The 52,272-nt window shown below is 41.9% G+C and overlaps 4 protein-coding genes and 1 long non-coding RNA gene across 8 annotated transcripts in view; 4 read left to right on the top strand and 1 right to left on the bottom strand.

The window, feature by feature from the left end:
- The first annotated feature begins 1,610 nt into the window (after positions 1-1,610).
- Positions 1,611-9,250, top strand: wipf2a (WAS/WASL interacting protein family, member 2a). Its single transcript, XM_035523415.1, has 8 exons — positions 1,611-1,962; positions 3,843-3,977; positions 4,212-4,344; positions 4,460-4,576; positions 5,005-5,613; positions 5,972-6,196; positions 7,043-7,144; positions 7,666-9,250. The coding sequence occupies exons 2-8, from the start codon at positions 3,915-3,917 to the stop codon at positions 7,707-7,709; spliced, it is 1,293 nt and encodes a 430-aa protein (XP_035379308.1). The 5' UTR covers positions 1,611-1,962; positions 3,843-3,914; the 3' UTR covers positions 7,710-9,250.
- Positions 9,251-9,522: 272 nt separating this feature from the next.
- cdc6 (cell division cycle 6 homolog (S. cerevisiae)) lies at positions 9,523-14,318 on the top strand. Its single transcript, XM_027018288.2, has 12 exons — positions 9,523-9,629; positions 10,198-10,461; positions 10,556-10,801; positions 11,011-11,210; positions 11,323-11,477; positions 11,565-11,671; positions 11,855-11,994; positions 12,302-12,402; positions 13,039-13,109; positions 13,370-13,545; positions 13,671-13,811; positions 13,899-14,318. The coding sequence occupies exons 2-12, from the start codon at positions 10,221-10,223 to the stop codon at positions 13,986-13,988; spliced, it is 1,668 nt and encodes a 555-aa protein (XP_026874089.1). The 5' UTR covers positions 9,523-9,629; positions 10,198-10,220; the 3' UTR covers positions 13,989-14,318.
- Positions 14,319-14,420: 102 nt separating this feature from the next.
- Positions 14,421-32,080, bottom strand: jupa (junction plakoglobin a). 2 transcript variants are annotated; one of them, XM_027018286.2, is made up of 16 exons: positions 31,905-32,080; positions 22,642-22,694; positions 22,247-22,417; positions 21,673-21,926; positions 21,197-21,435; positions 20,781-20,982; positions 20,436-20,580; positions 19,990-20,093; positions 19,385-19,723; positions 18,216-18,368; positions 17,854-17,973; positions 17,508-17,658; positions 16,777-16,898; positions 16,630-16,675; positions 16,351-16,469; positions 14,421-15,640 (listed from the first exon to the last, which is right to left on the bottom strand). In XM_027018286.2, exons 2-15 carry the CDS (start codon positions 22,652-22,654, stop codon positions 16,354-16,356), a joined length of 2,175 nt encoding a protein of 724 aa, XP_026874087.2. In that variant the 5' UTR covers positions 22,655-22,694; positions 31,905-32,080; the 3' UTR covers positions 14,421-15,640; positions 16,351-16,353. The 2 variants fall into 2 exon arrangements, with proteins under 2 accessions (XP_026874087.2, XP_026874088.2); XM_027018287.2 differs by lacking the exon at positions 16,351-16,469.
- Positions 32,081-33,948: 1,868 nt separating this feature from the next.
- Positions 33,949-42,262, top strand: LOC118240842. The gene is made up of 3 exons (XR_004775681.1): positions 33,949-34,066; positions 36,411-36,560; positions 42,072-42,262. It is a non-coding gene; the product is annotated as an uncharacterized LOC118240842 (long non-coding RNA).
- Positions 42,263-50,434: 8,172 nt separating this feature from the next.
- si:dkey-28e7.3 (trafficking kinesin-binding protein 1) overlaps positions 50,435-52,272 on the top strand; it is a 17,216-nt gene continuing 15,378 nt past the window's right edge. For 2 of the 3 annotated variants that reach the window (XM_027018354.2, XM_027018353.2), the window contains exon 1: positions 50,435-50,720. In XM_027018354.2, coding sequence (XP_026874155.2) covers positions 50,585-50,720 — 136 coding nt within the window. In that variant the 5' untranslated portion in view covers positions 50,435-50,584. Of the gene's footprint in view, positions 50,721-50,784; positions 50,923-52,272 lie in introns of those variants that run through there. The other variant, XM_027018355.2, reaches the window with a different exon arrangement.

Raw genomic sequence — 52,272 nt, 5'->3', positions numbered from 1 at the left:
AAACCAATATGAATAGTACTGAAGGTAAATTCAAAACATCCAGACTAAAAACCCCAAAATTCAACATTCCAGATTTTAATGAACCTGATTCTGAATTCAAGGGAAATTTAATCTCATCATCTCCTAAATTTGATGCAGAGGATATGGCTGATGAAATCAATACCAATTCTGATCTTAAAGGGCCCAAACCAGATCTTACGCTTGCAGATACTGACCTGCCATTGAGAAAACTGGATATTCCCAGTTTTAAGGTACCCGATTTAGAATTCTCAGATTCAAAATTGCCTAAATTTAAGGGCAAAGGGGAGGTAAATTCACCTGGCATAAAAGTTACTGAAACTGAGTTCAAAGCTCCAGATACTGCATTAAAGGCTGTATCCCTCAAGAATAAAACAAATGGCAGTATCAAACTTACAAAAGACTTGGATGCATTGGTATCAAATTTAGATCTTGATGTACCACATGTCACCTTAAAAAAGTCAAAATTTAAATTCCTAACAATAGTGTGAAACAATGAAAAATGACACAGAACATTAAAATGATAGTGGTCTGTTTTCTAGTTTATCACTGATGTACAGAAGGCAGAAACTAATTTTCATATTTTGTATAATGTATAAGTATTCTGTATAATGCCTGTGCCAAATGTACATGACATGTATTAGGGTATAGAATATAAGAAACTAGGAACTGTTCAAAGTGTGCATGAAATCTATTGAATATTTGAATGTACATTCTGAAATGTAATGATATCTCAACATGTCCTTGTAAATACAACATGTCCTTGTAAAAACATTTTATCTTGTAATCTAATGTTACAGTTTTTTTTCCCTCAGTTTCATTTTATCATCATTAAACATTTATATTTCACTATTTATTTGAAAGCATGCTTTTATTGTGATGACTAGTTTGTATGGTTGTTTCAAATTAATGCTTTCAGAAATACACCTCTCCTTCTTATTGCAAAATAAGATGTATTCACAACATTAAACATTTAGGTTGAATCAGTTGGAATACCACTCACAGCTTACAATGTAACAGTACCTTCAGTAATAGATTTGTCTAAGGAATTAAAGGGTGTTAAGGGAGACACAGAGAGAGCAAATTACATAATGGGTCCTTGTTTTAGAATAAGCAAAGGATCTAGCTATTGTGTTGCTGTCCCTATTTATTCCACAGTTTAAATACAAGATCCAATAAAGCATATCTGATATCTCGAGTCTCAATTTGCATTGTGTACATAATTGTTGTTTATAAAAGCCAGAATATAGAGAAAGTATTATTATTGTAGTTATTATAGGATTTAGCCCGAATTGTGAACGACCTGCCATAAGGTTTTTCTTATCTTTAGACTTTAGATACTTGAAGGCACCGCGATGAAAACATAATGGCTTTAAAACAGTGTGCCATTAACTTTCCCTACAGCCACCTGTTAACAAGTGGGATGTCTTAGGTAAAATCATTTTTGAAACTTTTTGTGAACGGGTGGCTCTTGCCTGGCTTGCCTGATTTCTGGTAAATCATGAAGAAGTGACCCTAAATTACTAATATCTTTCGGCTCTAATCGTAGTACTTCGGGATCTGCCTCCATTTTGTGTCGTCTTCGCGATTTCCGGGTTTCGTAGCGTTGGGTTTGCTGAAGTCCTATAGCACGAACGGCCTTGCAAGATCTGCTTTGAGGAAAGTTTAAAAACGGGTCATTTTAGTATGTCAGTTGCGCCTTGTTACTGTCTGTTTAATATTTCTGTTTTTTTACGTAGACTGAAAGATTTGACAGCTCGAATCGCTTCCAGTGTGCCCTGCCTGCAAGTGGATAACATGAAACTGATTACGATTAGTTAACGTTACTTAGTTGCCAGTTTTGCTTCGTAACCGGTCAGTTAGTCTGATATTGCTGGAGGATTCTTTTTGTTGAACTTATTTCTTTCAATGCCGTTACAGAGACGAATCGCTCAGTAGCAAAAGGTAAGATAAGATATGCTTGACAAAGTATTCACATGCGGTGTGTTCTCAGAAAGCGATAACTTGGCGAGTTGCTCTGATGATTTGTCATGTAAAACTTTGTTAGCACTCTGATATAACGAACTGAATCCTTCGTTAAGCACCATTTAGATCAAGCTGCGATCTGACTCTACATTACTGAGTTACTGTCAGTTCAGCCAATAGTCTACCTTTTTTTTTTTTTTTTTACACACTATTTAACTTCTGCAAAGATAACACCCTGTGCGTGAGGTTTGCTTTCCAGAAGCACTCCATGATGGAGTTTCCAGGTATTTTATGCGGTCATATGATCAGATAGTCTGTCACCGTGTGATTGCAATTCGAAGCTGGGTTAAATTTATTGTTATATTTGTGATCATATCCTTTTAAAAAATGTAATTCGTTTAAAAACTCATCACGAGTTTGCCAGCCTAGGCATGGATCAATACGCGTCATTTTACGTGTCCTGGATTTTACCTGCTGATCCATTTCCTTGTTCCGAGTTCTGGAATGATGCTTTAGGGAAAATTCAGTGTATGGTACATTAACCATTAAGTCAATCGGTATAGGACCTGTGCCGAGAGGTAGATGTTACGTGTTCCCTAAGGTACAGAGAATTTAATCCCTGATTTCTCCGGTGTCTTATTCGTCGGAGGTTTCAATAGACTAAAAGTCCGCCATCAGTAGGCGCGTGCCATATTGTCCAAATTGCACGAGTGTCAGCATCTACCCCACTGTGGTTACCACTGGATACCCACACCCTAACCCACACCTTAACCCTAACCCACACCCTAACCGTCATACGACAAACGTACAGATCTTCATCTGGTTTTGATCTGTCGCCAGTACTTTAGAGCTGAATGATATTTTAAACACTGATCACACCATTGAAAACAGTCGTGTCAGCTCAGTTTGGGCTATTCATTTGAATACATTACTGAATATATCTGATAACTTTTAACAGCCCTTTTAGGTAAGCCAACTGAGTTTTAAGGTGGATTTATTATAGACATGTTAACCAACATTAAGTTTACATTACTGTATGTGTACAGTTATACATTGAAATAATTCCTTACACAATTGAAAGGTTCCTGAAGTTAAACACTATTCGTTAATATATCTTTCCTATGAATGTATGGTGGCAGCATACCTGACCCCTTCATGTTGAGTGTGGAAGATAATTTAGTTTTTTCCAAAATCACAGAGAACTAGGCTAAATGTGTGAGAGGACTAAATGTAGCATTGGTTCCTGTGTTTCCAGTGCATGCATAACAGAGAGCTGATCACCTTAACCTTTTTAGTTTCAAGCCTTTCTTCCGTTACTTGTTTGGTTGCTGGTAAGCCTGCTTAACGACATTCCTTTTAGGACCGACCAAGCTTTGTAGCACCTCATATCTCTGTTTACCTGGTGTATGTGCCTGTGTGCGTGTGCGCGCGCACGTGTGTGTGCATGTGACTCAGATGGATTTCTTCATGTGTGAACGTGCTCAAACATTTCTGAAAACTAGGGGTGTAGTCAGAGTAGCAAAACATTCTCTAAACTTGTTGGAAACTAGAGGGGTACAAGGAAAGAAAGTATAAGAAGCACTGCTGTTCTGCTCATGTCAGCAAGCCCATCTGACTGGTTAGGGGAGCTTTAGTATCTGGAACTTGTGATTAGAGCAGAGAAGGAAATAGCAGGGTTTTATTCACTTTTGAATATGCTGGCTCTTGTTTGCATGTGAAGAAGAGTAAACTACTCAGGTACTGTTACATGTCCAGGTAGGGTACGGGAGCTGTCTTTTTATAATATGCCAAGTTAAGTGTTAGTCTTGGCCAAATTAAATCCATACCAGCACTGAGGTATTTGTGTTTCTTCTTGGCAGAGCCTCTGTGGCGCAGATAAAGAGAACTGGTGAGATTGGGGCGACGGTCGGCGATCTCGGCGAAGCACCAAGATGCCCATACCTCCTCCCCCGCCCCCTCCGCCCGGACCGCCTCCTGCCCCTGCCTTTAGTCAGGTAGTCTGAAGAAAACGCATCACATACTCACACTTAGAGCATACTACTACAGACACTGGATATGACTGATTATTCACTTGAATAATCCGTTCTCTTGAATAATCAATTCAGAGAATGTTTCATGTTTGCTATTATTCTAATCATAATTACAAACATGATGTAGCCATGCTAAATACATTAGGTTGGGTTTTTTTTTGGCTCAGTCTTGTTTTTCGACATTTTCTTCTTTTACAGGCAAACACCAACCCACCCAAACTGTCTCGAGATGAAACGAAAGGAAGAGATGCTCTTTTGTCAGATATATGCAAAGGGACCAGGCTGAAGAAGGTCACCGTCATTAATGACAGAAGTGCTCCCATTCTTGAGAGTAGGTCATTGGTGTGGTCTCGGCATGAGTGAAATTCTTATTATAGTAATGATGTTTGACGAGACCTGGGTTGTAGCTAATCGTTTTTGTGGGCGTTTGTGTTTTGATTCCTTAGAATCTGGAGGTGGAGGAGGTGGAGGCAGCAGTGCTGGGGGCTTTGGGGGCAGTTCTGGGTCTAAGCCAATGGGAGGCCTGTTTAGTGGAGGAGTGCCCAAACTGCGGCCAGTGGGAGGTAGTTCTAGAAGGGCCTCCGTGGAGAAAGCCTCTAAATTATAGTATATTGTACCTTGTAGCCTTTCAAATGGCTTAAATCATTTTATTAAATAAGACATTATTATGCTTTGAGTGAAGGAGCATGATTGCAGTTTGGATGTAAAGGATTAACTCTGATTTTGGAAATACGGCTTAAAATTGTTTAGCTTTGAATGTGGCCATATATTCATAAAGCGTCTCTGACCTTAGTTATTGTTCCCTGTGGTTATAACAAAGATTAAAAAATGAGTTGGACCCTGTTTTGGATTTGTTGAACTGTTACAGTGCTGAACACGAAATATACCACGTAAATGTTAACAATGGTAATGGGATGGGGACCACCACTTACCGTAAGGAAAGTGGAGTACAGAGTGAACGGCGTGGATGAGGACGTGTTTGTGTTTGCAGATGGCACCGCCGGCAGATCGGCACTGCGGCCGCCCGGTTCCCGTCCTGCAGTGCCGCGCACTCCCAGCAGCACTAGCAGTCCCGTGGGCCGCCAAGCCGACGAGGAGCGTCCTGCAGCCCTTGAGCCGTCTCGTAATACCCGCCCCTCCTTGCCTGACGCATCTAAACCAGCCAGTGCGTCTTCGAAGCCCGGCAGCTCTGCTCCTCCCCCGCCTCCACCTTTTAATCGCCGTGGCAACAGTGGCCCTCCAGCTTCCCAGCAGAAGGTCACTGGCCCGTCCCTTAGTCGTGAGAAGCCTCTGCCTCCACCGCACGCAAGCAAGGGTCCCCCTCCCTCGTCATCTGCACGCGATGCTCCCTCGAAAAACTCTCGCCCTCCACCTGTATCTTCAGCTGTGCCTCCACCCCCACCACCCTACCGACAGCCCCCTCCAATCACTAATGGTGACCCACCCCCAGAGCTGCCACAGAGGCGTAATTCGCTGAACCGGAGGACCCATGTTGCGGGCAACACTCGCAGCCAAGCCCCTCCCCCGCCCCCTCCGCCGGCCGCCCAGCAGAGCGGCCGACCTCCGCCACCGGCTCGGGAGCCTCCGGGACGCAGATTAGGTAGCACAGCTGCTGTCATGCTTGCTAAGGTTGTTTTTGAAATGTTACTGCTTATAAATTCCATTTGCTGAAGGCAAATGTGCTAAAGCCTCATGCATGTTGGTCAACAAATAAATAAAATCTGTTACCCTGACTATTCTGAAAACAAAAGTACACAAACCTGTAGACAACCTCGTGTCTGCCGTCTAATTTTCCTCAATGTCTTAAATGCATCCTCAGAGCTAACTAGAAAACTTATTAGTAATACTTACCTCGTTGTAAAAGGCCACTCAAAGGTTAAATGCATTGGTAGGACAGTTCTTTTTGTTAAGCGTCACATATCACTAAACAGTTTGTGTGTTTGTATTTATTAATAAAGCCCCCCAGGTTCCCCCAACCGGATCTCGGAATGGCATCCGAGATGCTCCTCCTCCGCCGCCTCCCCCATACCGTATGCACAGTGGCACCTCACAGACCTCCTCAGAGCCACCTGGCCGAGGAAGGCCTCCACCACTCGCATCCTCCGGTCGTCAAGTCTCAGGACACGCTCCTCCACCCCCACCTGTCCGCAACGGGCACGCCACTGGCTCCAGGGCTTATTCTGGTGAGTCCGAGTTAGCTTATCACAGTTCCTAGAACCTTCCTGGACCAGGTCAGTTTGTCAAGCCTTGTGCTATGACATGGTGTGCTGACTTATTGAAAGTACTCACCCCCTTGTGTGTATATTGTGGTAGGGAGAGATAGAGAGGTACTATTTAGTACAATACTCCAAAACTTTGTGGCTGTAGATCCTTCATCAGCTGTTCTTCACAAAGAGAAGCACTTTGCTTGCAGTTGATGAATTAAATGTTCTGTTTATTTAGAAATCTTGTACCTGTCAGAGATCAATGACAGATCAGCTTATCTGCAACTTGATTGTCATACATGTTTGAAAATAGCACTGCAGTCAAATGATTTCTCAGGAATTCAAATCATGCTACTGTGTTTCCTCGCTGTGTAAATCGATAAAGCCGTTTCTCAGAATTCGGTTGTAAGATGATTGGGGCAGAAACATAGGGTATGCTCTCGTGTCACCACAAGAGATTTAACCTCTGCCCTAATGCGTTTGGTTTGTGAAATTTAAGGTGTGAGAAAATAATTATACATTGTGGTTTGTTACATTAACAGCTAATTTTCCAGACTTGGGTTAGGCCTTGTTTTTGAGTAATTGCAAGACATGTAGCATAATTGCAAGACATCTGTTAAATTCGTTTTGTATCTGATATTACACACTCAGCTGCTTACGCACAATTCTTTAAAACAATTTGAATTGTCTAAACAGTTTAAATTTACATTTCTTCACTTTCTTCTTTACAACACATTTCCAAAAGACCCAAAAACACATTCTTTGTTTGATGCTTGACTGAGTAGTTAAGGTCTGAGCTGTTTGTGTGTCCTTGTTTGGTTTCAGATGATTTTGAGTCCAGGTACTCCTTCCATCCTGTGGAGGACCTGCCCCCACCAGAAGAGTACAAGCAGATCACAAAGATCTATCCCAGTAAATCCAGTAGAGGTAATAGCCAGTTTTCCCAAACTCATTTTACATCCTGGGTTATATATTTGTTGGCACTTCACTCTTGGTAATTTATGCAATGGCTGTGCATTAATAATTCAGCTATAAGATGAATGAGGTAAGTAATATATCTCTGGCTGTATGATGGTCAAATTTGGCATGAGCTTGTGCAGCAGGCAGTGTGACTCCTGTTAAGACACTTCTAACCTCTATACCAGGGATTAGTAGCACCTGCGCTTGAATGCAACAATACTGCAAAGTTTCATAGCTATGTATGACTCAGTTCAGATTGTCACAATTGGTGAGGTGGATCAGGTTTTTTTGAACAGTATCCTGGTCCGTGACTGAAATGGCTATTTTGAATTTTAATCTCTCCATACTTCAGTGATGCTTGGGTGATGCAAGAACCAAGTGATGAGACGAAGAGCAGAATTTATAAGAAGTGCGGTTAGGTTTGTTGAGCTTTTCACATTAGATTGTGGCCCTTGTTAATACAGAAACTTCCTTCTCTTCTTCTGCAGCTGTAATGCGAGGGGCTCCCCCTCTGCCACCTGTTGGGAGGTGAACTGCACTCTGAGTGGAAAATAAATGTAATCCAACTACACACATGCACACGTAAGAAGACACTAATTCAGCGGTATGCAAACGCAACCAGAAGCTGACTTTAGCACAGAGAATTAAACATGGGATCTTTGCATTTACCTGATAGAAGTATTATCAGGTCAAGAGCATTGTTGGGCCTTAGGAACCATTTTTTATTAATATAACAGAGAGGTTGTCCAAACTTTTGCACATACTATATACATGTCTTTAATTATTTTGTAAAAATGGAAATAAATAGTAACTATGTATGAAAACTAAAGCATAACATTTTGACAGGGATACTCACACCTTTGCATATAACTGAATAACCAGCTAGATCATTTGAATAATTTTCTCCAAGCTGCTGCAGCCCCATGCACCTCTAGACCCGAGACACTGTGTTGTGGCATGACCTTGATCAGCAAAGAAAAAATGTATACATTGTGCCTATAGGGAGCTGTGTGGTTGACACCTCCAGGTGACCAAAAAACGTGCTACATGTGCATTCCAGCTTCTCTGTGACTGGCCACAGGGTATCTACTAAACCAGACCGTTAGCACTTGTTGATCATCGGTAGCCCTATAAGAGGGGCAGGAGAAACATAAAGCGGCATTAATTGCATAATGATGAGAGAGGATTATATTTTTGTTCTCCATTATGGGATGTTTTCCCTAAAATGGGAGGAAATGTGTCTAGATATTGGACAAGATCATATGAGTTTAAGTGATTTATTATTATTATTTTTTTGTTGCCAAAATGATGAAGTTGTTAAATTCTTTACTTGGTAGAATCATTTATTGCATTTGGACAAGGTCGTTGTTTTTCTGAATATGAACATCTGAGCAACTTTCCAGTAAATCCTTTTTTTCAAATTATTTGTTACCTTTGCTGTGAATTGCAAAAACTGACGCTACTTTTGTCTGTGAAATTTGAAACCATAAAACTTGCCAGATTTTAAATTGGCTTACATACTTAAAACTGACAGAGAACACTAATTGCTACTAAGCACATAATGTCTGCAGTAGGCTCTGTCGTGTATTTTAAGGGCCTGTTCTTGGATATGTGACAAACTGTTGAAGAAGCTGCACTTGAAGACTCTAATTTCCTTATAAATTGCTTTAGCGTTCTGCCAAACATTTGCCTTTTCCATTCTGTCACGTTTGACTTGTACCAGTAGATAGAACCTCAGTTTGTTAATGGAGAATTTTAATTGTAACAATGTATATTACACTATATGAAACGTAGTAAATGTTTCTATTGTAAAGTTTGTAATATAGAGAATTAAATACTGAAAATGTAACATTAAATCGTTTTTCAGGAGACACCTTTTCTTACCATAAACGTTTATCTGGATGTAGGCGGTAAATGGCCAGATGGGAGTCCGCTCAACTTTGTTTGGCCAGATGTAATTTTATATAACGGTTTGATAGTCAGTTTTCCTGAGCCGCCGGGTCTTCACATTGAATCTGTAGGCGGATGTGTGTACTGTCATGTTAAAACTGAAATAAAAGGTTATGGGAAGTTTGTGTAACTTTTTTATTTACTCATTGATTTTGTTCCATTTTTAAATATATTGTAATGTACTTCACCAGTGCAGACAAGGACTGGCTAGGTCACGCTGTCTTTCAGTAACCAATGTTTAAAATATTTGCCGGGAATTTTTTTCCGCCAGTGTCAACAAAGGAAATGACTTCAAACTTCGGGCCCCTTGATATGAGCGCATCCAGCTCTTCGATTGGATGCTTATAGGCGTATGCGCCTAGACAACCAATCCCAGCTTGGTGCGCAGTAAACGTCAGAGGAGAGAAGCGCGCCAGTCTGTTAAACCCAGCAGAAAAGGCGAGGGTTTAAGACGTTTTGTGAAGGAAAGCGGACAGAAGCTTTATAATCGTACATTAATCTGGTAAGATACGAATGTGCCTCAGTATCGTTTGGTCGTGAGAAGTATGTCAAACTGTAAGACTGATGTTTTTGTTCAGATTTTGACCTGGTGACGACACTTCGGCGCCAAGCGTAAAACGAGTTTGCTTTGTAGCTTGCTAGATTTTTGGTTTTGTTGGTTTGCTCGCTAGGAACGCTTGCTATTTGTTGGTTTTACGGTCGTAACTGCAGGTTATTATGGTTAATAGTGTGTTCAGCGAAGTTTAATGCACATATCGGCAGAGATGGCCCTAGATGTTTAAAAGCAAATGTAGTTAGCTAGCTAAATAGGCTTTGAGGCTAGCTAGCTAGTTTCACGTTGCTGATAAATCTAGGCATGTTTTCTTTGATTTGTAAAAAAGGCAATCTTACTAGCTAACTATACATCTTGGCTTACATATCTTAAATTCTAGAAAACGTTACGACTGCAGTGCTGAGTTGGTTATATAGCTAGCTAGCGCAGTGTGGTGGAAAATAATTATGCAGCAATCACTACCATTAATGACTGACGACTGCTTTTCCTGCAAAAGATAATTTACCTTTTCGTTCAGGTCTGCTCTCTAGTCTCGAGAAAATGCCCAACACGCGCTCTCAAAGCCATCCCACCCTCCAGTTTCCCAAGCGCAAGTCGTTCAAGACAGTCTCCCGCTCCAAACGTTCCCCTCAACCTCCAGAAAATGGAGTGGCCGTCCCTCTTTCTCCGAAAATGTCTACCGTCGAGGACGTCCGAGACACTCCTCTTTCTCCCAGAAACCCCGTGCTCAAAAGTAGCTCTCTGTCTGAAAGGATACCCCTCAGCCCACGCAAGCGTACAGGTAAAAATAAATAAGGGAACGTGCCTTTAATCAGTTCCTCTGGCAAACTGGTGGTCGTATGCGTGTTAGACTCGAACACTTCCGTCTGTTTCAGGTGATGAGAACGCATGCAATCTGCCTACCCCTCTGCAGGGCTCCCCTCCCAAACAGAGCCGCCCCTCTCCATGTTCCCCTCGCAAGATATCTTTTAATGAGAACACCCCTGTCTTTAACTGCCCCCCTCAGTCTAGCCCCACATCCCCCTCTACCCGCTCCTCTCCCAAATGCCCTCGGGGGAGCTTGAGTACTGACTCCTCAGCGCCGAAGGAGGTCCCTGTAACACAACGTTTTGCAGAGCAAAGTGAGTGCCATTTATTAATAGTGATTTGATACTTGTTTGTGTGCACAGTATTTGAGTGAATGGAATAATTAGTTTATGATGGTTTACCGCCTCTTCCTTTTGATCCCTGTACATTTTCATTGGGTTCTGACATTTTTCAAACATTGAACAGATATGTTTATGCTGTTCTTTTTTTTTTTTTCTTTTTCTCTTTTTCCTCCTTCCTTCAGAGTCCCACTACCAGAGTGTGAAGCAGGTGCTCCACACAGCCGTGCCAGAGCGACTGCTCTCGCGCGAGTCGGAACGGGCCGTCATTGTCTCCTTCCTTGAGAGACACGTTGTCCCCGGCAAGCCCTCCAGTCTCTACATGTCCGGAGCTCCTGGGACCGGGAAGACGGCCTGCCTGAACTGTGTGCTTCATGAACGCAAGGCAAGTTTTCAGCAGAGGAGGGTGGGCAGAAGGCTCTCGAGCAGCGCACAGACGCAGCAACGAGGGTGCCCTCGAATGACCCTGACTGCTGTGTTTATGGCTCGTGTGGCAGGCTCTCATCGCAGGGGTGCAGACCGTGGTGATTAACTGCATGACGCTCCGCAGCTCCCAGTCCATCTTCCCTCTGTTGGCTGAGAAACTGGGAGTCTCCGGGGGACATGGTGTTGGCCCCCTCGGGAAGCTGCTGACCAGTTCCGGCCCCACTGTGTGAGTGCATCAAAGGGAGATCTTTGCTGTTGGATTTGTGTGTTTAAGTAGCGGGTTTAATTGTGTATCTCTGTACGTCTTTGGCAGTCTGTTGGTTCTGGATGAGATGGATCAGCTGGACAGCAAGGCCCAAGATGTCCTCTATACCATCTTTGAGTGGCCTTATCTTCCTAAGTCTCGACTGTGCCTCATTGGTGAGTGTCAAATGGTCATTATATGAAGATTTCTTTTTGCTATGTGGTGTCAGTTTCGTAAATTTTAACCACCAACATGGAAATGAACTCTACAACTGGGTCAATCAATGGCATTAACGTTCTCTTAACAGCATGTGTGTGTTTTAAACATGTTTTGTGCAAACGTGATCCTCCTATCCACAGGCATTGCCAACGCACTGGATCTGACGGACCGTATTCTGCCCAGACTGCAGGCCAGACCTCGCTGCAGACCACAGCTCCTTCACTTCCCCCCATACAGCCACCAGGAGCTGATGGCCATCGTCCAGGACCGGCTCACGCAGGTCAGGCTCTCTTCACATGCGCTTGCACGTGCACCCGTGTTCTCAGTTTCTCAGTTCATGAGGTTTAAATTTGTTGTAAGTAGGCGAAAATGCTAAGTTGATGTTTATTGAACAGGTTTTTGTGGTAGTAATATCAGTAATTGGCTTTTTCATTTTTAAATTCAAGGTTAATACAACTTTACAAGAGTATGAATACGATAATGCATTTATTTCTTTCCTTCCCGTTTTTAAGATTAAAAGAGGTCAAATGAGGCCTAAAACATTGCTTCTTGCGTTGGTGTCATGGCTCCCTCTCTGGTGCTCGCAGGTGTCTGGGGAGGCTGTTCTCGATCCAGCTGCTGTGCAGTTTTGTGCCAGGAAAGTGTCTGCAGTGTCAGGCGACGCACGCAAAGCTCTGGACATCTGCAGGTACAGGAACACTTGATGAATCTTTCAGACCATCATGCTGTCAAAGAGCCATGTGCATAAGAGGTTTATAATTGGGCTACGGCACACAAAATGTGCACCATGGTATTTAATGCCTATTCATATAGTTACAGTGGTGATTATTAGCGCACCATTGTCAACTTCCAGCTGGGGTTGTTTGTGGCCTTCTGAGATCCTCTGCATATACTCCCGGTTATTGCAGTTTTCCCTCATGCTTACCCCAAACAAACCAAAGATGTCAAATTTATCAGTTGGCTAAACGGGCTCTATATGCAGAATTTTGTTCGTTTGTTTTACATGGTTGGATCATCCAGTCCATGTTGGCTTGCTACCGTGTAATTTACTATTGCAGAGGTTGAGGTGTGGTAGTTTTAGCCAAGCAATGAATCGTTAATGTTTTGGTGATGCATTTTTTTCCACGTTTGCATATCGCACAAACAACAAAACATGCAGGCAATACACGTTTACGAGGATGTTACCACGGCAATTTGCTGTTAGTCATGTTAAATTTAGTGATGTTTTAAGAATCTGGCCCAAAGTGTAATTCAGTGGTGTCCTTCCTGCTCTTGGGACCTGTTCTGAGACGTTTCCCTTCCTCTGTTCTGCTATTGTACGCAGGAGAGCTGTAGAGATGGCCGAGGCAAGCAGCAGGGCTAAAACGCCGTCTGAGTCACCAGCAAATACGAGAGGTGAGGGTACGGATTAATTAGTCTGCTGCTTTTGTTTCTGTGAATTGATATCGAGCAACAGGAAGACATTTCTGTGGTCTGAATCGCCCAAAGGGGTATCGGCCTGGAGCTTTTAACCCTGTGGAAGGCTTCGGGGGGCCACAGATTCATTTTAAAAAGCTGCTGCTGTGCTAATATGGTCAGGGAGCATTATCAAGGCATCGGTTTTGCCAGTTCCTCAGCAAGTGTCTGTTCCTGACGGGATGTGTGTCTTGTCCCAGTGTCCCGCGTGAGCATTCCCCAGGTGGCCCGGGTGCTGTCAGAGGTGTATGGGGACCGCATGGCCTCCGGTGGAGGGAGTGAGGGGGAGAATTTCCCCCTGCAGCAGAAACTGCTGGTCTGCTGCCTGCTCCTGATCACACGCCACGGCAAGAGCCGAGATGTTCAGCTGGGTAAGGTGAGTCTGGAAACACACGGAAGATTCGCCTTCCACTGTTCGCTGCTGTTAACCATGGCTTCCATCATTGCTGACCTGCAAACGAATGTTTCGGTGCTCATGGCCCGTTTCTGTTGTGCTTGCAGTTATGCGAGGTCTACAGTAGACTGTGTCAGCAGAGGCAGGTGGGTGGAGTTGGCCAAGGGGAGTGTCTGTCCCTGTGCACCCTCCTGGAGAGCAGAGGTATCTTCTCCCTCAAGAAGGCCAAGGAGGCACGACTCACCAAGGTAAGTGAGTACCACCTGCCTTTCTCTCCCTTCTTAATGCGAGGCCAAGTGGAAGCTCGCTCACTGTGGTGGGGGTGGTGTTCTCAGATTTCTCTGAAGATTGAAGAGAAGGACGTGGAGAATGCGTTAAAGGACCGTACGCTACTGGGCAGCATTCTAGCTGCAGGCCTGCCGTAATGTTTCCATGACGACAGGCACCTTCACACCACCTTGTACAGATATTTATTTTGTCTTTTTTCTTTTTAATAAATGCATTATAAAGTCAGTAAGAATGAATCAACCTCCATGGATTGTGTACCAGTGATTGGCTTAATCGTACATTGCAGTAGTAAATTTTTATTATTTTTTTTTTGTGTGCATTTTGTTTTTATCAATTTTACAGCATGTTGGTAAATACTTTTTAAGAGGTAGTTTAATTTTTATGGATATCCAAGTTTTTGTATATGGGTAACAGGTAATTACTTGGTATGCAAATAATAAAATGGCTTTGTTTGCTTGCATGAGTAACTATTGATATGTTTTTATTTTATCCTTTTGAAGCATTGTACATCCCTAAAGCTTAAGTCGTTTCCCCATCCAAGGTTACTGTAAATAACAACAGATCTGCAGTGAGGAAATGATTTTAATTTTTATTTTAATTTTTTTTTTGTACAAAGTATGAAGTAGAAACACTTATAAAGACATCAGGTTTTCAATAATCCCACTACAAATTAATGCTCATTGTGAAAAGACTTTGGTGACAACTCAAGTTCTACCCCGTGTTAGTGTTTATACGTACATCACTGCATTTACAGTATTTGTCTATGTAGTATATAGCAAAATAAGAAATCGGGTTTCTAAAACTTCACCAGACTTGCAAGGTGTTTTTTCCCCTCAATAGTGTATTTACATCTTAAGGTTATTGATTGTGTGTGGCAAAATTCTGGAGCCAGATGTTGGTATAAGATATCAGAAGGCCCGGGTCCAGACTGCACTCGAGGCTATTGTCCCTACTTACATTTCTCCAGCGGGAACCAGTTAGACAATTTAATCACAACATTTTCACAAACTGGCACGGCATAACTATGAAACATCCTTATTATGTAGTTACTATTTAAGAAAAAAGGTAAAACAGGTTAATGCTAATGTTACCATTTTAGTAATTTCACTAAAGACTTCATTTTGCAAGTCAACACGTTCATTATATTTCTTTACAGACCATTGAAAGCTTGTGGTTATATCACAAGACCCTTGACTACAATTTTTTTATTTCACAACTTTCTCAAGAAATCTTGCCCAGCCCTAGCTTAGGGCTAACAATGCTGTACTGTAGTGAATAATTTATTGCAAAGAAGAAAAGTGATGAAGCTCAATTGTGGGTTTTAGCATCCATATAAGACCAAATTTTCAGTTATACAAGTGGAGCCACACTGGACATACCTGAACTAAAGTCAGAGATTTAAAGCTCTTCAGTCTTGGTGCTGGCAGTGTTTTCCAAAGTAAAAGTAGTTACCAAAAAAATGAACGATTATTCACTCGGCAACACAAATCTGTTTGGGAGTGTACCAGTCCTCTTTCCACCAATGTGTTTACAACCCCACCCCCTTAGTAAGAGCTTTAAAATACAATATTTTCTACCAAAAAAACCCCCAGTGGGGATAGTTGTTTTTATGAGCAGGTGGGGTTAAGTGATCCCAGATTCTCTCCCACATGGCACAGTGATAATTGCGTATATAGTACAGCAGTGTGTGCAGAGGCTGCTGGCCCCAGGAGTCCCGCTGCACTTGCAGGGTGACTGTTCTGGATCGTTGCTTCTCTTACTGATTTTTGGAATTCAGCATGTCACCATTCTGTAAGAAAGAAGAAACACATGTCCATGTTACTGTCTGTTTTTAGGTTGTTGGACTCAGTTATGCTGAACCATGTGATTTATTACACTGTGGCAAAAAATAATCATAAAAAAAAAAAGTTTGAAGCCTTTTATTGCTTTTCTCAGTTACACTAAAAATACTCTGAAAAGGAGACTGGTTTCAGACTGAGAGTCAGCTGGCTGTGAAATGGCTGGGTAAGTTGGGTGTTAGCTGTAGCCATGCTCAGGAGCCAGGTGTGAATGTTCCTGATGCTCTTTGACCCTGCTCACGTGAAGCCAGATCCAGACCGAGACGCAGGCTGCTTCACCATCACTGCCCACTGTGACGTGGAGCTCCATGAGTCCCTCACAGACAGTATGCAGCTTTTCTGACAGCCTCAATGTTCTTCACAATGGGCATCTACTCTTGTTTGGGTTTTTATTCACTGTGCCTGCCCACTGTGGTACTCTAATAAATGGATCAAAAGAACACCACCACAGCTCACCTGAAACCCCAAGACCACCTGCAGTGCAATGGCAACATTCAACAGTAGCCAGACACAAAGGCAACAGGACAAATAGCATTAGCAGGTGTGTGTGTGTGTGTGTGTGTGTGTGTGTGTGTGTGTGTGTGTGTGGATAGGCCTGCGCAGGAACTGTGTTTGGAGAAGAGAGAGCAGAATAATCTGCTTAATCTGTTTGTGTAATAACCTGTTAGCAGCCGTCATAGGCTCTGGGCATTGTGTCATAGGCTAGGAAGTCATCAGCTATGTCGTGCTCTGTTCCTGTGGGATCAAATCCATACGTAGCAGCAAAGCGTTGTTCAAGCTCTGCAAAACACACGTCAGCATGGCATATGTTGCTTTTGCACTGATGTGGCGAAGGCAAATTAGGCATCATCTCTAAGCCTGCTGAAAGCTTGCTTGTTTTCTGCATGACGGCACATTTCAAAACCTTCAAAAGCGTGATTAATTCATGCAAGGTACTGACCCATATCTTGTCCATATGCAGATTCCATCATCGTATTGCTATGAGCCTAGAGAGATCAAATAATCTCAAGTGTCAATAATAGCCTCAGCAAAATGTCAAAAGTCAGTAAAACAAAACACTCAAATGCAGCTTCATATTTGCACTCACCATGTCCCATGCTGCAGGGTCGTGTTTGAAGAGAGAGTGGGTGAGCTCAATAGACACACGTTTTTTATAGTCTGCAGTTTTGTCCTCAGAAATGCGAAACAGCACAGCAGCCGCATAGGTAGCTGATGGAGAAAGGTGGTAAAATAGAGTTCCAGCGTTTATCCTGTTCCAGCCTCCTTCGACTCACATTTGCCATGTCTTTTCAGAGAGTACACGTCGTCCCTTGGATCTTATTTTAAACTGTCTGGCTATGCTCATTAACACAAGCCAGAAGGCAGAAATGTGAAATCACTTGAGTGTTACAAAATCACAGCAGCACTTAACTTCTGAACCTGAACTTTTTTACCTCTGCAAAAGAAAAGGACAACCGACCAGCAGAGGGAGCGCACAAAACCTGACTAATTGAAAGGTGCCCAAAAGACATTTCTGCTGAAATGTTTTAATAATGCAGTTTTCTATAAAATGCCAGATAATTTACTTTAAATGAAGCTTACCCAGTAAAATGTTTTAGGGACTAGCCTTTCACTAACTCTGCATTTTGACCTGAAAATGCATCTGTGGGTTGTATTGCCAGTGAAACAATTCAGGTTTGACTACATAATTTAACGTTTCACGTGCAATATCAGATCTCCAGATTGCACCAGACATGTCATGTTTACATCTTTTCCCACTGGTTCTGTTGGTGACTACTCCTTTGATTAGTGTGGGGTTCACTCAAGCCTCTTGCTCACCGATGCCCTCGTTGCTGGAGTGCAGAAGTTCCATGAGGGGAGAGGCGGCACCTTCGCTATCAATCATAATGGCCGACTGCTTGTCCAGAGCCAGTTCACACAGCGCGCCAGCAGCCACACGTTTTATGTTATCCACCGGGGAGTAGAGCAACTGTGCAGAGAGAGAGAAAGAAAAAAAATGTTATGCAGAACACACACACACTCAACCATGAAGCCCCACCCCTGGACAAAGGAAGTGCGTTAACACTAAGCAAGGAAAAGCGAACCAAAGCAAATTCACAAAGACCAAGACGTGTGGAAGGGAAAGCCAGGTTAGGTTGTTTCAGATGCACCTTCCAGCACTAACCTGCACAAGCAGGGGAATGGTGTTCATTTCGACCATGAGGGCCCTGTTCATGGGATCTCTGGCCAGGATGTGGAGTGCTCCAGTGGCCCCCTCTACAATCTCCTCCATTCTCACGCCATCCTAAGCAGGAACCACAGAGGAGAGGACATGTGAGACCGGGAATGTCTACCACTCGTTTCTGTGCAACAAATCGCCAACCCATTGAAGAGTAGTGAGGGTGAAGGTCTCTCTCTCTCTCTCACACACACACACACACACACACACACACACACAATCTGATGGAGCCTGGATCAGTCTTACAGCCTGCTGCAACATTGGTTTAACAATGGCTCAGTTTGCCTTGATGGTTTGTCATAGCCTACCTGGTATGTTTGCTGGCTGGCTGAGCCATGCTTCTGAGCATCCTGGTGGGCATTCATTAGCAGATTGACAAGTTTGGAAATGGCGTCCACATCTCTAAGAGGTGCCTGATTGGCTGGGCAAAGTGCCAGGTTGCGGATCAGGCCCACCACAGCCTGAAGAACAGACAGCACAGCCAGTAAGGCCTTCATCCACTGGCACACATCTGCCTCAAAATACAGTTACAATCTTGTAGGAAAATATCTAAAACAAATCTATTTTTAGCAGTGTAATACTCAACTGAAAGGTATTTAAGTTAAATCCAATTGGGTACTTGTAAGAAGATTTTTTTATTTGCACTAGACTTGTCTTGTTTAGCAACACCACTCATACTGTAGAATGCAAGACAATTCGTTGTACTGTGTCTGTCAGTCCAGGACAGCATTGACATCTGGGTCTGGCAGTATCTCGGTTAAGGATATTTTTGGACTCCAACCTGTTTGTGCTAGATAAGGACTCTTTTCTGAGTAGGCAGCTAAGGTGCTTTTGTATGTTGCTCTGGTTAAAAGCATCTGCCAAATTCCATGAATGTAGATGTACTTTCTTTGTCATAAAAAACATTTTTTGCTTTTGTTGTTATTGGTCAGGGTAATGATATGCAAATTACATATATACACATATATCTGCATTTGTTAGTGGTTAACTTTTGTTTTAATCCCTTATGTGTTAACACCATATACTGGCAGTCAGAGTTTTGTTATTGTAAACTAAAACCAAAGGAAAGGAAAAATTCATCTGAACAACTGGTCTTTTCTGTCTGTGATAAAATTGGAATCTCAGGCCTGTCCAAAAAACACTAATAGTTGGTTTATCCAGTACATGAGGCTGGGTACTGGACTACAGGTACGAAAGACTAAAACCAAAACTGACAAAAAAAAAGTGATTAAAAACACAACTAAAAACCTAAAACATTTAAATGGTATTAATAAAAAATTAGAACACAAAAATAAAAACTAACAAATTAGAACTAGAAATCTAGAAATAAAAACCAGTATATCATTATAAAGCACCACCACTAAAACTTTTAAAGCTATTGCTAACAGCCGTGTACGAGAGACGATATGCCTGGTTTTTCGCTTCTGGGTCTGCCAGTACATCAACCCCCTTTCTCTCACTTCCACCAGTCAGTCACCTTGACGGCAGGCCAGTGGTATGGCTTCTTCAGCAGATTTACGACTGGAGGGATGCCATAGTGGCAGCGCACAGCTTTCTGGGCCACCTCGGCGTCCGGGTGGCGGCTGGTCAGATGGCGCAGGGCGCAGGTGGCCGGCTCCGCCACGTCCTCCTTCTCTCCGGCACGCAGCAGAGCATGGATCAGGGCCTCCACGCCACCGCACTGAGTCACGTGTGTCTTGTTGTGCGTGTTGTTGCACGTGAGGTTGGACAGGATGCCAGTGACGCACGCGAGCATGTTCACATCGTCTGTGGAGAGGAGGCCGACCAAGACCTGCAGGAGACCCTCTAGGCCGTCCTGAAGGACAGGGTGGACAGAAACGATTCACATCCCAGCACCAGAGACACTTACAAAATAAGGCAGACACCGCATCTCACTCATCTGCCGGAGAAGACATCAAATAAATGTGTAAATAGAACAACCCTCCCCCACCTTTACAGCCATTTTCTCTTCTGTAATATGTGATTTATTATTAGCCATACAGCTGCCAGCTTCTGTATCCGTGCAGAAAGGGAAGAAACGGGAGTTGGGGAGTGGCTGGAATAAGGGATCAGCACACAGACCTGCTTGGTGGCAGCATCAGACAAGTTCCTCAGAGTCCACAGACAGTTCTGTGTGAGGCGCTGGCTAGAGCCAGTCACGTGCTTTCCCAGAGCCTGCATTCCACCTGAGGGGAAGAGGGCGTAGTGAGACACACACACACACACACACACACACACACACACACACACACACACACACACACACACACACACACACACACACACACACGGTTAATTACCTATGCACACACATACCATACATATTTAAATATTTATATTCATTTTAGTTGTTTGCTTATAGTAAGGGGTTAATATTTAGATAATGTATAGATAACCAAGACAAAGCGAGCTAAATAAACCAGCAGTAGAGGCTGCAATCCAGCTCTCTCTCCCTACGCCTGAGACTCCTCAGAGCCTGTCTGCCCTGCCAACCGACCATTCGGGGTTAGCCCACCCCTCTCACTCACCGGCTTCCACGATAGCAGGCTTGTTGCTCGGGCACACGGAGAGCACCTTGAGTACGCGGCTGGTGGTCCACAGCAGTTTCTCGTAGTTGTAGTTCCTCATGATCTGCACCAGGCCCTCAGGACCTCCGTTAGCCAGTATGATCAACTGTGAGGAGGCCAGGGACAGAGAATGAAGAGATTTGGAGTTCAACGCTCACACTGACCTCTCCCAACGTACCCAGTCCACCAATGCTGGAGCACTTTGGCATGGTCGCTTTGCTGTCTGTATTCAATACCACGTCATAACGCACAGAACAAAACAAATAGTTTAGGCATATACACAGGCACACACAGACATGGACACACCTTGCTCTCCTGGTTGCCGTAGGAGAGAAGCTGCAGGCAGTCCGTGGTGATGGCCAGAAACTTCGGGTTGCTTTTTTTCAGCAGCGGCACCATCTTCTGCAGACCGTCGGCCAGGCGAACGGCCATCTTGGCCCCCTCCTGGTGCAGGAGGAGGTTGTGCAGGGTGGTGATGGCATAGAACAGCACCGACTCCACTGGAGAGCTGCAAAACGCACATCACCTGGTTCGCACAAGGTGCAGCACACTAGGGTTCAAGTCATGGTAGTGATGCTGGGATCAGACCCTTAACCATCACATTAGCCCACCCCCATTACGTTCTGAGACTCGGAAGCATGGGTAGATATCAATAGGCTTTTTGACGTGCCTGGGAACACCGCCCTCACACCGCCCTGGGCTACGGGGGACCCGTGCCTCACCTGAGCATGCGGACGAGGGCGGGGATACCGCCCGACTTGAAGATGGCCAGCAGACCCTCGCGCTGGTGTGACAGATTGTGCAGGATGCTGGCCGTGGCCCGCGTGGTCTCCATGTCGTTGGAGTTCTGCATGGCCCGCACCACGGCCGCCACCACCTGCGGCGACTGCACCAGCGCCCGCCGGGAAGCCTCCTTCCGCGACAGCTGGTTCACGATTTGCGCCGCCTTGTTCACCACCACCTGTGCAAGCGCACGGGAGTGTGTGGTCAGAGCTCAGCGCTTCAATAGCTTCTGCTCGCTTTGCAGGAAGACGTCTAAATCCCTGACATGAATGTTTCTATCAAGCTTAAGAGGTGCCTTCTCCTCCATTGAACTGCACAGTCAGTTGCCATATAAACTACCAAATGATGTTTACCATACAAACAACTAAGTATGTCTTTAAGGTGTGAAGACGACAGGTGGTGCGGACACAGACACCTGGTCGTCGTCGTTGAGCAGCTTGGTGAGCTCTGGCACGGCGCGCGTGGCCAGCTCCGCATCGTCCTGGTAGTTGATGAGATGGACAATGGCGGTTTTGAGCAGCTGCGAGGGCTCAGCCAGCTTCTGCACGTTGCTCTGCTGGGCCGCGTCCACCTGCGTAGACAGCACGGTCATGCCCTCTCCCACCGTCTCGGGGAACATGGCCGCCCTAACGCGCTGGGACCGGGTTATGGTGTACTGTGACTCCAGGTCTGCAGGATATAGGGGTGGGGAGGGGTGAGGTGACAAGGAGAACGCAAGAGAGAGAGTGTGTGTGTGTGTGTGTGTGTGTGTGTGTGTGCACATACAGGCAGCACTGGAGTAAGGTTTAAGAACTACTAGCTAGCTGAAAGAAGTCCCTTGTCCTGACCTGATTTCAGACAGCAATATGATAAGTGTGAAAAGTTGACCAATCTATTTAAATTTCTGCAATAAAACAAGACATTCTTGCGTAAAATGAAGTGAGTTGACTGCGGTGTTGCAGTCTCTGTATGTATGTGTGTATGTGTGTGTGTATATATACACACACTACCTGGAGGGGTCTCTGTGACTGTGGTGGTCATGGTGTATTTCTTAGAGTGGAATTCTGTGCCATCGTCACCATCTGAACGCACTGTTGTGGCTCCTGACTGGAAGCCTGAATCTCCTGCATAATGTGTGTTCTGCCATTCTGTAACCTTCACCACACCCTCACGCTCACCCACTGCAGTACACACACACACACACACACGTTGTTAAGTAAAAACATCAGTTCACTGTAGTAAAGTGTGAATCAACAATGCTATTCCTATAGTCAGAAAAATAACATTTTATGCAACAGTTATTTTCAACTGATTTGTATTAAAATTGACAATTTTTATGTTTTAAGTTTCGTTTCATATTTTCATTCAACTTTTATTTTAACTTAACAACAAAATGCTGACTTACTATACATTGCCATCTTAACCTCCTTGGCTCTAGCCTAATCCAAATTTTAAAACCTGCAAAAGAAATATTTGTTAGTCAGACAAACTCAGTTTTTTTAAAGACTTGTCAGTCAGTGGGTTAAGAAGAAGGTGATCGTATTATTTTCAGCTTGAGCAAAGGCTCATGGGAAACCTTGTTTGCGCCGAGAGGGTTTAGGGGAGTGGCAAGTGTGTGTGTGTGTGTGTGTGTGTGTTGTGCATACATGGGGGAAGAGGGAGAGGCACAGCTGTGTGAGTGGAATGCCAACTGCAGATTTCATTGTGACCTTTGGCCCCGGTCTCCACCCACATCATCAGCGTGGGACTGAAACAGACCAGGGTAACCACAAGCACTCATCAGACCGGCTTGGCGTGATTCAGCCCCTACACACCCATGCACACCTAAGTCTGCCTCAAGGTTCTCCGGAACAAACCAATCTCAGCTCTCAGTTGCATTCTCCAGTACCGTGCACCATATGAATCCTCCCAATTGAAAATGCACACCCAAGCACATAAACCAAACAGAAACAAGCACTTACAGGCTAGTGCAGGACATTAGAAGGGAGTAGGCAATGAGGTTTTGCTCATCAGATGACATCTCATTTTCCTGCACACCTCACTCCTCCACAGGCTGACTTGCCTCATTTCACTTTCTTCTCCTCATCTTTCATTATTACCCCCACCGATGTGCACACATTCCACCCTCTGCATTCGCCCTCTCCTAATTCCACTTTGTGTGTGTGTGTGTGTGTGTGTGTGGGAGAAACACACGATGTTACTGACTCATCAGGGTGCTTTTACTGTTCAATGACAAAACCATTGTGAAATTCGTTACAACTGCAGACTCATAGAAACCTGCCCTGCAATCAGAATCTACTGCAAAGTACAAAACAAGCACCAGAACACATTGCTCTCTGAAAGCAAACGGATATGAGAAGGGTTCTAATGCAGAAATCCTCCCGTTTCAAACGGGCAGTTCAGCACGCTTATCTGTAATAAAGATTATTATTATAGATTAGTGGTCTAGCAGCCTGGAGTGGAGGAAGCTTCTGACAGCTCAGGCTCTCAGAGGCATTCTGAACTTCACAGCGGTAACCCATCCTCTGACCAGCAGGAATGTGACACATGGCAGCGAACCAGTCCAAAGCACAAACACCGCAAAAACAAGTGGACATGTCTGTATATAAAAAAGTGAATAATATGGATTGGGTGTGGGGATGGTGGTTCACGTTAAGCTTAGGGCAGTCACAAACTCACTGACACAACCTGTAAACACTCCAACTCAAAAGTAAACATGTTTACCTGTTTTAAAAATGTTTTTAAATAATGGAGAGGAGGGGTGAAAGGGTAAATTAGTGCTTTTGTACCAATTCTATATAGATCCGTTATAGGTAAACAGGACACCAGTATTCTGTGTATATATTAAGATATATATTGTTTAGTTTTAATGTTGTGATTAATAGTTCATTTCTAGATTGCCAGAAGTCATTCCTGTATTAAATTTAGCTAACTTACATAGCAAGTTCTGACAGGCAGCTAGAACCGCCTAGCAGCTACATAACAAGCCATTTTCATACTAACTTGCAAGCACTTATTTAATTTCAGAAAAGGGCTAGTGTATTTAGATAAAAACCAAACAACAAATTTTTAAAACATGTCCTAGGCTATTTTAATGTGACAATATCAAAATGTCATGAAAGAAAGATTCATAAATTCAAAACATAAAATTTTAGCACATGCCTTTTGAGAACGTATGTGTTGTTCAATGAATACACTGTTACACCTTAAAATATTGTGAGGATACCTACTGTTCAGATAACAGACTTGCTCTGCTCAAAATCGAGCTGCGCCACAGGTGCCTGTGTGAGCTGCGCCAACTACGTTAGCCTTGAGCTGAAAAGACGCCTTGTTCGGTGTGGCCACAGACCTGATTCGAACAAGCACAAACATGCAACAGGTATGACTAGTGTCCTCCACCCAAGTGCCTCATCTCCACTTCCCTCCAAACGTATGGGTGTGGGCATTTTCCCAAGCCTTCTGTTTAGCAAGCACCCAGTTTGACTGTTTAGAATTCCCACGCCTACAACTAGTGAAGATGTAATGCACCCCGTTGCATATTATTACCAGCTGCATATTATTACCATTGAATATTATTACCAGCTGCATATTATTACCATTATCATAGCCAAGCCAGAGGATGTGCACACTCAAGTTAGAGTGGCTAATGGCTAACGGACATTAAATGTTGGCCACTGTGTGGAGCTGCAGATGCTTTGTCCACAACAGTTGACCGCTAAGCATTCTGAGCTTCCTTCCAGGGCCACACTCCTTCAACCTAATTTCCTATAATCACCAGATCTTATTCCTTCATTATTTCACAATTAAACGAAACAAGTGCTTTCACATAGGAACTGATATGAACATTTTGAATGTGATAAGCCTACGCTGCCTGCTGGCTTGTTGCTCACTACACCTACATAAGCCACAAATCCAGCAGACAGAATTGCGAAGAAACTGATACGATTGTTTGGAAAACCTTCTAAAGATGACCACATGTCAAGGATTGCTGCAGGAAGCGTGATGACCAGATAACACACTGCTGCAGACTTTGGACTTAGGCCCAAAGTAGTGTGTGTGACTGTGGTTAATGAGTCACATTCTCTCACTGTACTTCCAGTTTTCTATCGAAGAGTTGACCTCAGGGAAGACGGCACACCCTCAGACAGGCCTACCGTCTCTCAGAGTCCGTGCGGCCCAACGTTACCAAGCACCCCGAACGACGAGCCATGAGGGGCTCGATCTTACAGAGCAGCGGAGACAAAGAGAGAATGAGGCCTGCCCCGTTAGGGCAGAACCATGTGGCCCGGCCCGGCCCAGACCAGCTCTAATCCTGGTGAGACATTCCTCACCCAGAGTTCTCCCTCTCCCCTTCTCCCTCATTAGGTGCTGACTCACTCTCTCGGTATCTCCCATACCAATCTCTCTCGCTTGCAGCCACACCCAAAGAAGGGAAATCAAACGAACCGAAGCAAATAAGTCAGAGGGTTGATGAGTACTAGGAATGAAAGAGCCAGTAACTGTAGTCTACACAGATGCACTGCATTTATTTCTCCGTAACCCTCCTTCCCCTCAGGGCTGACGAGCACCGTCACATTTAGGCGGGGCTCGGGCGTGTGCAGTCTGGATAGTGAAAACACTGAGTTCTTAAATACTTAACAGTCAGTAAGCACACAGCTTTTCACTAATGCCAGTAATTACAACTTAATAAAACCTAACTGTGTTCATTTACATGAGTTAATTGTGTACCAAATACAAACTGAGTTCTGGTTCCTTCCTTCTCTAAAACGAATCTCTCATAGAATGTGCTTGAAGATCATTGCTGATCCCCAAATTCCCAAAGACAGCAGAGTACCATTAACAAAACTGTAGCAACAATCAGAGAAGAGGGCAATTCTATTCAATCAGCTGTGTTCATCAGAGGCCAGACAGACACAGAGATGACGTATTCGGGGAGCCCACCGCCTTCCCGATAGCGGTCCTCAGTACAGGGAGCATAAAACGCCCACATGTACACTCTCATACCCACAGAGTTAACGGCTCTGAAAGCAGACGGAGCTACCAGCTGAGCCCATGCTGTTAAGAGCCTGTGGTCAGCGAGTGCTCCCCTGACGCTGGCTGGCTTCCGCTGTACAGCAAGGGGGAGGTAAGCTAGCAGGTGGCCGGCACTGAGCTGGCCCCGTGGGGTGAACTTAACCCTGGGGCAAAATGCCCTCGCATGATCATACGTTGCAGATCCATCAGCTTGCTCGGGCCATTTCACCGTAATTATAGCAGCCATGAAAATAACTGCAAAATCCATTATGACCAATTGCATTATAGATCTCTACTGCAGGTTTCTGTTTTTTTTGGGTTTTTTTTGCAAAGAGAAAAATAAGGCTGTGGAGTAATTAGGAACCTACAGAGCCGACTGTGGGAGGGCCAGCACAGGGAAGACAAGACTCACTACGTAATACTGGGCTGGGCCATTAGACACGGATGATAAGGCAGTAAATGAGTAAAAGGGATGTTCCAGCAGTGTCCCAGTCGCTTCCACCCAGCCACTAGGCTACTCTCTAAAAGACACCCAAACCCGCATGTGATGATGGTAAAAAGAGACAAATTGAAAAGTTACACAGCCTTCAAAAAATGATCAGAATGTGAGTAAAGTGCGCTAGATTGATTCTCTTCCACTTGTTAGGTGGGAGAATTGCAAGTACAGAGCTCAGTGCACAGGCCATACGAGAGGCATCATCTAACAAACTAACAAATCATGCACTTTTATGTGGCACTCAGGAGTGAAAGCAGTCTGGAAGCATGTGATGCTACTTGAGGGCAATACTGGTCGTTCTTGTTACAGGACTGACAACTGCTTTCTACATGCTCTGACAAGCTCTAACATTCTTTCCTTTGCAGGGGGGTAATTTGCATGGAAAGGCTGAAACATTACAGCCATAAAACTACCAAACAGAAAAAAGGCCAAGCAGTGGCTGTGCACGGGTACTAAGCAGAGTGCCCCTCATCTCAGGCATGCATCTGGGTGGATAGCCAAATAACTGGACCAATTAGAAATAAGACCTCTACGGAGGTCTGCAAAAGGTGACCACCCTGAAAACAGCAGGACTGTCTAAATCTCCCATCTGCCATCCCATTACATAAGGCAGCATGAACCCCGTTGACGTTGTCATGTTTTTACTGTGCTGAAGTATTGCTAAAGGTGTCACAGTTCTGAGCAATGTCCAGCTGCACCTAGACATAGCTAGCAAGTTACTGCATATTTATTTTTATGCAGAGTGTAAGACCACATTAGAATGTTTGCTCCCTGCATTCTTGAGGAGAGCAAGAGAGAGGAGAGAGAGGAGAGGAGAGAAAGTGTTTGAATGAGGGAGAGAGAGAAGGTGACAAGTGCCCTGAGTGACAGAAGAGTGAATCAGGCTCGGTTCTGGGTGACTGATCCACTTCACAGAAGCAAGAGAAGAGAGATGCAGGATGGACCGATTCAGTTCACAACCATAACTGGCCTTACACCCCTATGCTTCTTCTGTTCACTGTAAATGAGAATGTTAAAACCAATCAGATGAATACCTGGACTATAAACTATAGACTCGTCCTATGAATTCCAGTCTTTATTCCAAGGTTGGTCAGGCAAATGTCTCTTATAAAAGGGCCACAAAATTAATTTACTGACATTTTAGCAGGATGCTGCTATATGTCCCATATTTATCTGCCTGAACAATTCAACCAATTTGAAATGGCCAAGTTAACAGGGTTTAAGCCTGTAATGCAGCAGTGGAAACTTCATCTTCAGGACACCATTCAGCTCATTTTGGGTTAGCAGCGAGGCTGTGTGCTGACAAGTATGTACGAGGTTGTTTATGTCACAGCTGAGTCGATGTGGTAGCTGGAGAGTATTTAATTGTTTTTAAGGAACCTATAGGAATCTGAGAAAAAGAGCAAATCTGATGAGACACTGAAGAACATGGTCTCCCAGAGTGAGCCTGGCTGTGAGCAAAAAATAACCAACTCAGTAATGTAGTAAATGTTTCAGTGAAACAATACAGCCAGTAATCAAACTCAGACCAGTACATGAGGAGGCCATATATGAAGAAAAATAGATTGTATATTTTTAATTTTTCAATATTTCAAAAAGAAAGACCACCAGAAGGTGTAACTAGCAAAATCCTGAGTGCAGTCTTGGAAAGGTATTTAGGTTTGAGGCCCAGCTGTGCCATTTGCTGTCTATGGTTAGAAGTCTCAGAGTCTGCAAGTGGCTATGTTCTCATAAAGGAGGAATGATGGCAGGACATGGATGTTTAGCACTGTGTCTCAGTGAATGGACATGTCCCCCAGCATCACATGGACACTACGCTGATGTTCGCCACCATCACATGGTGACAGCTGAGACCAAAGCCGCTGGTGTTGTACTGTGGAAGAGACCTCTCTACACTGACAAAAATAATCAAACTGGACAAAAGCTGCCAACACATTTAGTTATCATATTACAGGGGTCAAAAAAGGACAAAATGAATACTTCCAAAAGGATTTAGGGGCATTCCAACCAATAATGTGAAGTAAAAGGGACAACTTTTCAGACTGTTTACTCAGCAGACACCATCTCTGATGTGTGAAGACTTGCTGAATAGCACTGTCTCCACACCCTGTCCTGGTTCCTATGAAGCTCTCCTTACTTCTCTTGAGTGTGCTGGATTAAGGAGTGGTAGCGGCTGTGCTGAAGGACATACCCAATTTCTCCCACATCATAGACTAACTTAAGCGGGAGAAGAACAGCCATACGCACACACCCCACTTTACCAGGAACATTTATTGACCGCAGGTGCCCAGTTCAAGAGCATTTCTGTTACTGTGCACAACTTGTGTTCTGCTCCAATTCTTTATCAATACTTATACTTTACCCAACAGTGATAGTGAGGGATAAAAAACTCCAGCAAAACTGCTATATAGCTGATAAACTTGTACCAGCAGAACACCTGCTAAAATGCAAGAATCATGTGAGTGACACTGTTGTATTGAGAATGTCTGCCAGTAATCCAGTGATTAACACACACGATCCGTTCAACAGTGGCGCTCTGGTCAGACCAGTGATGAAAAGGCCTGAAGGCAGACTAGCTAATTGTTCATGGCAGCACGAGGGCTATAGTCCGTTACTGCCCAACTACAAAACACCATGTTTGCCTAATACACCAGCACGTGCGGCTGCAGGATATTTGTGAGAGATGTCCATTCACCACTCTGGCTTCAAAAGTAAAACTCTGCTAATTATTTGGAAATCTGACAATTTCTAAAGAGCATTAGAGGTCTTTCAAAAACTTCTTAGGGTCCATCTTTGAGTCAGAAGGAAAGCTGCTTCACTTCATCCACAGCAAAATATGCATTAAGTAAAATATTTATCTTAAAAACAAACATGGGGACAATTTGTAATTCTTTCCTTTGGTTATTAAAGCCCAAGTCAAGTGATCCAAATATAACAAATCAATGACAAATCAATATAATCATGTATTAAAAATGCAAATATTAATTCTATTTATATGAGGCAAAAGTCTCACAGACACTAAACCATGAGAGAGCAGTGAATGTATAATCTGATTAAATCAAGTGGCCACAGGCACTGACACACATGGACATCACACGTGACAGATATGTAAGAGCCACAGGTGCACATTTACAGGCATAAAAGGGGAGAGACACCATGAGAAACAGAAGTGAGAGACTGACCCAGTCAGAGTGAGGCGAGCTAAACGAATGAGGACAACAATAGCATTTTCCCTTCTGAAAGTGCTTCAATAAACTGTATGATCACACTTCTCTGGCTTTCCTAATGTAGGGCAGCATCAGGGAATTAGACAGAGAGGGAGATCAGGGCTGCTTTGTGTGCCCAGAGGCTGCACATTTCTGCCTGAAAAATGCATGCAACCAGCACTTCTGACCACTTTTGTGTTTTTTTCAGTAGTGTGAAGGCCACGAAATAAGAGAGTAAAGGTCTATATATGTGCATGCACGCACACACACACACACACACACACACACACACACACAGCTTGTATGAGGATGACTATATTCTATATTCACCATCTACTCTTCCTTGCCATCTATGTGAACAGGAGTCAATAAGTCTTTTTTCTGACTATGAATTCCAACACAACTGCACCATTATCACAAACTTACAACTGAGGCTTATCTGGATGATATGCTGCCATTCTGCAGTGTACTCTCTTAGCCCTCAGATTGTTTCAACATGTTTGACTTATAAGAAAGTAAAAAATAAGTTGTCATTATTCTCATTCATTCCTCTTAGTCAACTTCCTTTAAAAAAACCAAAAACAGAACTGACGTTCAGAATTGGAACAGGGACAGAAAGTCCATCTTTAGATTTTAGTTGGCTTAGCCTTTGTCAAGCTGCCCAAATTCATGGCATTAAAGTTTGAAGAAAGCAGTTTAAAACACATTCAGACTGCCACTGACTGAGAACATGCTGAATTACAAGACGTCTGGAACTGGGAGAGTGGATATAAAGAAATGTTATTTCCTTTGAGAGATATAAAACACTCCCTTGTGTAGTAAACAGGAATCGTATTTTACTATAAAGCGATATCGGCATTGCCTCATCTGAAATAAATCGCAGTGTGTTGCTGGTGCATGCAGACAGCTGCTTTAGTTACATCTTATCTCAGAGAATTAATCACTGTGTGAATCAAGATCATACTATAGCCCCACCCAGGTCCTTACCTAACCCTAACTCTCCCCAACACACATACACCCGCCCACACGCACACAGAGAAATGATTTTCACAAAGAAAATGCAGTGACAGGGTCTTTTGAATAAAGTGTTCTGACTGAACAAATTAATCACCTTTTCGTATCTGCTCAACGACCTTGCTCAATCTTGCAACTTGTAACAAAATGTACTCTGCAGACAGCCCGTACCACAAAAGCGCTTATCAAGGTGTCACCAAGGTGTGGCGTCGGGGCCAGTAACTCAAACATCACATATAAACTAAACGAAACCCTGCAGCATATACAACATACAAATGGCCACATCAAACACCTGAGCGACAATATGAAACAAAGTTGTACGTCAGGGACTACAGGGTAATCCACGGCGTGAACCTTAGACACAACGAAGAATGTGTTCTAGGAATCGTGTTATGGACCCAGACCTATATCCTGAGAAACGATTTTCCATATTTCTTCCGGTGATTTGTGTTGTCTACAGTTAACACTGGGAATGTTTTAGCACCACCCCCAGAAAAGAAAAGGGAAAAAGGATTGGAAGAAAGATAGCTAGAAAAAAGAAAATAGCAGTTGTACCCAAACATCTTTCGTTTATCTTGTAGTACAGTATATGAAGGAAACGAATTAGCGTATTCCAAACCAAACGAGAAGGGATCGCAGACGATTCGCCTTTAAAACGTGGAATTGCCGTAGGAAAAGTTCGCGTCCACAGAAACCCAACACACGGAAGTGGGAGAACATTTCTGACTCAGGTAAACCTACACCGACAGCCTACTTTAAACAAAAGCCAGTGCGGCTATTTTGTCAGATCTCTGCTGATTTATGTGCGATTCTAAGTGAGAGACGCAAAGAAAACATAAACGTTGGCGACGCAACCTACGCAGAATAACTTTTGTAGCCTGGGACACACGTTGGGTACAGTAAAACCGCACACAGTCAGGTCCTTATTATTGAACCTACCTTTCGAAATCTTCTCCCAAAATCGGAAAAGACTGTGATCCAAATCTGAACTTCTCGAAAGCTCACTCTTCAGGCCAGTTTATGTAGCCAGCGATTGCCCTGAACTGCGCCCAGAACGAGCAGCCTGCGTAAGCCGGACAGCAGAGCTTCTCCAGGCGCTCCGCCCCGATACCAGACAGGCTGTGCCACACCCAGAACATCTACCAACCAACAGGCTCCTGTGTGGGCTTGATTTTAATATCCTACGCAGACGTAAATGATCGTACTTTGGTTGAAACGGTTTGTTGTGTGAAAATCTAATCTACCTCTTTCAATGACCCTAATAACATAAGGGCGCATTCACTTCTTTGAACATGTTTTCGTCTGTTGGAGGACGTTACCGCTGCCAGCCGCACCTGTAATCACGGCATTGGCGATCACGTATTTTGGATCATGATTTACAGACAACCCAGACATGAGTGTGTCACAGCAGATACGTGTAGGCGGAACTTGCTGTATGTCTTTTTCTCCATTACTTGAGGGTCCAGAATATAGACGTTATATTTATTCAGACGCTTTTATCCAATGCAATGACAATATGTAAGAAATCTCTTAATATTAATACGCAAACACTGTTGGAGAGCATTAATATGAGATGTTGGATTAATTTGTTACTACAGAAGACATCTCAGCTCTTCCCTTGTCATTCACACTGCCATGTTTATGTCTACGAGCTGAATGTGGTACATGGTGACGTGCGCAGGTTCTTCTTAGGGTGTGGTTGTTAGATGGCAACAGCAACTGACAAAATACGACAGTCGCCATCAACTGGTGAAATAACATGACAACAAACTACTTAAGGAGAAGACATATTTTTGTGGCATTGTCACTGAGGTAAAAGTACCACACGTGATGTAATCAAATTAAAGAGTACATTTGCCATTTGTCTACCCATTTGTTGTTTTCTGTCATTTATAATCTCACGCCATACCATTCATGCGGAGAAACAGATCTCATTCGGCCTGAACAAGAAACACACAGCATCGTTGCATTGGATGTGTGCATTGTACAGTTAAAAAATACAAACAAATATTGTTCTCTGTTAGGTTTTGTAGATTTTATATGTAGAGCAGGCAATTTCAAAAAGGTGGGATGAGTCATTTCAAAAATAAATAGTAATATTAATCCCTTCTGTTTTTCATTTCCAAACAGGAGATTCTCTGTTTTCCTAAAGCTTATGCCATCAGCCAGCTTTACAAATGAAAGACGTTTGGTACAACCTGAATTTTCATAGAGTTGGCTGTGCGACCAAACTGGGCATCCAGAACAGAAGGGCCTTGGTCAGGGAGGTTAGAAAGAACCCCACGGGTAGTCTAAAAGAGATCCAAAAGTCCAGTGCAATGATGGGAAAACCTACTGTATGGACACTGATCTCTGCAGCACTCTGTAAATCGGGCCTTTATGGCACAATTGCAAGACAGGTGCTACTGTTGAGTAAATGGCATATGACAGCCTGCTTGAAGTTTGCTAAATGGCATCATGCTATGCGGGGGTTTCTCAGTAGCAGGGACAGGAAGACTAGTAACAAGTGAGGGATGGATGAATACAGCCAATATAAGAACATCCTTGAAGAACATCTCATTCAGAGAATGCACGCAAACTCAGACTGTGGTAATAGTTCACATTTCAACATGATAATGACCTAAACCATGCAGCCAAAACAACACTCAAGTGGATTCTCTGAACGTCCTTGAATAACCCAACCATATCGCAGACGTAAACCTGCATATGAACTGATTTTTGCTGCATTCGACATTGGATAGATGTTGCCTATCACTGCAGATGTCAACAGATAATATCACCAATTTCCTTCATACAAATGATAAACGTTTAAAGACGCTGCTTATGTTTAAAAAACACTTTTAAACTCGAGTTTTGAAATAAGCAAAACACTTTCCCTGATGAGCTCATTTGCAATAAGCATATTTTATTAGTCTCAGTAGGAGGGCGACCTCTTATGGACCATGTGTTCCACAAATTTGATCTTTCAAGTTGGCCGAGTGTATATGACCGCCTATCTGACTGAATTTTGACAGTCTAATTCGTTTTTGAAAAAGTTCTCAGGCAAAACAGCTCAAAGCGAAAGTCTGACAACGCGGGAGGACGGAACAACTCGTGTTAAAGTAAGTTACATTCTAAAACACACTGCTAAACAGCATACGTAATATTTATACATAAATATACAACATACATAATAATAGCACTGTATTATTTAGGCGACTTCACAATCCGGGTTTGGCAGGGTGGGACAGCGAGAACATTTCATAAGCCTTCAGCGTTTAATATAAGAATATCATATCATAGAAGATAACTCGGTAATCAGACCGACCAAAACCTTTTCTGACGTACAATGTCAAAGACAACAAATTGCCCTAATAGAGATTTTTTTGGTGACGTTTCTTAATACAGACTAGGCTACCGTACTTCCTCACTTCCAAATAAGGTCGAGTTGCATCAGCAGGAGTCTGGTGTCCTGGTGTTTTCCCAGAGTGGTGGTTTGCTCTTTAGGAGAGTTAACATGTTATAAAGGCGCAGGGGCGAATAATATCAACTAGTGTTATCAGTTAAGGTTACGAAGCTCTATCAGTTAAGAATCAAAGGGGATCTCACATCGCGCTCCAGTGGTCCGCTGGCTCTATAATCAAGTCGTGCATTGTACTATTTGCAATTGTAGATAAGTTTGCAAGTTTTTCTGAACGTTTTCAATATAAGAAAAAAATCTAAATAATATTTTAGGTGTTTTCAGAAACATACGAATCATAAACTAGATAATGTGTTAACAGATATCTCTTTTACTGTCAAACAAATCATACTATCTAAGAGTGATCTTTCACATTAATTTCTAAAATGTATTTATAAAAAGGCATGTAACTTTTAAAACCTTTACAGGCGTTCTTCATTACATATATAATTGCAATTAAATGTAGGATCATTGTCGGTTAACAAGAGTTTAGTAATGTTAAGAACTTTAAACGCTTACTTTGTGTCTATAGCATTATCTGCGTGTTTAGACGGCTCTTTAATTGAACATAAACTATGAGATGTCTGTTTTCAAAACTCACTGATTCTATATCCTGCCTTTCAGTCTCACGTTTTTATTTATCTAATATTTTTTAACTACGTGAATTTTAAAAGATCCATCAACTCCCCCCAGGCCTTTGGTATAGTGACTACAACCATAGAACTGACTGTATTTAGAATTTATGCACATCTTCGTACGTGTGTATATGTGTGCCTTACATGGAATAGATAAGATTTCGTGTCTTCCGGGTCATTATGCATTATATCTTTGTTTGATGTGCTTTGTCGTCAGTCTTGCGCTTGTAAATGGAGCATTTACTTACGATTGCATAAATGAACACCCTGAGATTTGCATCTAAGTCTGGTGTAGAAAACACTAACTCTGTGAGTTGATCTCAGTTGATCTCAAGATGGTTGACCGGGGTAGTGTGTGCGTGTACGTGTGCGTGTGTGTGTTTTAATCTTCCACATCCATCATTTGCATCGCCCACATCTTATTACCACTGATCTTAGTTCTTGTCTTGTTTTCTGGATCGTGTCTGCTGATCCTGATTTCTGCATCTCATCTAGTGTAAATTCAGCTTCGTTAATTAATGATGAAAAACAAAAATAATTTAAATCACGTATATTCATTTCTACCCCTTACTCTTGTGATCATTCTGTGGAGATTGTAAGTTATTTTAAAGTACTTAGGAATACACATGGGTCAACAGTTGAGTTTTACATACAATGTTGATTGTTTATGCAAGAAAGCTAGAGACTGTATTTGCTTAGAAACTGAAGGGGTTTGAGGTAAGTGATAAGACTCTGGTAAAAGTGTATGTTCCCTTGATAGAAAGTCTCTTTATTAATGTTTCTATATGGTAGCGGCACCTGACATTAGTTCATAAAAACAAATTGACCAGAATCAATAAGATGTTGGGGAAAGTAGCAGGAACCAACAAAGGTCATTGGTGGATCTTTGTAACAGAGCTGTACTTAAGAAAGCCGTTCTAATTTGTAATGATCCAACATATTCCCTTCATTCTGAGTTTGGTTTACCCCCTCTGGATGGCGCTATCCAATGTCGAATGCAGCAAGAATCAGTGAAAACCACAAGGTTTCATCAACCGAATCTTCTTTGGAGTATTTTTAGAGTATAACTGCACTGTAGTAAAGGCATCTTAAGAATCCATTTTGGTGGATTGTTGGGGAAGCCCATTCCAGCAGCTACATTACATATGAGCTGCAAAGTGCTGACTCATAGCCTCCTCACATCTCTCTCTTTCTCTTTCTCACTCTCTCAGCAGGTTATTCATTTTAGGCCAGTCTCAGTCTCTTTGTTTTTACGCTGTCACTCACTTTCTGGTTCTCTTCCTCTTCCTGATGCACCCCTCTCTGCTCCTCCCACTCTGCCCCATTTCTGTTCCTCCTCTTCTCCACCCCTCCCTCTCTTTCATTAAACAGGAGGTGCTTTCACTGCATGCGACACCGGGCAGACAATGTAGCTTGGAGGTTGTGAAGAGGACACAGTTTTGAACGTGACTTCTAGGCTGTCACCACAAGAAAGAAAAACCCTTATTCTTTAAGGAATACAGGAATCCTTCCGCGCCTTCAGTAAGTAATCCCTGACAATACGAAAACAAGTGCTGTGTGTATATCATTTAATGTATACCAGTGTCTACACTCTTGTAGTTACTTCTCATACTGGCACCAGAGTAAGCAGCTCTGTGTTCACTGGAGAGGGCCCAAAATATCATGTCATTTTAGACTTTAGCTACATGTGGATGATTTTAAATGTTTGCTTACTGTATGGCTGCTTGACCTTTAGCCTGTTATTCTAAATGATAGAGAAATACTCTTGTTAATACTCCATACGTTTATTTATATGTTTATTTGACAGGCCTAATGGGCAGTGTAGTTTCTTTGCCTGAATTCACTACATGTTATGTGTCATCAGCAGTCCTGGACAGGTGGTGCTTTTAGCAAACTCTAAGTTGGCAAAGCGGCAGTAGTAGCTCAGTGGTTAAGTTACTTGACTTGTAATCAAAAGGTTGCTGGTTCAAGTCCCACCACTGCCAAGTTGTCACTGTTGGGGCCTCTGAGCAACACTGTTATCCCTCAACTGCATAAGTTGTACTCAGTCATAATTGTCAGCTGCTTTGGATAAAGGCATCAGCTCAATGCCATAAATGTAAGACTGAAAGCAATGTGAAGTAAGGGACATTATTATGTCTACGGTCAAGCTGCATGACCTATGATTATTTTTGAAAACTGTAATTTGAAAATCTTCTGACCTGCAGATACATTGATCTAAACATTACTGATAAGCACAGTTTATTTATTTTGTGTGTTTGTGTGTGTGTGTGTGGACTGTGCATGTGCATGCTACCTTTATACAACAGTGTCCTTAATTATATTGTCAAATTTTAGAACACACACATATGCATATACATATGCAGAGGGGAGGCAAATGTATAATTACCTCAGAATCTTCAGATAAACTGGAAGCAGAATTTTAAGGCACAAATAGATGACAAAATGATCACCACGATCAGATCAGTTTGAAAGTTGATTCCATTTTCTATTTATCAATATATCCACAGATTTTTAGGCGGTGAGGGAAGGAGTCTGGAGTTCTGTGACTGTGTAATTTATACTCTTCCTCTGCTTGGCCAAGCAATTATGAACATAATGTATTACTGTGACAGCATATGGAATGGAAAACCTGTTTAAGGCAGAGGTGTGGTGGTTGGAGGTTAATGTTTAACTGTGTTCTGTTGATCATACATTTGATCCAGTCTCCTGATTTGGAGGTGCTGAGGCAATCTGTGTCAGGCAGAGGGAAGAGCCAGTGTGTAATGATGACCTTTAATGATGGTTAGGGGAGCCTACCTGTGAGCACTGTGCATTTTACAGGGTCACAGCTATGCCAGCCTTTTATTGACAGCAAAGGTTAATTAAGTGGGATATAGGCCAAACAGCACTCTCTTTGCTTAAATGATTCTGTCCTTGTAATTCATTGTGCCAGTTTGAACATGCTTGTGAATATGGTAGATTCAAGCATGAGCACATAAATGAACAATAGGTACATTATGGTTGCAGTAATATTAGTAATATTTTTTCACTGCTTTAGAGACAAATTGGAAAAGGTTTTTTTTTTTGGATTCAAAAGTGAGACTTGTTTTTTTTTTTTCAACGTATACCTTGTCAGGCTGTGCTTTCTCATTATTTCTGATCACACAGAGTGCAGTCTTGATGATAGCTTCAGTACTGAGCTATATAAAGCTCCTCAGAAGCTTATCCCTGAGCTTAAACACATTCCAGTGGACTTTTCACGAAAGCCTGAGAAAAATGTTCAAGAAAGTCTGTTCATGAAAATCTGAGAAAACACAGATAAAATAGGAGAGCAATGGAATATATTCTAACACTTTTGTAAAATGTTTCACAAATAAAATCAGAAAAACTAATCAAAAATATGGTTTGTGACTTTTTAAAGTTGAACATCTAAAAATGAGTGGCTGTAGTGAATCTTTCATTTTCTAAAAAGGAGATTTATCATTAAATGATTTCCACGTTCACTGGTTCACATTCAAAATAGTAAAATTTATTCTTTAAAATACTGTCACAGGAACCAAGAGGTCATTTTTTAGATTCCTTGCAGATGTCAGGAGTAGGATAACTGGGGGAATGTGTATCATTTTTAGTTAGATGGCTCTAGAAGCAGCACTCTCATACCAACCAAGGTTCATATGCATAGAAGGATCCAGAAATAAAAGTTACAGTAATGCATGTCTGTTGACTGACAGGCAAGCATGAAGAATATCTTCTGTTTAATTGTGCTCCCCTGTGAATCCTTTGTTCAGAGGCTAAATAAAGTCACGAATGTGAAGATTACATTTATTAGTCTTTATGGGAAAGAGGAACTGCTTTAATGGGAAATCTGTAATGAGGTTACAGTATAATGGATTTAATTTTTTTTAAAACATAAAAAATACAGACTCATAATGCATGCCCTAATTTCAGGGAATAATCTGATTCAGTCAAACTAGGATAAATGATCCATGCTGCTCTGTGCTTAGGCTTTTTGTGTGATTGTTTGTATTTGTACAGCTTTGCCACTCCTGTCTATAAAGTGCAAGTAAGAGTGTGCACGCAGGCAATGTGGACTGTTAATTAACACCAGTGAGATACTGGGAACTGATAGACAGAGGCTTATCTCAGACCTGTTGGACTGAAGGCATCCTCCAGCAGGGGTGAGTGAAAGAGTTCTATCAGCATATCAACGTACTATCCGCTGATTCATGCGAACTGATACAACATTCAAATGTCACAATGTGCCGTTATTTTAGCTCAGACTGTTCTTTTGTTATACTTTCAAAATCTTTTTTCGTTCTCACATGGCTGTTTTTATAAGTACTGGAAAAACATCAAACAAACAAAAATCACGCAAAGAAAGTTTACAGTTTACTGTATGGCTCCCATGTTTGAGGCACCACACATGTATCAAGGCCATCTTTGCCAGGACTGTTTTGGCATCATGATAAAACAGGAGTGTTGGTTATTGGATCCTCTTGTGGAAACGTCTGGTGAAGATTAAAATTCATTGTGATATACACAAAAATGAAAAACATAACCTGTTAGTCTTGGAAACATCTTCAAACTTGATTTTGACACGAAATTGGTGATGTATTCTTGTTTGTGATGTCTAGAAGTACAGTTGTGTTTATTGTTACTTATCTAAATTTCACCACTCCTTTTGTATCCTTGTACAAACCATCCATTTATGACTTCGAGACATCAGGAAAGGCTTTGGGTAAACAAAAACCCACCTACTAACGGGAACCTACACATTAGCCCATTGTCTTCCTTCTTGTAGCCTGTCGTTTTCTTCTCAAGTGGGATGAGATGTACAGGAAGGCAGATGTCTTGTATAAGATCCTATACTTCTTTTGTTTATACAATGATGCAGGATACAGAAAATTATCACTAGCTTTTTACTGATCATTGCTTAAGAGTCTGGGAAAGGTAGGCCCTCCATTCTGCTAATCACAGGTCATGCACAAGTCTGATACCCCGCTGCTGAGAGAAAGAGAGAGTGTGTCAGATGTGTAGAAATGTGGACTATAGTCCATTTTCACTTTTATCTTGGTATAGTGACCAGAGAGATTCTGCTGTTATGAATGGTTAAGAATGTACAGTGGATTTCCTAACAAAAATGACAGATTTGATTTTGTTGGTTTAGAACCGAACAATAAAGGGTTAGCAGTCACAGACTTGCTGACATAATGCTTCTAAATTTTCAGCCTCGATGTTTTTCAAGTGATTTACCTTTTATTTTTTAACTTTTTGTTTATATGGCCTTTGTAGTGTAGTCATTGTTGATGTTGATTGTTTCTTTTTGTGTTCTCAAGAGTTCTTGCTTTCAAAGTAATGTTTATAAATATGAAGACAATCCTACCTGACCCCAAAAATGTTTGTAAGTATTTTAATGGCTAAGAGTATTGTATTGGAATTAATTCATAATAATGAATAATTTAATAATTAAGATGTAAGAAAATGTATGACCAATACACCAGGCATAACGTTAACCATTAGAAAGTTTCATAAAAGTTTGCATTTGCAAATTTTCACAGATTTTCAACCATGAAACCTCACTGGGACACTATCTTAATGCTCTACTTCAACATTATAGAAATGAAATGGCTGAATTTATTGATTTTTAATAGAAACCTTTCTATCTTTCACATAATTTTCTGTTGTTTTTTTATCTTTGCCAAAATCATTTGAAATGTGAGCTCTTGCTTGGTCAAATTACCTTATGTGTCCAAGCTCATGAAGACCCACTAACAGAGGTGTCATGTGACCAAGCCGGTTCATAGTCCTCTGGTCTCCTTGGAGACTGTTCAGAGAGCATGTCCCTTTCAGCCAGTCACACACGAGATGTTCACTGAGCATTCAGCTTGCCCCTCCCCCTCTTCCATAATTGTGCATTATTCAGTATGGTTTTGGCAGGCTGAAACCTTTTTTTAAATCTCAAGTACTTCCCTTCATCCTATTTCCTTTTGTTTGTTTCTCTCTCTCTCTCTCTCTCTCTCTCTCTCTCTCTCTCTCTCTCTCTCTCTCTCTCTCTCTCTCTCTCTCTCCCTCCCTCCCTCCCCGCTCTTTAGTCTGTGACAATGCACACGTACACACCCGTGTGTTACAGCATGGTTGGCTCAGAGCAGCAGTATCACTGTCCTTGAGATATTGTATTCTACACTTCAACCTTGGTCTTTGTGACCACAGTTAGGGCAAGTTCATATATGCCCAGAAATTACACTTGTTGCTTTCAACCCTCTGACTGAAATTTTTTTTCTTGTTGCAGTTTTGTTGGTTTATGTTTCACTGTTTAAGTATTTCACATATTATATATTATACATGTGAAATGTCACATATTTCATATGGTCACATTTGTTTTCACAAATCCATAAAATGTACAATAATTTATAAAGCACCCATCTTATCCAGTCCTGCCAGAGCAGAATCTTATAATGCTTCTGTTTAAACTGAGATGCTAGTCATGCAAATATTACTGCGTCACACATCGGCATATGGAAATCTCAGATTTTCCCCTTTGCATTCTGTTGGTCTTTCAGAGTTCTGACTGCTAAGAAAAATTGTGTCATCACCACATCATCATGACATTTTGTAATGTCCAAGCAACTTTCATCCCTTGACTGAGAAAGTGCTGTTTTTGGAGCAACAAAGGTCTTAGCAGTAGCAATGTGCCAGCACATGAATTTAATACGTCATGCTTGTTTGATATATGACCTAAGGCAATTCTCATTCATGGCTATGTAGAGATGAATAAAGTGCAAACATGACCTCTTCCCTACTGCTGCACGAGAGCCTATCCCCTTACACATGGGTGGACTGCTCAGGAGAAAGTGATATGGCGTGGCACAAAAGAGCCACTGTTCCTTTCTTAAGCATTCATTTTCACAATGCTAAAACAAGATAAAACTGAACAAAGTTGCTAGGGAAACGCGTAAACATTGACATCAGTTTTTCAGTATTTAGGCAAATGCTTGCCAAAATGAACACACTTCCTTTTTAATATTTTTGTACCCTTTCTCTCTGTTGTAGGAAATGCATTCTGCATTTCTCCAAATCCTTTCCTCTCCGATCCACTAGGTGGCAGCAGAAGCATTAATTTGTGGCACTTTGGCACTCAGAACCCTGATCCTACACCCTACTCCTGCTACCCCATTCGCCTGCCCCTGTTCCCTCTCCTCTGGCTGGCCCCTTTCAGGCCCTCCTGGAGCCCCGAGAATCTTTCACCCTCCACAAGGAGCAGGGAGGGGTATGCAGGTCCCTCAGCCAGGACCTCGGCCTTGCTCCTGGGAAGCTGAGACATGGCCCTCTCCTGGTTAAATCCCACCAGGATGTGTCCACTCTTACAGGTAAGAGGCTTGTTCATGTGAAAATAATTTCAGTGTCCTCGAAGTGTCTTTTCAGTACCTTTATGTACCGATGATCTTTGTTTCATTGGTAAATGAAGGATTTCCCACCCAGACATTATTAACTTCTTGATAATTAATGTGATCAACCTTGCTAATAGCTTTAGCATTCAGAACTCAGTACATTCTGACAGAGATTAACCATTACCCAGTGGAGCAAAAATACAGATAATGTAGGCCAAGAAATACAGATAATTCTCCTTTTTGAAAACAAGAAACTTCTACTCTAGCCATGCGTGCCTTTAGATAGTCTACCAAAAGAATATCTATATTTTTATAATTTTTGTATACCTAATTTTTATTTTCTGCAAATTTGTTCTGTAGTCAACAGCTGCAAAGAATGTGAAATCTTTACTGTTTAGGCTACATCCAACCCTAAGACAATTTCAATGACTTATGGTTGTATAGTGAAAGTTCAGATTTATTAGGGGTTTTGGAGATGTAAATAATTGGCTGACTGGAAGTGAAAAGCCAAAGGTTTTTACTATTTGGACACAAAGGCCAGCATCTGAAGTGCAGTCCAGTGTGAGTGAGGGAGAGCAGGCTGACACCAACACCACATTCTTCATCGTCCTCTGTGGGAGGCCAGGCTGCAGCTTTGAACTTTGTGCTATCAGGGAGTTGAACGGTACTGCAATTCAATGAAGTTCAAAGAATCATCTCTGATATTGCTGTTAATTAAAACATATGCAGAATGAACTTTAAAATAAAAGGTTTCCCTTTTTGAAAATAAAGTTTATTCAGGCTTTTTGAAGGCTTAAACACAAAAAAACTCCCCCATTTGGTTTAAGCCCAGTGAGAAGATGCAGAGACGTGTCAGGTCTCATAGTGCCAAAGCCATTAGACTGAGCCATGTATGGATCTACCCTTTTGTTTTAATAAACATTGTACCTATTCTGTAATATATATGAACAAAAATAAATCATTCAAATGCTGTCTTAAATTTAATTTGTTATTTTTATGACTGAATAATATTACTTATTGTGATGCCATTGTGTTCCTGTTCACTTTACTAAAGGTGACCATATTTGTGTGAACTTAATGTACCAGCAACTTTATTAGAAACACCACTTAGAACTAAGAAATGAGTAGTAAAATTAAAGTCTATAGCTTGTCTTCATGCATAGTTTGTGGTAGCCACCCTGGTAGTCATCCAGGGTCAGATCATGTGATTTGTTTTCAGAAACATCATAAAGTGCCCAGTGACTATGAAACAAGGTGTTTTTAATGAAGTGGCTGGTGAGCATATATTGCATTGGGGTTATTTTAGAATATAATACCAATAATCTCATTCAAATGCAGGCAAAAGACAGGTACAATTCTTGTACTTCACAAAATACTGTTTCTCCATGAATTGATCGCCATAATTTGAAGAATCAGAGAAACAGGTAATCATATCTTGAAAGGGCTCCTATCATGGAAAACTGCGTTTTACTTGCTTTATTGAAATAAGGTATTTTGAAATAATATGTAAATATTGTTAAAGTTTCAGATCACACCATTCACTCCACCAATCCATACTGTCCACATGTGGAATCTAGGCTATAAAAATGGCACATTTTAAAATCACTTTTGTCATGAGAACGAACTCATTTGTAAATCTACGCCCATTCAGCCGACTACATTTTAGCCCCGCCCACTTGCATAGCAGGTCTTAGGCATTTCAGGTCTGAGTGCTTTTTGAATGAGGGACAATACAAGGCAGCTAATCAGAACAGAGCTAATTTATCTTACATTTATCTATCAGTAGTAGAAACAGTCTGGTTCATTTGAAGAGATAGAGAGGTTAAAAAATTGTCATGTTAAAATGAATTATAAATGAAGGAAAATGTAAGATATGGGCCCTTTCAATCCTGTCTTTTGCATTACCATTCTTTGTCCAGTAGAGTGCAGGAAAGACATTTCTTAAAAACTAAAAGTCAGCGCTCTGTGCAGTGAGAGGCTGTAGCCTCACTGCAATTCATCCTATCGGAGAGTTTCTGCTGTACAGAGGGTAAGTGCAAGGTAGCTGCTTCTGATTAACGGTACAGTGAGCCTAGTCTTTGTCTCCTTGACATCGTAGGGTTATTGTTAGCTTTGTTTGTCTAACGTTAAATACCCTGTGTTATGTAACTACAGTATTAAGTAAAATTTACTCTAAAAACTATAAGAAGTCTAAATACTTTTGTCACTCCTTTTCTGCAACAGATCTATGTTCAGGTGTGGATTTGCCAGAGGTGGAGATAGTGAGTCTTCTAACAGAGAAATTACCCAGATACACTCTACGGGCAGACGAGGTGTTTGGGTATGATCACGATGACTGGCTGCACACTCCACTGCTGCCACCAGAGGCCGCTCTGGGGCTCACCTACGAACAGATCGACGAAACACTCAAATACTTCTGTGAGTCTGATTTTTGGTATCTACTCCCCTCAGAGTGCTTGGGTTTTTCTGACTCTGCAGGCTACGTGTGCATTTGTCTAACCATCAGTCAGTTCCAACGTAAAGGGTAGGATTCATTTCAGCTTTGGCATTTACTAACTATATGGAATACTTGCACTACAAAACAACAAAAATGTGTGCTTGTCAAATATGGGTTAACCCAGGCAGAAAATTGTAGACTCGCAGATTTTCAGAAATCCCCTCTGTCCTGGGAGCTAACACCCACTGGGCCTGGGGAATGATTACAGGAGGCTTCCAGAAGAGGAATCCCAAGGTGGGGCTCGAACCACTACTCTGAGTGCCCAGGCCAGTGTGCTACCAGGGAGAGCAAAAAGAAATCTTAGGCCATGTTCAAAATAGCCTACTACACTACTCGCGTACTGATTAGGCCCCTGATCAGTCCGCCTTATGCACTGTGATCAAAATCACTTTTCCAACACGCACAAGGTATACAGATGATGTATTACTCCGGCCAAATATTCCAGTACGTGACCACAGCTAACTTCAGGGTATACTGCAACCCATCATGAAACGGTGGTGAAAAATCTTTCACGAGTAGGCAGAACCTTCTTACTTTCAATGTGACCCTATAGTATGGTGTGTGCGTGTCACATAATGGAGACTATACTGCTATGGGTGCTATTATATACTGTGTGCAATATGAAGTATATAGTAAGCTATTTCAACCATAGCCAAACATGGAAGGATGGCAAGAACCCGAGAGGAAGCTCTTAATGTTTCTTCCTGGATTACCAGGAAAGAAAGACTGAGCAGCAGGGTGCCTGTGAGGTGCTGTTCAGTAGGTTGGATGCCAGGTGTGGCTAATTGCCTGATTACTGTGAAAATATTCTGCGCCTCCCTCTAGTGGCCGAAGATGGCCTAGCCGACAGCCCCAGGATGAGCTGTTAGAGGATATGTGCGTAGTGCAGGTATTAAAATGAAGAGAATTAGCCTGTTGGTCTCACTAGCCTTTGAAATAATATAAATATATGTTATAATCGGATTTTTATAAGAGACATCTACTATTACAAGAATTATAAATGAAAACAAACATACAACATACTATGTTGGTGTATTTCAGTGTTAGGACAACAAAAAGTGCAAGAAAGTGCCCTTTTTATTCAGAGATTGATTGATTGATTTTTTGCTCTACAAAGACTTAAAAACACTCTCATACATGGCAAACATACATAAATGGAAACTGAACTATAGGCAAAATATGAAGAAAGTAACCAAAAGACAAACATATCACAAATGGTACACTAATTTTTGTTTTATTAATGAACAAAACCAACACAACTGGACAAAATCGAACACATGCACACAAATCCACCATCCAACTATTAACAGCATTTAACTTTTAAATGAAATATAGTGTGTGGTGGCTCATGGCATTCTGGGAGTCTTCGTGAGCACCTCTACTACTCTTAGTAGTAGCAAACTTGGTGCATATATTTTTGAAGGAGGGATAGTTTGAAACAATTGTGCTTAAAAAGAGTGATTGGTTTTTGTTTTCACTACTAATGACATCAGCATACTTAGGAAAAAAGATAATGTAAGAAGGAATGTGTGATTAGAACAACAATGTGGTTGTACTCTGGCCATGGTGAAAATAGAACTTGCAGACTTCAATAAGGCTGGGGCAGTTTGAGGTATATGGTGTATATGATGGGGCAGTTTGAGGTATATGGGGTATATGATGGGGCAGTTTGAGGTATATGGTGTATATGATGGGGCAGTTTGAGGTATATGGTGTATATGATGGGGCAGTTTGAGGTATATGGTGTATATGATGGGGCAGTTATGGTATATAATTTGCAGTCATCTTGATGCCATGACAACCCCAGTGATGTAAATCTGGTATAGTTTCACAATAGAATTGAGTGGAGTACATTGGAGTAGTCGAGTGCACTATGAGTAACAGAAGAAGCCTGACCTCACAACAGTAAATTTGTCTTTCTTTTGCAGTGGTATGAGAAACATCATTAATTCGCAAACATTTCAACAAAATTAGACAAAGGAGCATACATATTTTTGTAGTTTATAAGACATTTGTGATTAAAGTATGACAGACATGCTTTTATAGTAAGCTCAGATGTGGAACTTAGTCATTCCTATTGTATGCTGTACTGTTTAGAATCTGTGATTAAGATCCATGCTTTCCCCCAATAGTCACTTAGAAACATTCAGTGAATTCCATCTTATCAGATGAAAGGGTTATTTTGTAAAGCAGGAAAGGCATTCAAGTGAAGGATGTCTTTATTTCACTTTAGTTTAAAAACATTAAAGATATTGCCATTCAGCTGCTCCTCTGTCACTGTTGAACTTAGACATCCACATTGTACAGACAGGCTAGTCTGATGGCATTATGAGTCCAAAGGCTTGTGTAGAGTATATGTCACTGCTATATAACAGAAAGGGTTAAAGGGTGGTGAGACCACCAACTAGTACATTACCTTGTTTTCTTATTTTTCAGCCATTTTGCCTTTCAGCCCAGTAATCATTTACTTTATATCAAGAAAGTTAATATTCAGCATGCGTGACTTTGCTCCTTCCACATTCAGAGAGATTTCTCTATTCAGGAAGTAGATGACAAAAAGGTTCCCATTTTAGCAGGTCTTGTTAAACATATAGACAAACTATAGACAGATTACTGGCTTCTTTGTAGTGAATATCAAAACTTTATCTCTTACATTAGTATAAACAAGTATATTTTTTTTGCCAGAGTAAAACGCAACCCAGTCACCAAGTCACAATTAGGTTAGACTTCTGTGTCCCCGATCTGAATAATTCTAAACTACTCCACCCAGGGAACACCCAATGTAGTGTGAGAAGTGCGCAGTTTCTGGTAAACCACACTCACGTGACAACAGGCTGTCATCAGGAATATTGTTCACCAAGGCAGCGCATGTCTGCTGCTTCTCCGTCACCTAGGCCTGGATGACAGGACGTCATCTTAGTGATTATGTTAGCACTTTAGTGTGTAATCTGTTATGGTGGTGAGCAGGGGTGGTGCTTACGTTTCCAGTAAGAGTGCAAGCAAAAAAACCTATATATAGACTAGAAAAGTGACTACTTATTTACAGGCTACAAAAAAACCTACAATAATCAAATACATAGAACTGTGCATGCAACCATATGAAAAAACTGAGCTACCATGCAATAAAAATGAGTAAAATTTGTCACTGTTTTGTAAAAATAAATAAATAATTGTATTTTGTAAAATGTTGTCAATCATCCAAAAATGTGTTTCGTATAATAACAAGCAGTTAAAATGATTTTATTAAAGTATTTTTTAAATTAAAATAAGGCAAAACAAAATTATTTACGTAAAAAAGCAGTTTTGCTTATCAGATTTAACATATTTTAATGGTACCTTGCTATTTTGATAATAACATACTCTTAAGTAAGCTGATGACTAACCTTGCAGCACACCTGATGAGCTGTTGGCCCCTTTATGCATTTTATTAAAATAATGTTTATGCAGTTTTATTTTTAGTAATATACCCTAATCTTGTCTTGAAATGTACTGTAGCACATAATATTACACAGTAAATGTTGCAGGCTTGTGGCTGGACATGTTGAATGTTTCAGATGTGTTCGGATTGGCTGCGTGATTCCTTGGAAACCACCCATTAATCCTAAACATAGTGGAGGAATCTTTGGAAGTAGCACATTTGCAGCTGTCTGGACTTTTAAATGCAAAATAGAAATGAAAATATCTGTACATTGTGTATAACTTATTTATTAAATGTTGCACCATAAGTTATGGTTTTCCAAATAAATTTGTGCTTTCTGCTGTTAGTTAATTGAACATTTCCTGTAACTGATTGGTGAATTTATCACCACGTGACTCCTAGGTAGAGGGCCCTAGGTACCTGACCTTGATGACTGGTTTTTGAACAAATTGCAGAAGAACAAATCTCTTCACTACAGTATCCTAGCCCACTATACATACTGTATACATCCATATTGTTATGATTGTAATGTCTGTAATAAATGTTGTAAGCATGATGTTTGAGTCAAGATTTCTGGAAGCTTTAACCCATTCTCAAAGATTCTGTGCAGTGATATTTTCTGTGTACCTCTGTGTACTAAATACATTTCTGTGTACTAAATCCAGCAATGATTTGAAAAATTAAGTTCTTTTTCTGTTTAGTGCTGGTTTAAAGTTTAGATGCGTGATTGCTGAAAGATCAGGGATCATTGTTTTAAAGGCTGCTCCCATGGTGATCCTCACACAAAGCTTACCTTCTTCCTAATACTGTTCCAATACATCTGTACTTCTGTGTACATTTGCATTCAGCAGTTTAGCTTGAATCCATGCGCTCTCTTTATATTAGTGTCCATCTTTGTATTGTTAGGATATATAGTTGCTGATGTTCATGTCTGTGAGTCAAAGCTGGCTTTGGAAAAAGGATATTGTACAACGTGCATTTGATCATTTCTGAGATGTTATTTTCATTACGACGGCCACTGAAAGAGATTTTAGTTGTATGTGAACAGTCCTCCCATTCCAGAGTAGACTAGTGTGTTTACACACTGTATGTAAGTTAATAACAGTGGAAAACCTGGACATGTTCAACAATAGCGGATAATTAATTGCAATTGCTTTTGACCTGTGAAACTATCTGGAAGATCATTTCTAAAGAGCTTGAACTATGGCCTCTTGTGGTGGATTGCATTAAATTTTAACCTTATGCAGAGGGGATTGTAATGGTGTTGGTGAGCTGGTGCAGGGGATTGTGGTACTGGTGAATGTTGTGATGTTGAGGATCGTTGCAGTGTTGGTGAGCATTGCGGAGTTAGGGACTGTCATGCAAGTGAAAGGGGTGGTGTGTGGTGTTCCAATTGCTGGTGTCCTAGGTTCATGAATGCTGATATGGGTTTGCTCTCTGTACTTCTTATCTGACAGAAACAAAATCCAGTGTTTTATTAATATAAATTTTCTGTTTTACTGTCTCGAACTGGAAACATGCTGTGGTTGGAAGGCAATGTTTTATATAAAAAATGTTAAATTTGCATAACAGATATCCCAGATCCTCTGCGTGTCTGTGACAGATTGATAGGGAAGGGTAGAACCATGTCTGAATCTGTCAGAGTATTTGAAAAAATTCTTAGGGCCAAATTGTTTTATATATAAAATAACTCTAAATGTGCATGCATGCACGCACACACAAACATACACACCCACACACACACAAACAAACATACACACCCAGCTGCTTTTACCTTGATGGGGTGAGTGTCTGCGCTAGCAGTACCTATTCATATTGACATGCAGTAGGTTGGAGCGTACCATTTGCTTTTGGAACATGGGGTGTTCATTCTCTAATGTCAGATGTCTTTTCAAAAAATGATCCCACAAACCATCTCTCTACTACTATTGTGATTTAAAGACTTTTACTGTAATCATATTAAATCACGGACAGAAGAAATTGTTTTTTTTCTCGCTGCCTTCCCCAAGTTACCTATTAGCTCCCTCCCTTATCTTATCTCCATGTCTCAGAGCAGCCAGGTAAATGTCAGAACACAAACAGTAGCTGACGCCCTGATAGGATTTATCACAGACGCCATTATACCTGCAACCCAAGAACCTGCATATGAGTCAGTGTGTGGACTCTGTAGTGGACTATAGATATTCACCAGTCAGACAGGGAAAACTCCTGTAATTCCGCTATTAGCTCAGCCTGCAGAGCAGGGAGTGCCGAGGGAGACATGGAGGTGTGGAGCGTCTCAGGCACAGAGGAGAGCGAGAGAGAAAGCAGCCTCAGTCAGGACGAGGAAGATGAGGAGCGTGAGGAGGAAGAACAGGAGCGGAGCACCGAGAGTCTGTGCAGAGAGCTGGTGCAAGGTAACACCACGCACAAGCACACAGCCAGTCAGGTTAATGCTCACACACGGACTGCGGAGGCGCTGGAAAGATGCAGAGGAGAAGTGAGAATGTTTCGGAGAAGACGGTGGAAGCTGGTGGGGCTTGACCGCCAAAAATGTAAAAAAGGACCTTGAGAAGGAAAGTATACTGGAGCTGTGAAGAAGGGAGAGCGCGATGAGAGGTTTGGTCTCTGAGCTCTGTTTCTGGAATAAAAATATGTAGCAAATGCAGATATCTTTTATGTCACCTGTCCAGCTTAGTTCATCGGTGATATTTCCTCTTGTTATTGAGCTGTATTTCTTATGATGGTATTCTTTTGAAATGACATCTGACATCCCCCTCACATAATTCCAGTTAAGGGCAAAATTAGGGGTGTGTGTGTGTGTGTGTGTGTGTGTGTGTGTGTGTGTGCCTGTGCAGGTGGTGACATACATGCATACACACACACACACACACACACATGTCCATTCTCGTACAATCACTTAGAGGATCTCAGAATAGCAAAGGACAGTCTAACCTCCGACAAGTTACTAGGGGCAATATCCATCAAAATTAAACCAGAGAATTTCTCTGCACCTAGTGAGACCTTCTGTGAATCATTGAAGGACAAGTGAACTCTCAGGAGGTTGGTACCATGTATGAGGCTGTTAAAATAACTAATCTACTGGTCCTCACAGGTTTGCGGCCAGCGTGAAGTTAAAGTACTGCCAGTTTGTTTCTCTGATGTAACAAATGTAGCTTGTTTAACCTTGGGAGGAAGCATTCCTTGGATAACATGTCCACATAGACTGTGTTTTCGAATTGCAGATTAGGAGTCTGATTGGGCTCAAATCCAAATACATACATGCCCAGACTGGAAGATAACCACTGTTTTATTTTTTGGCAGATATTCCTGTATTTGTTGTTGCATGTTATATGATTATTTCATCCTAATTAAGAATCCACTCTTTATTGTGAAGTAATTTGCTTTACATTTTTTACAAGTACAAATAACCAAATATTTTATTTTTACCAGTGCATTTGCTATGTAGAAGTACACCCTGGTGGGAATGACACCCAACATTAGTAAAGCCAAAGTCAAGGTAAAAGGGCATCTGGCAGCCCTGCTGGACATGAGATCTGTATCCCTCTGCTAGCCACCTCCAAACAGACCTGCCCCTTCTGCTTGATAATCAGTAGTTCTACCCACTGCTAGCAGCCCATCACTTACATCAAAATTATTTAATGGTGTTTAATCTTACAACTTTCCCACTCAGCATTTTGTCATTACTTCCTTTGGGGAAGGGGTTAAGATAATTAAGGGATTCAGGTCTTGGCTTAGGAAACTGGCCCTGCCAGAAGCTCTTACTGGTCATGAGAACAGCTGCTAAAGCCCTGCTGCTGCTGCTAGGCTAATGGCCCAAGGACACAAGAGAACTCGGCCAGCCACACACCTCAGGATGTGTGACCCTGCTACAGACCCTGTAGTCTGACCTTTAATCAGCTCATCCTCTGTAAACATGCCTTGTAAACAAAATCTGTATGCATATTT

The sequence above is a fragment of the Electrophorus electricus genome, chromosome 26 (genome assembly GCF_013358815.1).
Source record: "Electrophorus electricus isolate fEleEle1 chromosome 26, fEleEle1.pri, whole genome shotgun sequence".
Classification (NCBI taxonomy): Eukaryota; Metazoa; Chordata; class Actinopteri; order Gymnotiformes; family Gymnotidae; genus Electrophorus; species Electrophorus electricus.
The sequence above is the reverse complement of the archived record's forward strand: the minus strand, read 5'-3'. Positions and strand labels throughout refer to the sequence as shown.

Coding starts and splice junctions, on each gene's coding strand:
- wipf2a (XM_035523415.1), top strand. CDS start 3,915: ATGCCCATACCTCCTCCCCCGCCCCCTCCGCCCGGACCGCCTCCTGCC. Junction 4,345..4,459: donor AAGTGCTCCCATTCTTGAGA/GTAGGTCATTGG, acceptor TTGATTCCTTAG/AATCTGGAGGTGGAGGAGGT. Junction 7,145..7,665: donor TCCCAGTAAATCCAGTAGAG/GTAATAGCCAGT, acceptor CTTCTTCTGCAG/CTGTAATGCGAGGGGCTCCC.
- jupa (XM_027018286.2), bottom strand. Junction 20,581..20,780: donor ACGGCAACCAGGAGAGCAAG/GTGTGTCCATGT, acceptor GCCTCCTCACAG/TTGATCATACTGGCTAACGG. Junction 17,974..18,215: donor CCAGCCAGCAAACATACCAG/GTAGGCTATGAC, acceptor GTTCCTGCTTAG/GATGGCGTGAGAATGGAGGA.
- cdc6 (XM_027018288.2), top strand. CDS start 10,221: ATGCCCAACACGCGCTCTCAAAGCCATCCCACCCTCCAGTTTCCCAAG. Junction 12,403..13,038: donor AAAGCTCTGGACATCTGCAG/GTACAGGAACAC, acceptor TATTGTACGCAG/GAGAGCTGTAGAGATGGCCG. Junction 13,812..13,898: donor AGGAGGCACGACTCACCAAG/GTAAGTGAGTAC, acceptor TGGTGTTCTCAG/ATTTCTCTGAAGATTGAAGA.